Source organism: Ahaetulla prasina, chromosome 5, assembly GCF_028640845.1.
Source record: "Ahaetulla prasina isolate Xishuangbanna chromosome 5, ASM2864084v1, whole genome shotgun sequence".
Classification (NCBI taxonomy): domain Eukaryota; kingdom Metazoa; phylum Chordata; class Lepidosauria; order Squamata; family Colubridae; genus Ahaetulla; species Ahaetulla prasina.
Genome location: NC_080543.1, coordinates 26,756,645 through 26,828,733, shown reverse-complemented (window position 1 = coordinate 26,828,733; position 72,089 = coordinate 26,756,645). Strand labels below are relative to the sequence as shown.

General features: G+C 38.2%; 3 protein-coding genes across 3 annotated transcripts; 1 reads left to right on the top strand and 2 right to left on the bottom strand.

The window, feature by feature from the left end:
* Positions 1 to 11,896: 11,896 nt before the first annotated feature.
* Positions 11,897 to 42,406, bottom strand: LOC131199409 (nucleoporin p58/p45-like). The gene is made up of 12 exons (XM_058185166.1): positions 42,043 to 42,406; positions 39,846 to 39,982; positions 38,471 to 38,506; positions 37,268 to 37,417; positions 36,039 to 36,173; positions 35,060 to 35,192; positions 28,983 to 29,101; positions 25,728 to 25,810; positions 23,241 to 23,442; positions 18,092 to 18,190; positions 15,400 to 15,495; positions 11,897 to 14,144 (listed from the first exon to the last, which is right to left on the bottom strand). The coding sequence occupies exons 1-12, from the start codon at positions 42,153 to 42,155 to the stop codon at positions 13,975 to 13,977; spliced, it is 1,473 nt and encodes a 490-aa protein (XP_058041149.1). The 5' UTR covers positions 42,156 to 42,406; the 3' UTR covers positions 11,897 to 13,974.
* On the bottom strand, positions 29,224 to 31,397 carry LOC131199640 (nucleoporin p58/p45-like). The gene is made up of 3 exons (XM_058185623.1): positions 31,199 to 31,397; positions 29,972 to 30,106; positions 29,224 to 29,502 (listed from the first exon to the last, which is right to left on the bottom strand). Exons 1-3 carry the CDS (start codon positions 31,380 to 31,382, stop codon positions 29,366 to 29,368), a joined length of 456 nt encoding a protein of 151 aa, XP_058041606.1. The 5' UTR covers positions 31,383 to 31,397; the 3' UTR covers positions 29,224 to 29,365.
* Positions 42,407 to 47,589: 5,183 nt separating the features above from the next.
* Positions 47,590 to 70,778, top strand: MTMR6 (myotubularin related protein 6). Its single transcript, XM_058185648.1, has 14 exons — positions 47,590 to 47,731; positions 49,727 to 49,843; positions 50,498 to 50,660; positions 50,785 to 50,942; positions 52,003 to 52,131; positions 53,164 to 53,298; positions 58,883 to 59,015; positions 60,018 to 60,127; positions 60,971 to 61,096; positions 62,188 to 62,237; positions 63,784 to 63,984; positions 64,925 to 65,059; positions 65,137 to 65,263; positions 67,340 to 70,778. The coding sequence occupies exons 1-14, from the start codon at positions 47,708 to 47,710 to the stop codon at positions 67,592 to 67,594; spliced, it is 1,863 nt and encodes a 620-aa protein (XP_058041631.1). The 5' UTR covers positions 47,590 to 47,707; the 3' UTR covers positions 67,595 to 70,778.
* The last annotated feature ends 1,311 nt before the right edge of the window (positions 70,779 to 72,089 follow it).

Genomic DNA, 72,089 nt, shown 5'->3' with positions numbered 1-72,089 from the left:
GTAGACCTGATCAATAAGCAACATAGATATGTGCCTCACTGTAGAATCTTGATTCATTGATGAAAAGAACTCCAAGGTGTAGGGAGAACATATAACTTTTAGGCCAAGATCAGAAGTCTTTGAGATAGGAGCAGAATGTGTGCATGTATGTATGAAGTGAACTGATTCACTAATTCAGTTAACTGATTCAAGAGAAGCTACATCTGGTTTTTCATAATCAGCAAATGGATTTTGTTATATAATTCATGACAATACTTGTATTTTTAAATTTTATTTTATATGAAAAATGTAAGTCTAGAAATTAGTGTAATTAGAGTCCTTTGTACTATATTTATATTAAAAAATTTCCAGTCAAACTACAGCAGGCGTGTCAAACTCGAGATCCGGGGGCTGGATCCGGCCTGCAGGGTGCTTAGAACTGGCCTGCGAGGCTGCCCTGGAAACAGTGAACTGGCCCACAGTGCCTCTGCCAGTGAAAATGGAGCTTGGGAGGGCCACACACAACCCCCTCAACCTCCATTTTCATTGGCAAGGGGTTGCAGGAGGCCATCACAGCCGAAAACAGAGCTCAGGAGCCCATTTTCGCTGGCAGAGGGCTCGGGCCTCCAGAGGCGCCCCTGGCATGAGTGATGTCGAGCTGGCTACACTCACCCTGGCCATGCCTCCTCACCTGCCCCCAAGGTCAAACACAACCCTGATGCGGCCCTCAATGAAATAGAGTTTGACACCCCTGAACTACGGATTCTGGAATCATGGGGTTTTTTTTCTGTCATAATGAAACAAAAATGGAATCTATAGAACTTCACAGACCGACTTGGGGGTAAAGTGTTATTTCTCAGCCTAACTTACACTACAGTTACTGTTATTCTGCATAAGCTATTTTGAACTTCTTGAGGTGAAGAGAACAGAAATCCATCACCGCATAAATAAGCAAGCAGACAGTTCTGGGGAAGAAACAGCAAAGTAAAGACAGCAAAGTTGTTGGATCTGATGATGGAAGAGACGGACACAGCTCTTTCAGTAACAACAACTCTTTATTAGTAGACCAGTACAACCCAACTGAGTGCTAGTCTGGCAGTGTTCTCTTTATATAGAGGGCTTCCAGACAGCTTAGCCAATGAGATTCAAGTATTTTCCCGCCTTTTTGGAGGACCTGAGTGAAAACTATAGCACACTCCTCATATGGTATATAAGAAAAGTGGTGATTTTGTTGTTATTGTTCTTTTATATATATAACATAAAGCTTATTGTGAGGCTCTTCCTATTTTAAAATGGCAAGGAAGTGTTTATTAGTTTTCAGAGGTCATGGGTCATGGGACTTCAGAAATGCTGAAGAGATTTGAGGGTCAGTTTTTCAAATCTACTACAATTCAGGAAAGCAACAGTTTTCAGCCCATGGCTATTTTATATAAAAGACCCAATACAGACAGGCAAAATATTTAATACATTTTAAAAAGGGTAGGCTTGGCAGCTTTAGGAATGAAAATGAATAAGTATAAAATATTTATGTTCTAATTATTCTATTCCCCACTCATCATCTAGTCAGCAGTGATTACAAATAGATGCAATTAAACAGCAAAGTCTTTTTCTTTTTAAGTAATTGACATGCATCTCAGTAAATGCATATTTTTCCCCCAGTTTTACTCTCTTGCTGTTCTCTTTAGACGACTAAGAAAACAAGATGAGGATCCTAAAACACTTACCTGCAAAAAAAAAAAAAAACCACTTGAATACAATGAAATAAATTATAAACTAATCTGGTCAGGGTTGCGCTACGAAATTGCTATGATCTACCCTTTTCTCTAATTGTGATAATTATTACACTGTCTTCCTTTTGAATTATGTGCTTCCAATTTCTGCTATATTCAATCAAATTAGTAATCTAATAATAGCTTTCTCAGATTTTGTAGATGGGGGGTGCTATGATGCTGGCAACTGAAAAAGCCTGCTTGATGCCGATTGCTATCTGCCAGATAGGAGAATAGCAAACCCCAAACAATATTACCATGTTATTAGTAGTATAATTAAATATAAGATGATGATTTGGTTATGATACAGTTTCTCCTTGGTTTTTCTCCATATTTTCAGTTTTCATTCATCTAATTCTATTATTCATGCTGGTTTATGATTTATTATCAAAAATACTGTAGTGTTAATACTAAAAAAACATTTTAGTAATAGTCAGTTCATTCAGAGGTAGGGAATCTGGGATCGTCTACATTTTATTAACCATTCCCTTTTACCCCTGGGAAATGGTGGGATTTGTCATTCAGTAACATCTCCAGCTATAAGTGAGTTAATTATCAGGACTGACAAGAGAATTCTGCATGTCCGAAATGCTACAAAATATTTATGTCATTGATTAGAAACTATAACTGCAGATGGGCCACTAAATAACTTTAAAAGATATCCTGTAACTTCAGTGTTTTTAATATCCCCACCATAACAAATTAACAGAATTGGAAAGGACCTTGTCGATCATCTAGTCCAACCCCCTGCCCTAGCAGGAAACCCTATACCATTTCTAACAACGGCAGTCCAATCTCCCCTTGAAAGCCTCCAGTGATGAAACTCCCATAACTTCCAAAGGCAAGCTGTTCCTTTGGTTGATTGTTCTCACTGCCAGAAAATTTCTCCTTATTTCTAGGTTGAATCTCTCCTTGATAAATTTCCACCTATTATTCCTTGTCTGACCTTTGGGTGCCTTGGAAAATAGCCTGACTCCATCTTCTTTGTGGCAGCCTCTCAAATATTGGAACACTGCTATCATGTCTCCCCTGGTCCTTCTTTTCACTAAACTAGCCAAGCCCTGTAAATGTTTTAGCCTCCAATCCCCTGATCAGCCTGGTTGCTATTCTCTGCACTTTTTCCAGAGTCTCAACCAGGGGTGGGTTCTACTTTACTACCGGTTCACATCGTGCCCGCGCGCATGTTGAAATGTTAAAGGCAGGCACATATGGCTACCTCTCTGGGGTTTTTTTTCATGGTCTCCAAAGGATGGAACTAAGAATCTGAAGCAGACCTTCAAAGGCGGCAGACCAATTATGGGAAACAGAACCTACATACCTGATAGAATCACAGCGCTGGAAAGGGCAATTAGATCATTAAATCTAATCCCCTGCTCAGTAGCTGCCCAGTTAACAGGCTTAGTCTCTGGGCTTCCTGGAATAATTAGTTTTGCCTCCAAAGCTATTTCCTAGAACCCATTTTTGGGGATTCTACCACTAGCTGTAGCCCTATTTAGAGCGTGCTGCCCATAGTTTTCTATGGGTGTGGTTGAGCTTTCTATCAGAAATGTTTCTGGAGACATGTCAGGGGAGGCGTGGCCCATCCCCACCCTCCAGCTCCACCGTACATGTGGGATGAGCCTCCCACGATGGCCAGCCTGACCCTGGGCTAATCAGTTGTTAAATTAACCATCATCACACACACACACCCGCTATCAAATGGATCCTGGGCGCTGCGCTGCACTGCAATGGAGAAACGGGCAACAGAGCAGCTGGTGCGAGGGAAGGAGAAGGCCGCTTTTCCTATTGTTCTGTCCTCCCTCGCCTCCGTCTGAGTGATGGCTTAATTAACCGGCACTAACAGCTCTGGCAGCAGAATAGCCAGCGTCTGCCAAGAGCCTCCGTAATCTTCCACGACGCTGGTGAGTCACCCAGGAACAAACATCAGCTCCATCAGTGGATTTGCCTGTTACAAAGAGACACAGGAGCTCTTGCTGCCTTTTATATCCTGTGGGGTGTGGCTCCATGACTCAGCACTTCCTAGGCCTGCCCCACCCTTGCTTCTGTTGTTCCCTCCTCTCCTGCCTACAAAACCTAGGGTTCAACCAAGCCTGATTGCCGTCAGCTGGGTCTGCAGGCGTGGCCTGAGGGGGGGGAAAGAGTCAGGGGACGGAGGCCTTGTTATCTCTTCCATCTGGCCTGTTTCTGGCTCCTGGAGCTGAGCCAGAGAAGCCAGTGCTCCCGAAGTAAGTCCTGATGGCCCTTCCCCCTCACTGTCCAAGTCACTTTCTGGCAGCAGGCCCGGCTCCAAGTCACTTTCTGGCAGAAGGGCCGGCTCGGGGGGGCGCAGACACAATACCTATTTCTTCTTCCTGTTCCTCCTCCTTCCCTCACGCCGGCTGCTCCGTTGCCCTTTTCTCCATTGCAGCACAGCGCCCAGGATCCACTTTGATAGCAGGGTGGTGGTGGTAATTTAACAACTGGTTCTCCCAAACCAGTGTGAACCAGCTGAATCCCACCACTGTGTATATGTATAAGTGTGTGTGTATACATATATATGTATATCAAGGTTGAAATCCAGCAGGTTCTGACAGGTTCTGGAGAAATAGTAGCGGAAATTTTGAGTAGTTTGGGGAACCGGCAAATACCATTTCTGCCTGGCCCCAGAGTGGGGTGGGAATGGAGATTTTGCAATATCCTTCCCCCAGGAGTGAGGAGGGAATGGAGATTTTGCAATATCCTTCCCCTGCCGCGTCCACAAAGCCGTACCATGCCCACAAAGCCACCCCCACAGAACCAGTAGTAAAATTTGAATTTCACCACTGATGTACATCTATGTGTGTGTATACATACTATATGTATGAGTGCATGCATGTGTATGTGTGAACCGCTCCAATCTTGATTGTAGAAAATATGACTTCAGTAACAGAGTTATTAATGCCTGGAATGCACTCTGTGGTCTCATCCCCAAATCCCCAAAACTTTAACCTAAGACTGTCTACTGTTGACCTCACCCCATTCCTAAGAGGTCTGTAAGGGGCGTGCATAAGAGCACCTACCTACCATGCCTACTGTTCCTATCCTAATGTTCCCTTTGGTTGTATTCATTTTGTGCGTTTATTTCATGCTTATACTTATATATATATATTGTTTGATATGTGTTTGACAAAATAAAAAAATAAAAATAAAAATGTGTGTATATATGTGTGTGTGTGTGTGTGTGTGTATACACACACACACACACACACACACTAATTGCCTAATCAACTCTTGAAGATCAAGCTGTTATTAAAAGCACAGAAGAGATAAATGTGGTGCCTTTTCCAGAACCATTTGTAACCATGCTGACTTTATTTAATGTTAAGTACAATAAACTCAACTGAAATATGAAAAGAAACTGAAAATGAATAAATGCAAAAGCTGATTTGGGTGGAAACATGCAGTGTTCCTTTACTGAGTCTAGGAAGAGGAGCTTTTCCTGAAGAGTAATTAGTCAAGAGTGGAATTTGGATGGTATTTCACTGTTTTCTAGGATAGTGCTGAGCCTTACCTGTGTAGATGACTGTTTCTTATCAATGCCTGCCAAACAGAAAATGAAAACCGCTTAGACAAAGTACAGTACATATTACATTTATGAATCTGTTTTGTGCTAGCATTTTTGTCTTTCATGACTGCAATAACACTCCAATATACATTATATATGTATATTATACAGGTAGTCCTCAACTTACGACAGCTCATTTAGTGACTGTTCAAAGTTACAGCATTGAAAAAAGTGACTTATGACCATTTTTCACACTTATGACCATTGCAGCATTCCCCTGGCCATGTGATCAAAATTCAGACGCTTGGTCACTGACTCATATTTACAATGGTTATTATTATTATTATTATTTATTTGATTTTTATACCGCCCTTCTCCCGAAGGACTCAGGGCGGTGTACAGGCAAAATAAAACAAACAATACAAAGTACAATTTAAAATGCGATTTAAAAAACTTATTTAAATTAGCCTGGAAATTTAAAATTTACCATACATTAAAAACCCCATTTAAAATTGATAAAAATTTGACATTAAAATTCAATTCAAGCCAGCCCCGCGTGGATGAAAAGATGTGTCTTCAGTTCGCGGCGGAAAGTCCGAAGGTCAGGTATTTGGCGTAAACCCGGGGGAAGCTCGTTCCAGGTTGCATCACCTGAGGTCATGTGATTTCTTTTTGCAAATTTCTGACAAGCAAAGTCAATGGGAAGCCAGATTTACTGAACAACCGTGTTACTAACGTAACACCTGCAGTAATCCACTTAACAACTGTGGCAAGAAAGGTTGTAAAACAGAACAAAACTCACTTAACAAATGTCTCACTTAATAATATAAACGTTAGGCTCAATTGCGGTTATAAGTTGAGGACCACCTATATTAACATTGAGGGCTAGTTAATCTATTTTGTGCTAGATTTCTTTTGTCTCTAACAACTGCAGGGCAGTTCAATGGGAAGAAACTACAATCTTGGTAGCCATTTGATAGATGGGAAGAAACTATGATAACTTGGTTGCTTGGTTAGCCTCTGAACTTCTCAACCCTAGTAGCCATTATGCCTCTCCCCTATGTTAAACAGGTCTTATCATTAAAAACTTTCTCCTAATGTTTACTTCCAAAACATTAAGTCATGTACATTTCTTATTTATTACTTATTGGCGTATAAGATGTACCTTTCCCCCCCCAAAAAAGAGGGTGAAGATCTGGGTGCGTCTTATACTCCGAATGTAGCCCCACCCAGCTTCTCAAACGGATGTTTCAGAGGCTGAAAGAAGCTTCAGAAAAGAAGCCCCCCAAACACACCTTCAGAAAAGAAGCCCCCAAATAGAGCTTTAGAAAAGAAGCTCCCAAACAGAGCTTCAGAAGGTTTTTTTTTGAAATTCTGTTTTGGAGGCTTTCAGAAGCAGAAAAAAGTTTTTTCTGAAACAGAGTTTCAGAGGCAGAAAAAAAAAGCAAAAAAAAAAGCAAGGCACAAAACCAAGGAACCTGTTGCTAAAATTCACCTCTGGGAACAGCTGATTGGGGGTATTCCAGGAGGCCAATCCACCTGTCAATCAGCTTTTTTCTTATTTTCCTCCCCAAAAACTAAGGTGTGTCTTATACTCTGGTGTGTCTTATACTCTGAAAAATACAGTAACTGAATGTATATTTTGCTTTCCCTACAAAAGTGCTCTTAATAACTAAAAACAAAATAAATGTTAAAAGTATAATAGCCAAAATACATTAGGGCGGCGTTGGTGAACCTTTTCAGCACTGAGTGCCAGTTTCTTCCAGTTTCCAGCACTCCCGCGCGTGCAAAGACCAGCTGGCCGGCACATGTGTGCATGCTGGAACCCACAAGAGCAACAGACAAAGGCTGGCGTGTCCGGAGAAATGGCTCTGTGGACCCCTTCCAGCACACCCTCCAGCACACCCCTTCCAGCACACCTTCACCATCATGGGATTAGGGGATGCTGATCTGAAGTCATAGAGCTAGCTTTTCATATGGGCAGACTACATGTTACACAGTAGTTCTCTAATCCGATCTTTGGATTTGTTTCGTCTGTGATCTTTGAACATGGCCTTTGATGTTGTTGAACTACAATTCCTTGTACTATTCACCATTGATTATGGTAAAAACGATAGGTTAGCCATCTTTTTTTTTATAAAAGTTTTTTTTTAATTTTATAGACAAACATACAAAATATAATCAATCATTCAGTATATCATCTGAGTACATCTTTTGTGTCTTCTTCCTACTCCTCCACTATTTATCATATCTTAATATTATCATTTCATTTATTATGACATTTCTCCCACATTTCTTGCTTTTCTGTTAATGCATTTATCTATCTTCTTTCTCTTCTTTCTTCACTCATTTCATTACAACATTACCCTATATATCTCTTTTCTAACCAATGATAACATTGCCCCCATATCTTAAAGTATTCCGATTCCTCTCTTTCTTTAATTGTCAAAGTCAGTCTATTCATTTCTGTCATATATCCATGCCTTACATTGTGTCCAAAACAGATAGCTGGGAAGAAAGTTAAACATCTGTGTTTCTCCAATTCAAAATATATACATAAAGTCTATTCCCACATAAAGGGCAATTTGGCCCCAAGACAGCAATCCAATGTTTTAGCACATGTTCAAGAAGACTAAGAGTTTCAGTGTAGCTTACAGAAATATATAGGAGCTTCTTATAGTAATGTAGAGTTTTGTATGAAATTGGAAGCAAAAATCTAAGATACTATAATAGCCATTCAAAATTTTGATTTACAACAAGCAAGTACATCTGCTTTTATGCATTTATATTGGTATCAACAGGGAAATAAATAACCTGGTAACCACTGCCATCTAGTGGAAATGTAGGTAAATGGCAATAGGTAAAGGTAAAGGTTCCCCTTGCACAAACCTGCTAGTCATTCCCGAGTCTAGGGGGCGGTGCTAATCTGTTTCAAAGCTGAAGAGCCAGCGCTGTCCAAAGACATCTCCGTGGTCATGTGGCCAGCATGACTCAATGCCAAAGGCGCACGGAACGCTGTTACCTTCCCACCAAAGGTTGTCCCTATTTATTCTACTTGCATTTTTTACGTGCTTTCGAACTGCTAGGTTGGCAGAAGCTGGACAAGTAATGGGAGCTCATCCCGTTACATGGCAGCATTAGGGATTCGAACCACTGAACTGCTGACCTTTCAATCGTCAAGGTCAGCGTCTTAGCCCCTAAGCCACCGCATCCCTGACAATACCCAGCTGTAAAGTTTGTGCTTCAAAGAAAACTAATTTCTTCAGTGTTTTATATTTTAGGTTGATTCATTTTGTTCTCCTTTTTGCTTAGAATTAATATATTCCTATTATTTTACACTGCTATGACAGTTGGAATTTCATTTCCTTGAGGTCATCCAAGATCTCAGGGGCTGCCACAAAGAAGAGGGAGTCGGGCTGTTCTCCAAAGCACCTGAGGGTAGAACAAAAAGCAATGGGTGGAAACTGATCAAAGAAAGAAGCAACTTAGAACTAAGGAGAAATTTCCTGACAGTTAGAACAATTAATAAGTGGAACGACTTGCCTTCAGAAGTTGTGAATGCTCCAACACTGGAAATTTTTAAGAAAATGTTGGATAACCATCTGACTGAGATGGTGTAGGGTTTCCTGCCTGGGCAGGGGGTTGGACTAGAAGGCCTCCAAGGTCCCTTCCAACTCTGTTGTTATGTTATGTTATGTTATGTTATGTTATGTTATGTTATGTTATGTTATGTTATGTTATGTTATGTTATGTTATGTTATGTTATGTTATGTTATGTTATGTTATGTTAAGACTTCAGATATTTCTTCCAAATATACATTTGACAACAAACTTGAACTTTTAATGTTACTGGCTAGATTAGAACTGTTAGATTTAATGGATAAGAATTCCTGCCTATAAAAATAAAGAAATAAGGCTCAGAATGCTTTTCTCATGTCTATAAGTGTTGGGACAAGAATATTGAGGATATACTTACAATCATTAATAAAATTACTGATTATAAAACCCACTGGAAAAATTAAGGTAAATTTCAAGACGGATCTTGAACAAAGCAGTATGTTCAGATCAATTCACTGACCCAGTTTCTTCTTAGTTTTAACTCACAGGAAAGGCAACCTGAGTTTAAGAAATGTCCCATATTTAACAAAAAATCTATTAATCAGATTTTATAGGTCATAGCCAGCACTATGAATTGTAACTGCAAATACAGTGGAACTGATTGCAACAGAAACATTACTCTTCTATAGCACCACTTGCTTCTCAACAACCAGTCTCCACATTCTGCGAACTATGGTTTTTGGGGAGTCACAGGAAGCCCCAACAATAATCTAATCTTGTGTTTATGATGGTGTGATAGCAATAGCAATAACATTTAGACTTATATACCCCTTTATAGTCTTCTCAAAGTAGTTTACAAACTCAGCCTATTGCCCCCAACAATTTGGGTCCTTTTTACCTACCTCGGAAGGTTGCAGGGATGAGTCAACCTTGACCCTGCTGAGATTCAAACTGCCAAATTGCAGGCAGCCAGCAGTCAGCAAAAGTAACCTGCAGTAGTGCACTCTAACCAATGCACCACCAAGGCTCTTCTGTGATTCTGTGTGATCAAGGCTTTTGCAGCTTGCATATAGGCAGAGCTAGGCAAAGTACTCCTGGCAATGACCTTCACCAGTTGATCATTCACAGCTGTCATAGTGGGCTGGTGATTTTTGGACAAACTCCATCTTGTTTGGATTCAGTTTGAGCTTGTTTTGTCCCCCATTCATTCTCTCATTTCTGCCACTGCTACACTGGGTTAAAAGCATCCATAGCATTTTCTGCTCAGTCTGGCCTCGATACATATTACTGGGTATCATCTATATGTTGATGACTGATCTTTCGAAGCAGATTCATGGATGGCTTGAACAACATGGGGAAACTAAGTAAAAGCCTGTAACATCACAGAAGAAAATGGCCAAAGGTTTGAATTTAGTAGTTAGTCCTCGACTTAACAGCAGTTCATTTAGTGATCGTTCGAAGTTACAATGGCACTGAAAAAAGTGACTTATGACTGTTTTTCACACTTATGAGCGTTGCAGCATCCCCTGGTCACATGATCAAAATTCATATACTTGGCCACTTATTTATGATGGTTGGAATGTCCCGGGGTCAATGGACAAAACAGATTCACTTAATAACCATGTTGCTAACTTGATAACTGCAGTGATTCACTTAACCGCTGTGGCAAGAAGTCATAAAATGCAGCAAAATTCACTTAACAAATGTTTCGCTTAGCAACAGAAATTTTGGGCTCAATTATGTTTGAGGATTACCTGTAGTAGACTAAAGGAGACATAGCTTCATGGCCAGATTTGGACATAGAAGCTCATGGAGGACTGTCTCTTAGTCCCAACTTATGTCATAGGATTGTTGTTGAAAGAATAGGTCTAACTCTACACTTACCTTTCATCAAATTTTGATCAACATCAGTTTGCCTATAGAGGAAATAGGTCGACAGGCGATGCCATTGCCACTGCCCTATGTACTGTATTGGGACACCTAGAGAAACCTGGGAACTATGTCAGAATGCTCTTCATAGACTACAGCTCGGCCTTAAACACCATTTTGTCAGACATTCTCATTGAAAAGTTGACTGACTTGAATTTCCCTCCCTTCACCTGTGATTGGATTAAAGGCTCTCTGACAGACCGGTCACAAACAGTGAGAGCTGTATAATTGTATACACTAATACTTTTTTCCTTTATCTACAGGGATTTTTCAAGTTCTGGTTTAGATGATTTCCTGACACTTGATATTTCAAGTTTTTAGCTGGAGTTGCCAACACAATTTGGAGTTCTTAATCAGACACACAAGCATCCACATATATAGTGTCCTCCCTGAAAATATGAATTTCATTGCTATATATAAACTATCTACTAGCAAACAATTTTTCTTTTATCTCACTCAACAATCTTGGGAAAGCTACATGGGATTTCAAAATAATTTACACAATCAAGAAATCTTCGGAATCTTTGAAACACTTCATGCAAAGCATGAAAAATCCAGAGCATCTGTTTCACAGAAAATGACTAACCTGGGGCATTCAGTAATGAGAAATTGTTCTGTGCAAATTCCACTGAAGTAGGAGCTGAAGAAGCAATGCATTTTCTGGATGAACTCCATTGAAACAGAACACCAATACTTCACTTACAATCCAGCTACAAATTAAAAGTTACATCACTTCAACCTACTGAATCTGATTATATAGGAAAGGAGAAAATTCATTATTTTTATTATCATGTCTTAGTTGTCTATAAATGTGTCGTCTACATGAAAGACAAAATGAATTTCAATAAAAACAAGAGTTCTGAAAGATATATTGATTTAAGTGACACATCCCATTCATAGAACAAAATGTCACTTTTTAAATAGATTGGGTTGGCATATTATTAAAACTAATAGTATGTCAATTATTTTAAAATATTCATCAGTTAATCCATACATACACACTCATTACCCCCTCTATGTATGTGTGTGTGTGTGTGTGAACGAGGCCAAAATGTTAGTGTCCAAAGAAACCATGGAATGTGATATTATGCCTTAGAGAAAACAAGTTATTAAGACAAATGTCAATAACATACTTCCTTCAAACAATTTTATTATTTGAGAAACAAAAAGTTGCACACACAGACAAAGACAGCAGCACTGTTAAAAAATAGCTTCACAAATTATATACAGTAAAGAACTCAGTGATTTAACATTGTAATTGTGTAAAAAGCCATAACATATATATATCAGAATATATATATTTAACTGAAGCGTAACACAATACAAATTTAAAACAAAATTCACTTAACCCTCCTTAATTCAACAAAAATTAAAAATCTCCTCCTTCCACAATGAAAAAAGAAAATAGAAACCTTCAAACTTTGGTGCTATTCACAACCAATATGAAAAGCCTTGTGCTAAATAGGCTTTGAATCTATCACATTCAAAACTCACATTTGGCCAGACAACTCGCTCTTGTATGACATAAAACATTCGGAATTTACAAAAATAGTACTGAACTGAAAGCAGCCAACTTCATAACCAGGATATATATATACACCTGTTTGTTTTTGAAAGGTGCCTCAGTCAAATTGCGAACATTTATTTGAGTTATATACAAAATATTCTCTGTGTAAAAAGGTTAGACTTCACCAAAATTCTGTACACACGTGCTGTAGAGATTTACAATCTGACCCTTTAAAAAAAAAGGCCCTAGCACAAACCCTGTGGAACTAAATGGGGTCAGCGCTAGCAACAGTTCAAGGACTGGGGTTCTAACCCATCATTTAAGGCAATAAATATTCCTGTTGCTTCTCTTTAATAAACACTCCCGTAGTTGGGAATACAGCTCAACATGCAACAATACTATAAACTCAACTTCAGAGTAAGAATTGTTCTGCTGAAATTCTCTGAAAACAAATTATTAATTAGCAAACATCTTTCATCCTATGATTTGTAAGCTAGCAAGAAACCTGCTATCTACTTAAGATAGACAAGCATCAACTCCAGATTAGAGATTTTATGCATCTGTTTGGAATGGTGCGATTAAGGTCAGTTGGTCTTCCTCATGATGGTAGAAAAATCCCTCAGCATAAATTGAGTAAATCTGGTTTACAAAGGCCATGGCCTAGGCCAGGGGTCTCCAACCTTGGCAACTTTAAGCTTGGAGGACTTCAACTCCCAGAATACCCCAGCCAGCCTTGCTGTACTGTAGAACATTAGAAAACAAAGTCCATGGGAAATGCTGCAGCAAATTAGATTTGCATGGAATTTTATGCAGCTTTACTCTCCTGATAAATTGTCACAGAGTTATATACGACAATTCCCTGACCATGTTAAACTGTGGGCACCCACCAATCTCTCACATGAACTTTTTATGCAAACTGAGGCCATTCCAAAATTCTCAAAAAGTCTTCGGAAGTCTTTCTCTCTAAAGATAGATCACGATAGTTCAGAAACAAATCCATATAGAATGCTTACAGTGAACACCAAATTCAGTTAATGCTTTGAATGGAAGGAAAAAGGAAAGGAAAGGGGAGGGGGAAAGAGAGAGAGAACCCAAACAGGTCACAATATCCTACATGCAGTAGATATTACAACTGCTCTTGCATATACTAACAGTATTTAAGGACATGATAGAATACCCCAAACTCGCACTTAGAAATAACCCACATGGTTTGAAATGCATTATATATAATTCATATACATGAGTATTCATTTATACTGTATATATTTACATACATATACACAAAACCACCCTGATGTTTTTAAAAGGCCATATCACAAAACAGAAGATATGGATTTAAATTCTGAATCTTAGAATATGCTTTCACTTTAAAAAGAAACCAAATATGCATACCTATGTTTGGTGGAAATCATATTGACAAAACTAGTTTGTTACTAACATTACATTAAATAGATGGTTTTATAAGGTTCCTTAATAATTACATATATAGAAGACAAAGAAGCTTTGATTCACAAAAAATAGATAGCATTTGTAACAATTACAGTTTTTAGCCCAGAATGGGAAGAAGTAGCAAAATGTTATAAATCTCCAAGGACACAGAGCACCTACTATATCAGTTTAAAAAAATATATATTTTCAGGATGAACTAAATGAAAGCATTGTCCTTTTTTTTCACCTGACCCTATCCCACCCATCCTTTTTTTTCGTATTTATCTTTTCCCCCTTTTGTTTCCAGCTGGGGGTTTCTTCAGCTGGAGAAGTTGTCCTCCTGTACCAAAGCTTGCAGAAGCTGGATTGGACACCCCAAATGTCAGGCCAGCAGATGCTGTGATGCCAGGATTGCTGAAGTTAAACCCAGATGTGCTCGAATTGCCAAAGCCTTGTAAAGGAGGGGAAAACATTTCAAAGTGAACAGATGTGATCACATAAAGGACAAAGGATTTTGAGTTCTTTAAGCGTGAAGTGCAATTTGAAAATGCTGGGGATCCCTTGCTGCCTAAACCTAACTCTAACCCTTGCTACATAGCATGAGAAGCTCAAATACTAAAAATAATGCTAAATGAAGTGTAATCTATATAATATGGACAATATTATTAGGAGGCTGAAAGAAGTTAGTATTAGGTCTATTCAATTTTACCATGAACTTTGGAACATAGGTTTATAGGATTTGAATTTTTAATTTAAAGAGATGTTAAATTAACTTTAAGAGTTAAAAATAAGAGATGTTTCAAATTAACCTTGACCTTTAGCTCAAAAGCAATGTAACTCTCAGAAGCATATAACCTTATCAAAAGACAAAATACACAGTCAATCTTTGCTACCTGAAGGCCTCTATATAGGCTGGAATCACAACTCCCTTAATTCCCAGTGAGCCTGACTAATCCAAATTTTTGGGAATTGCAATCCTAACGCACCCAAAATGTACCAGGAAAGTTAGTAAGTTTATGTGGGCAGGATGTCTGGACAGTGATTTGGAAAAAATGCTTCAAACACTGAGCCAGCAGAGCACCTCTCTTCCAATCAATAAAACTACCCACTATTTTTTAACTTTTTGTGCAAATCTGGAAAAGGTGCTATTGCTTTAAGAGTCAGATTAACATTAAAGACAGAAATGAAACCCAGTATTTGGAGAACATTCATTACATGTGGCCCACATGGAAGCCTGAAAAAAATTAAGACTATGTTATTGAAAAGGAAAAAAAAAGGCGAGATCCGGAGCAGTTTTTTTTTAATGATTTTCAAAGTGTGCAGAGAATAAGTATCATTATAGACATATTAAATATATTTAAAGGCCTTTTTATTCAGGGGGAAATTGGTCAAGCACAAAGAGGCACTGCCATTTAGGTGTACAGCAGGAAAGCCCAATAAGATTATTTTTTTCCTTAAAGCAGAAAAGTACAAGGATAATGTTCTAAGACCAAAGCATCCCCTTTTCCATTCTGAGATTGGGATATCTGGATGAGCAGCTGAATGTTTCTGATATATTTTAGGGTCAACGTTCTTCATAGGACCTTATTTGTAAGAATGATTGTAAATTCCTACATAGAAAATATCAGTAACTGAAACTATTTTGTATTGAAATACTTTGTACAGAAAACTTAACTGCCCCATAAAACATTCAGAACAGAACAAACCTGCACTAAGGCTTCCTGAAGGCTTATTTGCTGCTCCAAATCCAAACGATGGTGCACCTGGAGCACTGCTTCCAAAACCAGTGCTACCTGCAAATCCTAGAACAAACAGTAGCAGATAGGAAACACAAGTTAAGGTGTACAGGTTGAATTGCTTTTAACCATAATGTGTTGACTTAAATTTATCACACAATATTTTATCAGTGAGGCTCTAACTAAACTGAAATCAACATCCATTTGGTACTCTGCACGTATCTATATTAAGAACCCACTGATTTATTGCACACGCTTTGCAAATCTGACAGTGGTCAGGCAGGCATCTTAGTTCGTATTACTTACTTATATTGTTATTTTAATTCTAGACTTCACAGCTTTTCATTCTTTTTTATGAATAAGGAAATACCTTAAATGTTTCCACATGAGGCATCCGCTGGCAGCCATCGGTTTGCAATTTTTTAAAAAAATGACATGAACCTATAGATAATTTTGTTCATGACTAATGACCCTAAACACTACAAAACATACTACAGCAATGAATTTTCACTAAATGCAATATCTTTGGTAGGTATGTATAAAGTGTATAATAAAAGTGGCATGTTGGAAATAACACCTTTACACAGAAAATCTTCTTTAATAGTGAATGTGGCAGAGGCAGAAATCTCCTTCTAATAATTTATAATCTCAGAAACTTGACAGTGGATCCAAATTTAGTCCTACTTGCTAATCAGATCCCCTTTGTACACTTTGAAGGCACATGGAAGAAAGGAAATATTTTTCTTACTTCAAGCAAAGCAAAATTTATGGTGGAATTTCTGCTAACACTGATCAAACTTCAAATATTATAGGTTTTTAAAGTGTTTCCTAAGCCTGCTATAAAAAGTTCTGCTGAAACCTGTGTTCTTCAGGTGCTCTGGAAAAGTTTTATCAGTTTTATCAAAGGAAATATTATTAGCATTAGTGACTAGCTTTATTATTGTGAATCTTTTCCTCATAAATTTCAGGTTAAACTTAGATACTATAGACAGACTAATTGTACTTCCTAATTAAATCCCAAACTACTCACGTAATAATTGAAAATTGTAAGAACCAGATTTCTTCCATGTTATAAATGTGTATACAATTGAAAGTTGATTAAAGGTGGGTGGTTATATGACTAAATTAAATAAATAAAATTAGGAAGTAAAAATTTACTTCAGATATAGCAAAAGCTTAATTTCTTTAAAAATTCCTGTAATTTCAGCAGTCATACACTTAAGGACATTGCATCATTAGCCCACTTATGGCCCCTTGAAAATAAATATATAGACTTGTCTTTTCCACCAGCAGCATTGGAAAGATTTGTGATAATAAATGGATAGAGCCTTCTGCTATTCACTGCCAAATAATGCCAAATACTGAATCTGAAAAAAGGTTTTAGGTAGATTTTGTAATGCATTACATCCCTCTACATCAGGACTGTCAAACTCCCAGCCTGTGGGCTCAAAGTGTCACGCACTGGCCATGCCCACACTTGGTTTAGCACAGGGGAAAAGTTCAAATACGTCACGTGATGATGCCATGACTATGCGAATTTGACACCCCTGCTCTACATTGATGTGATAGCTTGCAGAACAATTGAAATACTAAGCAAAATTTGTTTTAACTGCTTAATTTCTTGTAACTAAATAGGAAAGTGAATGGAAATTTTAAGCCATTTGCTTTTTGATTTAAGAAACTAGCCCTCTGAAAGGGAAAATATGACTGCAACGTAATACAAATAACAAGATGATTATTTGTGAAGTCTGAATGGAGTTAATCTTTTAACATTTCCTTGTCCATATTTGCAAGTTAACGCCTATACTTCTATTTATCATTGATTGCATAATAATATAATTACACCATTGCTGAGGCTGCATTTTGCATCATTTTTAATTTATTTGGGTTTGCGAAAAGAAAAAAGATCTCCAGGCTTGTCTACAATCTTACGTAAATTAATACATCTCTTGAAATGGAGTTAATTTAGAATTTCTGGATCTGTGTATTAACAACGGACTAATGGTTACCCTTCCCATTGAAATATCACCAGAGAAAGAAAACTGGTACATTAATATATTAACATATTTTGGGATTTTTTTAAAATCAAAAATTAAAATGCAGTTTTATATGCATCATTTTCCATAAAATTAAGGTACATAACAAACTATAAATGTATTTAATACGATTTATGCAAACATGCAATTCCATAACATTTTAGGAAATAATCTTTGCCTCCCTAAATGGACATTTAGTTAAATGTCCATTTAAGTAAAAAAAGTTTAAAAACCTAAATAAATTCCAGGAAAAAAAAGATGACTCCTCATTACCAAAAACGTTTTCCCAACAGAGATCATAATGAAATAAATCAGGAATAATAATGAACAAAAAATAACAATGCAAATAAAGCATCATATAAAAAATCCAAGGGACTCTAAGGTTACCATTTTCCCACTCTCTCAAGAAAGGCTTTTAGCTGCACTGGGGCTTTTTGATGTGAGCTGCACATTGAGATTAATCAGGGGCTTGTGGATATTTCATATCCATTTATAAGGAGTCCAGCAATGCGGACTGACACATGTAAAGATTACTAACACCAGTGAAGTGTGCTACTAATTCAATTCAGGAAGTGCTGTGGAGTAATTCAGTGAAACATTAGGAAAAAAATATGAAAGAAGGGTACCTCCAAGGCCTGAAGAGCCTAAGCCACTTGACTGCAAGCCAGTGCCAATACCTGAACCGAATGGCGTTCCAAAACTAATTCCCAGAGTCGGCTGTGGCCCTGGTATGAAAAAAATGAAAACAAAGCTTGCCTTACTGTTTCACAACAGAGACCCACGATGCAAACCCTTCATTAAAACTAAACCATAGCTTAACAAATGCTTTTTAGAGCACCCAAGCTTTCTTAGTGTCTTCAATGGCTAAATTTTAGATTTGGAATGCAATACAAAAATGAAACTACTGGTAAAACGTTTATGTTACGTCAAGGCATGAGACCATGGTTTTTATGGACAACTCAGCATGTCATTTTAAAATTAAACTGTCAGCTCCTTGATGGGAGTATATGTGAGCAGCGCTTCTTTTAAAATCAAGGCTTATCTTAACACAAATAAAATCATCATGTTACCAATGTCTGGTATTAAAATACTCAGCTGAGTATTTTATCCAGTTTTTTTTAAAAAACAAACGAAACAAGTGGATAAAACACAACACAATAATTTTATTTTATTGAATTTATTTTTCATTTTTGAGCAAGTCAATTACACAGTAACATGACAATTCAAGCTGGTTCACACAAAAAAATGATAGTTACTGAGTTGTTAGAACTTTGCTACATTTACAACAATTTTTGCCTGTTTATTTAAACATTTACAGAAAAGGCACAATTGTGTACCTTGCCCAATACATTCAAAAAAATTTCAGATTCAGAAGATTGGAGACAGTGGTTTCCCTACATAAGCAAACTGTCAAAATAGGCTTTATATCATTGTTAAAATGTCTAGCATCAGTCCAGGGTAGGAGTGGTAAATCTCCTTATTAGCCCCAGGTATAAATAATGTGAAACAAAAGTTCTAGGTTTTTTTCTACTAATTTATACAAGCTACTTGACAGTATTCACAGTAAACTGTTTAAGTTCAGCAATTAGTGCATTAATTAAACTTGATGAGTGTGTCAAGTTCAAATACTGTGCCTGCCTTTTAATATCTGTTTATTATATCATGCTGAAGGCCAACAGTAAAATCTAGAAAATACTGTTCTAAGACAATGCAGAACAGCACTTGCTGGATTCCCTTCTAATAATGAATGTCCTATTGTTACTTACAAATCCAATGGTGCAATCATCAGAGTGGGAAGTTTAATCAATATGATAGTGTTTGCCAGCAAGTGTTTTACTTAAAACACTCCAAGAATTTTTACATTTCATTTTTTCCTGAATATTTATTATTTTATATTTAAAATACAACCCCACCCCCCAAATTCTACCTCATTATTGCATTATAATACATTCATCTACCATGATTTTAATTTAAAATAACATTAATACTGATGACAATTGCAGACTTTGATGTACAGGTCAGACAGTATGCATGGTCCCTTTCTGATTTTGTAAAGTTATAAATATTTGAACTTCAAGTTCTCACAACCATTACTTAAAGAAATAATCATATATTAAAGCAAAAGGCACTTTTAAAAAATCTTTTGCCAAGGAACGTCTCATTCTAGATGACCCAATGCAAAAAAGAGGTTATAATATTCATGGTAGCATAAACTAAAGGGCAAGTAGTGTTGTGAACTTGCAATTAAAGACTTATTTTGGCAAGCTGAGGTTTCATTTATATTTTAAACATATATTATACATTTTATTTGAAGACTTTGGGTCAGTTGAACTTGGTTTTTATTTTAAATAAGAATGAGAAAAACCACTGATTTCAAGGAATTAGTTAATTCTGAATCTAATGTTTTAAAAGACGTTTTGCATTTAGAAATGAAACTAAATACAAACAAATTAATATGTTAGTAACCAGAAGCTCTTTAAAAAGTTCTCAATCTGAAGTTAGTTAGGTTCTAAAAACAAAAAGTGTCCAGTGTTCCAGGAAATATATCAGTTTTCCATCTCAGGAGGAGGCACCATTGGTGGAAGACCTTGAAAAATAGTACTACCACAGTCCTCCAAGCCCAACTTTCCCCCCCAGATTTTTAAAGTAGTTCAAGACAGACTTTATATTTAAACTTTATAAGATTTCATAATTCAGCTGACAAAACCTTTCAACTAAATAGCAATTTTGAATTGGCACAATTCTGTATCAGAAAATCAAACCACTTCATTCAAGTTAGTTATCCACACATAATTTAAATAATACTACAGATTATCCATGCCAAAATAAACTTTGTCACCTTTGGATAACATGTTATGAATCATTTAAAATATAAATTATTTGCTGCAAGCTATTTAATATTTATTACCGTAAAAAGCAATTTAAGTTTAATAAATAAAGCTCACTACTACTACAGCAATTTATTTGTGCTTTTCAGTAGTAAGTATCACTATTTTCAATGGGACTTCCTTTAATAATTTATATTTGGGATCGCGGATTAAGAGCCCCGACAGAGTAAATATTCTGTACTAAGCTTGCCAAATGTCATTGAACAAACTGTTTGATATCAAAAAATAAAGGTGTAAAGCATAAATTCTACACATCTGGCCAAGAATCTAATAATACATTTCTTGTTAAAGTCAAATTATCTTAATTTAATCTCAATACTGTAGTAAACCTTCAATTTTATCCAACATTTGTGGAAACAGACGGTCCAATTTAGTATTCATGCTGAATAGGTATTCATTCCAAGAAGTATTTTAAACTGCTCTCTCAGCAAGATCGAATTACAAAGTAAAGATTTCAATGCTGAAAGGTGTTAAGACTACAGAACCAGAGGGAAGCAACCTTGAGACTTGCTGAACTACAACTTCAAAGTTTCCAAGTCCTCTGGCTAAGATTGCCAGAAGTTGCAATTCAGTAACATTTGCAAGGTGATAGTTTCCCCAACCCTGAGGTAAAATAGCCAATTCTTTAATTGCCCAAGATGGAGAAACATGATTATGTCTAACTATCTATACTAATCCATCTTTGCCTGAATGGTTAGGGTTAAGGTTAGGAGTAAGATCTTAAAAAGGAATAAATTATTATTAATTTAATTTCTAAATAGCCAAAGCTGGAGCTGGCACAGTTTAATTACAAATAATGCTTTAAAGTAGAGCAAACACAATTTCCTACAAACATGTAACCATTTCCTATGCATTGGCTTGTAATTACAAAAATGCTTTAGGACTTTAAAAATGCAAGCTCTTTTAATATTTCAGATGTGATTAATCAACTATTTTCAATGGCCTTTCAAAGAAACTTATGTATCTATTATAGGAAGTCTCTTCAACACCATAAACACAAACATTTTCACATACATCTAATCTCACTAACACCAACCTACCATATATTATTTAAACAAAAAATGAAAGCCTACTAAATATTATAATTTGTTTGCTGTTCTTTGATGAGCATAACGAAGTTTAAATATGGGCTGAAGGTCACAGCATAGCAGTGCAAAACAATCACTGGTCTATCTGGCCAGTGATTGAGTGGTTTGCTTAGTTCACTGTCACCCTTCCAAATGTTGACACATTTATTCACAGTTATTCACAATTAAACAATATTATTGTACTGCAAGCCAAGAATCTGCAAGTTCTTATTTTCATAATCTAATAAATTTGGAACTGAAACATAAACATTAATTTCCTTCAGCACTCAGTTAAATACAAAGTATTTGATGAAAATTAAGTGCCTTTGCCATGCGCAGGCATTTACGCATAGAACTGGTTCTATATTCTGAACTAGAGAAGTGTGTGAGAAATTTAAATTAAACCCAACATCATTTATATTGCACAACCACAGCTAAAGAATTACATTTTTTTCCATAGCAGAAAAATCTAGTGACAATGCTTACTTCACTCATGAGATGCGCTCAATGAACCTTTCTTTCTAATGAAATTATTTCAGTCAGCCACCTGGGTTCACAGAAATTACTTCTCAATACGTAGAACCCCTCTGAATCTTCTCCAGAAGACTGGAGAATACGCTGGAGTAAACTTTGGGAGCAAAGTATGTGGGACTATGAAATCAATGGATTATTTTTTCCCTAGGTAAAGGTATTTAGGATTGTAACAGCAGTTTCTGCAGCATTACCAGTAACTAAAGGGAGGAAATCTGAACATTACAATTGTGATACTTAGAGTCTAGGTATTTTCCCCCTCTGCATAAAACTGTAAAAGCACTATAACATTATCACATATATGAATACACTTAGAACAGAAGGTTTAAACTATAACAGATTAAATGTGTAGCTACAGTAAAAATAGAAGGATGTATAAACCATGTCACTCTCACTAAGCTTCATTTGATTCCTCCAGCTGTCAACACCTATAATATCAATGCTGGAAATACCCTGTAGATCCCATTATTTAACAGCTGTACCTCAGTTAAAAACTGTCTACATAGTAAAGTATGCATATATATACTACTGTTTGTCAAGTACAGAAGAAAAACCAAAGCCTGTTCTTAGGTATGTCTGGAAGAGACTAATCCAGTATAAACTAGGTCCTTGAGTAATTTGAGTTGTAACCTGTAAATCCAGAACTCTTAAGCAGTCACTATTTTTCAAGCACAGACTACATTGGATGCCCAATAGAGTGTATTTTAAAGAGGAAATCAGCACCTCTCCTTAAATTCTATTCATGCGTATTTCCCAGTGGTTGTAATTTTAAAAATATTTTTTTCTATATATAATTTCAAAATTTAGCATCTTCCTGCTGGATCTATAAAAATGGCCTTTATGTTCTTCTGTGAGGCTTATTCCAACAACAAAGTGCTATGTAAAAACAAATAATAAAAAAGCCCTGTGATCTTCCATGAGAAAAACCATTCTAAATCAGACTTCAAAACAAATTATCAGTAAAGAATAGTCAAGACAAATTATAAAAGTTCATACAATGCATCCTAATTTTTGAAGGGTGTTATCCTGTGCATATTCAGAGGTGACAGACTCACATTTGAAAGGGCTGAGTAATACAGTAAATAAAACTGTTACAAAAAAATTGCAAGATTAAATACTGGATGTGTAATTATTGCTAAGTCTAGCCTGCATTTTCTATTACCAATATTTCAATGTACTGTTATTCACAATTTTTAGATTTCCAAAACAAAAGGAAGACCTTATATAAAACATCACACCAGCTTATTATTGTTGTAACACTAAAAGCTATAACTTGAATGCACTCAGACCTGTAGCAGGCTGTTGCTGCTGTGTAAGTGTTGCAGCCATGGCAATGGCCGCTGCATTTGGTATGTTGCTGAAAGGAGTAGGTCCAGTTGTAACACGTGGGGCAGTCTGCCATTTCTTTGCTTCTACTCGCCTTGCCTCAAACACATCCACAGCATCACCTAAAAAGGTTTTTCTGTATCCAAGATACTGGTCTTTGAGCATCTGAACAGAGACAAGAAAACTATTTTACACCGCATCCACCTTACAGAATTTTCCTATTCTGAAAAAAACACACACCCTATTGCGTGTTATATTTTACTAAAATTATATGTTACCATAATATAATGTTTATGTTACTAATAATTTTGAATTACACTCTTTTTACAGGCAGGACCTATAACTATGTAATCATTTTTGGACACTAGAGACACAACAAGTAAAATGTAAAAACGAACATGCCCTTGGGGTAAAATTTTCAGATTCTTTTCCACTGATTATTCATTTGTGTGTATACTCCCTTTACTCAAGATTTGCCAAATTTTGCAGCCTGTTATGGGGGCTATTATTGCTAATGCAACCCCTAAGTTTGATGCTTTCATTTAAAACAATGTTATTCACGACCTTTAGTTTGTACAATGTTTAAGTTCTTTTAAAAAAAGCTCAGATTTTCTTTTCTCATGTTATATGTATAGCAACTCAATATTACTTATTTATAATCATAATGAGGACTAATTGTACACATTTGCTCTGGTTCAAGGATGACTTTACTCAACTTTTCATAATAAATCAATTAGAATCAGATTGATTTCAAGAACTTGTTACACATTAGCAAGCAGGCAGAGAACTTCTGACCACTATTCTTTATGGAAGCTTTATTAATCTGTCTTTTCCAGACACATACAGAGAACCATGAAAGTTACTACATTTCCTATACCCTTCATTTAAAAGCACCTCAAGAAATTATCAGTTCCCTATTCCTTTTTTTTTTTTTAAAGAGGCTTATGTATTACTACAGGATCAGTTAGCACCCAAGATCATACTTTCATTTTCTTTTTCCAAAGAAATCAAAAACACAAGTCAAAAAGCTAAAATGGGAGCCATTGAAGAATACAAGATATTCATTAGCTGAATGTGATATACAACATATGAATGCAACTGGAAATATATTTTACCTTGACATTTTCATGTATTGATTGAAGCTGTGCAGCTAGAGCTACAAATGTTTGATAAATTTTCTGCATAGCCATGGATAAATCTGTGAGATATGAAAAATAAAGCCTTGTTGCAGTGTAAAATCATAATTCTTATTGCTATCAACAGAACTAACATACTTTTCATCAATCGTCGTGACATTTATAACCATAGATTTACAATGCTAAAATAGAACACAATGTTGTAGTCCACCAGCAGCCTGCGGAGCTGGTAGCGCAGTCAAACAATGATGAGGCTGAGGAAGAACATGGGCCATTCCTGGAGGCTGGGGAAGGCCCGGATGAGGGCTCTACATCGGAGGCACAGATGGGGCCAGGGTCATCTGGGAGTGATGGCAACAGCAGCTAAAGCAAAGAGCAGCTAAAGCAAAGAGGATGACTCGGGAGTAGGGCCAACAGATGATTGGTCCCTCCCATAAGTCTTAAAAGACCAGCAACAGCTCTTGGGCACTTTGTCAGAAAACAATGCTGATAGACTTGCTCCTTGTCTTGCTGCATTTATTTTTTGTCGGCATCTTCTGCTTTTGAACTTTTGCCAAGAAAAGCCTTTGGCAGTTTGCCTAATTAGACTAAGGTTGGTGATAAGACTGAAGAATTGTTACGAAGAATTTGTTTTGATTTAGTTTGGATTACACTGAGAATGAGTTAATTCTCAGTTGTTCTAATAAAGTCTGTTTGTTTTTAAACTGATTGCGTCTAATACTACCTACTTGGGCCTGGGTCATAACACACGAGGATAATTTAGTCCGAGCTTTCTACTATGTGCAGAAAAGGCATTTAAACCATTCATGAGGTGGCCTCTTCTTAAAAATTTCCAGAGAAAGTAAATCCATAACCTCCATGAGTTGGCTACTCTGTTAGATTTCTCTGCCAGAAATTTTTTCTTCTATAAATGAAATGTCGATCAGCAGTTCCCAACCTTTCAGGCTTGATGGCCCAGTGGGAAGGTGGGAGGATGTTCAGTATGAGTGACAGGCACACATAGCTCCATTTGTGTGGAGCTGAGTGCATGCTTGCCTGCTGCTTGTGCAGCCATATAGTGGGCCACAACCCAGGGATTGGGGAATCCTGCTGTAGACTAAAACATATCTTATATATCTGGTTCTACTTTCTGGGGCCATGAAAAATGGTTCATGACTATTTTCCCCTTGTTTCTCTGGATGTACTGTACCTGAAAATGGGTATTATCCTCCTTTACACTGAACTTCTCACCTCCTTTTGTTTTTTGTTAAGTCCCTGTCTCATAAAGGTCCTGCATAGTGTAATTAACCAAGATATTAAAATGTGTATTTTTACCTTGACATTTTCATGTATTGATTGAAGCTGTGCAGCTAGAGCTACAAATGTTTGATAAATTTTCTGCATAGCCATGGATAAATCTGTGAGATATGAAAAATAAAGCCTTGTTGCAGTGTAAAATCATAATTCTTATTGCTATCAACAGAACTAACATACTTTTCATCAATCGTCGTGACATTTATAACCATAGATTTACAATGCTAAAATAGAACACAATGTTGTAGTCCACCAGCAGCCTGCGGAGCTGGTAGCGCAGTCAAACAATGATGAGGCTGAGGAAGAACATGGGCCATTCCTGGAGGCTGGGGAAGGCCCGGATGAGGGCTCTACATCGGAGGCACAGATGGGGCCAGGGTCATCTGGGAGTGATGGCAACAGCAGCTAAAGCAAAGAGCAGCTAAAGCAAAGAGCAGCTAAAGCAAAGAGCAGCTAAAGCAAAGAGCAGCTAAAGCAAAGAGCAGCTAAAGCAAAGAGCAGCTAAAGCAAAGAGCAGCTAAAGCAAAGAGCAGCTAAAGCAAAGAGCAGCTAAAGCAAAGAGCAGCTAAAGCAAAGAGCAGCTAAAGCAAAGAGGATGACTCGGGAGTAGGGCCAACAGATGATTGGTCCCTCCCATAAGTCTTAAAAGACCAGCAACAGCTCTTGGGCACTTTGTCAGAAAACAATGCTGATAGACTTGCTCCTTGTCTTGCTGCATTTATTTTTTGTCGGCATCTTCCTCTTTTGAACTTTTGCCAAGAAAAGCCTTTGGCAGTTTGCCTAATTAGACTAAGGTTGGTGATAAGACTGAAGAATTTGTTTTGATTTAGTTTGGATTACACTGAGAATGAGTTAATTCTCAGTTGTTCTAATAAAGTCTGTTTGTTTTTAAACTGATTTGCGTCTAATACTACCTACTTGGGCCTGGGTCATAACACACGAGGATAATTTAGTCCGAGCTTTCTACTATGTGCAGAAAAGGCATTTAAACCATTCATGAGGTGGCCTCTTCTTAAAAATTTCCAGAGAAAGTAAATCCATAACCTCCATGAGTTGGCTACTCTGTTAGATTTCTCTGCCAGAAATTTTTTCTTCTATAAATGAAATGTCGATCAGCAGTTCCCAACCTTTCAGGCTTGATGGCCCAGTGGGAAGGTGGGAGGATGTTCAGTATGAGTGACAGGCACACATAGCTCCATTTGTGTGGAGCTGAGTGCGTGCTTGCCTGCTGCTTGTGCAGCCATATAGTGGGCCACAACCCAGGGATTGGGGAATCCTGCTGTAGACTAAAACATATCTTATATATCTGGTTCTACTTTCTGGGGCCATGAAAAATGGTTCATGACTATTTTCCCCTTGTTTCTCTGGATGTACTGTACCTGAAAATGGGTATTATCCTCCTTTACACTGAACTTCTCACCTCCTTTTTTTTTTTAAAGAGGCTTATGTATTACTACAGGATCAGTTAGCACCCAAGATCATACTTTCATTTTCTTTTTTCCCTATCTTTCTTTTTATTCTTTTTAGTTTAATTCTTTTTTGATTTTTTAATAAAATCACCATAAAAAATAAAAAGGATACCCAAAAAATCATTAGATTAATGAGACATTCAAACAAGTCTCAGGTCACTGTTAAACTTCTTAGAACAGAAGAAAAGAGAAGAGAAGAGAAGAGAAGAGAAGAGAAGAGAAGAGAAGAGAAGAGAAGAGAAGAGAAGAAACAGAACAGGAGGATAAACATTCTATTAGAACCAAAATCACTTATGCAGGGAATATACATCCCAGAATAGTTTAAATAAATATGTTTGAAATATATCTGGCAATATTTTATGCCACAAAGCCAATAAAAAAAAAAAAAAAAAAAAAAAAAAAAAAAAAAAAAAAAAAAAAAAAAAAAAAAAAAAAAAAAAAAAAAAAAAAAAAAAAAAAAAAAAAAAAAAAAAAAAAAAAAAAAAAAAAAAAAAAAAAAAAAAAAAAAAAAAAAAAAAAAAAAAAAAAAAAAAAAAAAAAAAAAAAAAAAAAAAAAAAAAAAAAAAAAAAAAAAAAAAAAAAAAAAAAAAAAAAAAAAAAAAAAAAAAAAAAAAAAAAAAAAAAAAAAAAAAAAAAAAAAAAAAAAAAAAAAAAAAAAAAAAAAAAAAAAAAAAAAAAAAAAAAAAAAAAAAAAAAAAAAAAAAAAAAAAAAAAAAAAAAAAAAAAAAAAAAAAAAAAAAAAAAAAAAAAAAAAAAAAAAAAAAAAAAAAAAAAAAAAAAAAAAAAAAAAAAAAAAAAAAAAAAAAAAAAAAAAAAAAAAAAAAAAAAAAAAAAAAAAAAAAAAAAAAAAAAAAAAAAAAAAAAAAAAAAAAAAAAAAAAAAAAAAAAAAAAAAAAAAAAAAAAAAAAAAAAAAAAAAAAAAAAAAAAAAAAAAAAAAAAAAAAAAAAAAAAAAAAAAAAAAAAAAAAAAAAAAAAAAAAAAAAAAAAAAAAAAAAAAAAAAAAAAAAAAAAAAAAAAAAAAAAAAAAAAAAAAAAAAAAAAAAAAAAAAAAAAAAAAAAAAAAAAAAAAAAAAAAAAAAAAAAAAAAAAAAAAAAAAAAAAAAAAAAAAAAAAAAAAAAAAAAAAAAAAAAAAAAAAAAAAAAAAAAAAAAAAAAAAAAAAAAAAAAAAAAAAAAAAAAAAAAAAAAAAAAAAAAAACTCGAGTATAAGCCGAGGGGCGTTTTCAGCACAAAAGCGTGCTGAAAACTCGGCTTATACTCGAGTATAAGCCGAGGGGACGTTTTTCAGCACAAAAAACGTGCTGAAAAACTCGGCTTATACTCGAGTATATACGGTAAATCCATAACCTTCATGAGTTGGCTACTCTGTTAGATTTCTCTGCCAGAAATTTTTTCTTCTATAAATGAAATGTCGATCAGCAGTTCCCAACCTTTCAGGCTTGATGGCCCAGTGGGAAGGTGGGAGGATGTTCAGTATGAGTGACAGGCACACATAGCTCCATTTGTGTGGAGCTGAGTGCATGCTTGCCTGCTGCTTGTGCAGCCATATAGTGGGCCACAACCCAGGGATTGGGGAATCCTGCTGTAGACTAAAACATATCTTATATATCTGGTTCTACTTTCTGGGGCCATGAAAAATGGTTCATGACTATTTTCCCCTTGTTTCTCTGGATGTACTGTACCTGAAAATGGGTATTATCCTCCTTTACACTGAACTTCTCACCTCCTTTTGTTTTTTGTTAAGTCCCTGTCTCATAAAGGTCCTGCATAGTGTAATTAACCAAGATATTAAAATGTGTATTTTTACCTTGTGGAGTTATGTGTGAATTGTTCGCTTGGGTAGCAAGATGATTTTCCAGTTCTTCAATCTGCTGTCTGTATTGCTGCAGTTGTACTTCAAATTGTTCAATCAAGATCCTGAAGTAGCTAGATTAAGTATATTTCAAGTGGGATTAAGTATCACTCTAATTATTTTGAAGACCAAGACTAGAATAATTAAATTTGCTTTGTGTTGTTCTCTTTAATGTATACACTAAGATGTAGACTTTTCAATTACTTTGAAATACCTGTTTCACTTCTAAAAAGCTAATACCTATTGGATACCATTTATAAATTACAGGGAATCCTTGGATTTTGACGGCAATTGGCTTTGCAATTCACTAATCCCAAAATATTCCTGATTTGGTATAACTACAAAATTTTACTTAAAAACATACTTTTTTTATCTGAAGAGCTACTGAAATCTATGCCACCAAGACCTTCATTAACTGTGGCAGCAGGTGCTGCAGCTGTCCCAAGGGTCAAACCAAAAGCATTCTGTCCAAGCCCTGAAAATAATGCAAACATTTTTGGGTAAGTTTCAGGATTTTGTGAAGTAAGATGTATTATCCATGAAGACTGAAAGAATTTTCTTCTATTATCATCAGCAGAAACTCTGAAACTATAAGCTGACAGAAACAGAAATCTGAAATTAAAATTTGTCCTATCACTAAGCCTGCTTTTCCACCATCAACAATAACACAGAGGTTTTTTGAAGACACAAGCGTTCAAAGATTGCAAACAGTGAGATACAGAAAAATGGGGTTGATCTTAAAAATTATTTCTAATTTCAAAAAGGAATACAATAAGCTGAAGCTGTTAACTACAAATTCAAATATTGCTTTTAAATCAGATTAATTACTACTAGTTTCAGTTTAAAGAATTAGCAGGATTGATAATCCTTTAAATTATTACATTAAATCCATGCATAAGATCCACATTCTGAACATTTTAAATAATAAATATGAGCAATATCACCTGTTGTAGAGGTGCTTGCATTTGGGAAAAGTGTTCCTCCTAAACCAGTCAAGGCTCCTCCCAGAGAAAGTCCTGTAGATACAGTGGTGGTTGGAGCAATGGTGCCTCCCAAGTTTAATGTAAAACCAGAAGAGCCTGAATTTTAAGCAGAGAATGCAATTCAGATCCTGAACTTTTAACAAAATGATACATCTTGATCTTTTTTATCCCAACAACCATTCAGTTGCACACTGATACTATTTTAATGTAGTTATAAAGATTATAGAGATAACTTCCATTTTCGTTCATTATTTAAACCAAACATTGTTAAGCATTTGTTGAAACTTAAGGAGTCATTGGTGAATGTTCTAAAACCCTTCCATATAGATGAAGTCATCCATTGGTAAACTCTGTATACTTAAAATTCTATCAATTCCTTCACGATGTTCAAAACTTCAAATGCAAGAAAGAGTTCCAATAAATCTACAAAAAGTTTAGAAAGGCACTTGTCTCTGAGCTACTGACTGACTCACTATTGAATCCGAGTCACTACTGAAATCAAGTGCTTTTAAGTGAGTCATTACTTAATCTTTTTAAGTATATACAAAGAACGTGAAGCAATGTTAGACAAATAGTGTATGAGCCCAATATTCTCTCAGCATTGCAAGTGGATTCAAATCCTGTACCCTTGTTTTTTAATTACTTAAAATTATCCAGTTGTACAGTCCAATGTCATTTTTCGTGACATAGGTGGTTATACAAATTTAATTAAAAAGGCAGAGTTTTCTGTGACTAAAAGTCACAGAAGCTTCTTTTAGCTTAGCTACAGTAATTAATACTATAAATAGCCATTAGGAGTATTTAATCAACCTCATGTGATATTGAAAAGTTAATGTATCAGACAAGATTAGTATTTGAATGAGACTCAACCAAGAAATCTCAGGACTTCAGGACAGTTGAAAATATCTCAGAAAGTGGCAATGGCAAAACATTTTTGCTCTGTTGCCAATGACATGGATGTATAATGGAATCTTCAGGAGTTGAGCTCAACTGAAAGATAACTTTATTATATTCCTTCAATTAAATGTTTCAGTTTAATAAGCTTTAAAATTCCTATTATCAAATTGTGACAGAATTCTTTAATACCGTACCTAAAGTATAACTAGTTTTTGTAACAACTGTAAGTAGAAAATTTAGGCAACAGGAAAATGAGAAGAAAACTTGAAGACAGAACTATTGCAAGTTTACCTGCTGCTGGAGCAGAAGTAAGGGCAGAAGATAATGCAAGTCCAGAAGAAGTGGAAGTGATCGGTAAAGCAAAAGGAGTGGCTGATCCAGCAGGTTTACTGAAACCCAAACTAAGGCCAGTAGTAGAAGTAGTAGTAGAAACAGGTGCGCCTTTCAAAAAAAAAAAAAAAACAATTTGTTTCATATTTTTATACAAATACAATTTTATGTGGTTTCTATTCTTAGGAATTATACCCCCAACACACATATTTTAATCTTCATGGCAGCCATGCAAGGCACACTGTGATAAAGCCTCCCAGGTTTCAGTTCAACACTGATTCCACCACTATGGCTGTCAACACCTACTCATGTTCCTTTATATTAAGGAAAAAATAAGTAAATACATATTTATTTTATTTTATTTTATTTTATTTATTTATTTATTTATTTATAATTTAATTTCTATACCACCCTTCTCCCGAAGGACTCAGGGCGGTTTACAGCCATATTAAAACACAAAATACAAATAACAACTTTAAAATAGAGGCTCTGCGCATGCGCAAGATGGCGGCTCGCTAGGCGAACGGAGCCGCCGATGGGATGATCGACGTGGGATGGCATCGTCCAGGCGGTTAGCCGAGCCGCCTATACCCCCCGGCCCACTTTGTCATCTTCTCGGCAGCCGTGGGAGAGGTCTGTGGGCCTTTTCGGTGTCACGGCTGCCGAAAACGAGGCCGGATGAGGGTGAGTGGTGAACGGCGGCCATTTCCTGGGCGCGTGGTGCGAGGCGAGGCCGCAGCCACGGATCACAGGATTGTCGGCCCATCATGGCCTGTTGACCGCGACTGCTGAGCACTGAACTACCCTGGGTATGTTTACCTCCCTCCCAGCCTGGTTTTCTCGGGACGAAGGGGGTCGAGAGTGATCACCGGCTTTTCCACTGCCTTCCCTGCACGGGGGTGCTCTGAGGACGTTTTACCCCACTTCTGCCGTATTTGGGACCTACGGCCTATTACATCTTACCGGCCTTCCTCAGAGGTGCCTGGCCCGGTTTCTGGGAAAGGCCCTGGATCTGAGGAGTGGCCAGGCTTTTTTGGATTAATCTGAATGTGGGGCTTGCCTGGAGGATCTTCACCTTTTGACCATCTTAGTGGAGGGAACTGGCGTGGTGGTTATTGGAGGTGTCCCGGCCTTTGTGGGCCTGCCTCTGCCATTATTATTTATTTATGTGCACTGTCATCGGCACTTATATGGCCTTTTGGGATCTTTGGCCAGGACAGTTCTTTGGAACTATGGTGGAAGAGACTTGGAGACCGATTTAGATCTGCCGGAGGACGTACCCAAGAACAGCTGTAGACATTGCTGAGGGTGGTAGAAGACCTACCCACCTCATTTCCCCATGGATTTTAGGACTGGGCTATTTTTTCCATCTTTCCATCTTTAGCCTATCTGTCACCATGTATCAGCCACCATCGGACGATGGGTATCCATGTGAAGAACTATGGACTAATATCCTGCCATCCCGGACAATTATCATCCCCCGGCGACTGCTATCCCCTAGCGAAGTGTTATTTTTACGATTCGTTTATGCTATTCGGTACAGGAACTCTTGCGCCTGCGAGGTGCCCCAGCCTCGCAGGAATGGCCCGTTTTATTACCAAGGGCCGGCCTCAATGACGGGTCTTGGGACCCACAGAGGTGGCATGCGAAGAGGAAGAGCCTTTGGGGGTTTTTAGATAGGGCATTTTTAAGGGGTGGGAGGGGTAGGGCGGGTGTTGGGGGAAACTCCGCGGGTGGGGTATCAGTTCCTGCGCATGCTCGTGGCGGTGAGTTAATAGGTCCGAGGTTACGGGGAGTTCAGGTTCCACTGGTGGAGGTGGTGCTATTTGCACGGTATGGGAGGGGCAGATTTGGCGGAAGTGGGGCTCGGATCGTGTTAAGGGGTGCGCTCGATGCTTGCAGGCGATCGCGCGCGAGCCCCTGACTTTTCCCGTTCCCGGATGGTCAAGACCCTCAGAGCCTGGGCCTTGGCTGATGTTGTGTAATGCACGGTCCGTGGCCAATAAGGCCCCCTAATTCACGATCTTATTCAGGGGTGCGCGGACTTTATAGGCATTACGGAGACCTGGTTGGGCGCAGAAGGGGCGTGCCCTGGTGCAGATGTGCCCGCCAGGTTTCCGTGCATTCCATCAGCCGAGCCCAGGGTAGGGGTGGGGGTGGCGGTTGTGATTAGAGAGAGTCTGGAGCCGAGGGAGACCACTGTACCTCAGATTGCGGTGTGAATCCTCTAAATTTACCTGAAAATTAGTTCCCGATAGCTGTTTAGGTGATAACATGACATTGAAAAATGTTGAGGCACATTTTCTAGTTTGATTTAAACCACTCTTAGTCTAATACTTGCCCATCTATACTACAGGAATTATGCTAACTTATGTCATATAGTTGTTTAGGAAGATTAAAGTAATGAAATAAAACCACTCCGCCTGGCTGCTATGTTTGAAATATATCTGGCAATATTTTATGCCACAAAGCCAATAGAATAGAATAGAATAGAATAGAATTTTTTATTGGCCAAGTGTGATTGGACACACAAGGAATTTGTCTTGGTGCATATGCTCTCAGTGTACATAAAAGTAAAGATACGTTCATCAAGGTACAACAAAAACACATCAATAGCAAAAATACCAGTCCTATCTTGGATGCCTCAGAAAAAAAGCAATCTTCATAATTTTGATTGAATCCCTCTAAATTTACCTGAAAATTAGTTCCAGATAGCTGTTTAGGCGATAACATGACATTGAAAAATGTTGAGGCACATTTTCTAGTTTGATTTAAACCACTCTTAGTCTAATACTTGCCCATCTATACTACAGGAATTATGCTAACTTATGTCATATAGTTGTTTAGGAAGATTAAAGTAATGAAATAAAACCACTCCGCCTGGCTGCTATGTTTGAAATATATCTGGCAATATTTTATGCCACAAAGCCAATAGAATAGAATAGAATAGAATTTTTTATTGGCCAAGTGTGATTGGACACACAAGGAATTTGTCTTGGTGCATATGCTCTCAGTGTACATAAAAGTAAAGATACGTTCATCAAGGTACAACAAAAACACATCAATAGCAAAAATACCAGTCCTATCTTGGATGCCTCAGAAAAAAAGCAATCTTCATAATTTTGATTGAATCCCTCTAAATTTACCTGAAAATTAGTTCCCGATAGCTGTTTAGGTGATAACATGACATTGAAAAATGTTGAGGCACATTTTCTAGTTTGATTTAAACCACTCTTAGTCTAATACTTGCCCATCTATACTACAGGAATTATGCTAACTTATGTCATATAGTTGTTTAGGAAGATTAAAGTAATGAAATAAAACCACTCCGCCTGGCTGCTATGTTTGAAATCTTTGTAAAACTCTAACCTAAGTTGGTGAATACATTAGCAGAAAAATGCTTCCACCATTAATATTTTCTAAACTGATAATTATGAATACAATTTATGAGAAGCATCACTCAATTCAGCAACTGGGAGATTAATTTAAAACAAAGTACTTAAATTGAGCATAGAAAAAAAGCTGGATATATATTTGCTTTTTGTTCTAAAAGCCATGATTTATATGTCAATAAAACTATTGTTATTTAATTTCAAATGATCCAAGTAAATTTATCTATATTAGTTAATTTGCTTTGTGTTGTTCTCTTTAATGTATACACTAAGATGTAGACTTTTCAATTACTTTGAAATACCTGTTTCACTTCTAAAAAGCTAATACCTATTGGATACCATTTATAAATTACAGGGAATCCTTGGATTTTGACGGCAATTGGCTTTGCAATTCACTAATCCCAAAATATTCCTGATTTGGTATAACTACAAAATTTTACTTAAAAACATACTTTTTTTATCTGAAGAGCTACTGAAATCTATGCCACCAAGACCTTCATTAACTGTGGCAGCAGGTGCTGCAGCTGTCCCAAGGGTCAAACCAAAAGCATTCTGTCCAAGCCCTGAAAATAATGCAAACATTTTTGGGTAAGTTTCAGGATTTTGTGAAGTAAGATGTATTATCCATGAAGACTGAAAGAATTTTCTTCTATTATCATCAGCAGAAACTCTGAAACTATAAGCTGACAGAAACAGAAATCTGAAATTAAAATTTGTCCTATCACTAAGCCTGCTTTTCCACCATCAACAATAACACAGAGGTTTTTTGAAGACACAAGCGTTCAAAGATTGCAAACAGTGAGATACAGAAAAATGGGGTTGATCTTAAAAATTATTTCTAATTTCAAAAAGGAATACAATAAGCTGAAGCTGTTAACTACAAATTCAAATATTGCTTTTAAATCAGATTAATTACCGTATATACTCGAGTATAAGCCGAGTTTTTCAGCACGTTTTTTGTGCTGAAAAACGTCCCCTCGGCTTATACTCGGGTCTATACGGCTTATACTCGAGTTTTTTTTTTAAGCCCTCGGCTTATACTCGAGTATATCTGGCTTATACTCGAGTTTTTCTTTTCTTTTTCACATTTTACGGACGGAAGCCCTGCCGGTGCAGTGAGAGGGCGGGCGGGGGCCGCCAGCCTTCTCAGCTGAGGAGGAGGTTTCAACCGGTAGGTGCCTCATTTCCCACCCTCGGCTTATACTCGAGTCCCCAGTTTACCCCAGTTTTTGGGGTAAAATTGGGGACCTCGGCTTATACTCGGATCGGCTTATATTCGAGTATATACGGTACTACTAGTTTCAGTTTAAAGAATTAGCAGGATTGATAATCCTTTAAATTATTACATTAAATCCATGCATAAGATCCACATTCTGAACATTTTAAATAATAAATATGAGCAATATCACCTGTTGTAGAGGTGCTTGCATTTGGGAAAAGTGTTCCTCCTAAACCAGTCAAGGCTCCTCCCAGAGAAAGTCCTGTAGATACAGTGGTGGTTGGAGCAATGGTGCCTCCCAAGTTTAATGTAAAACCAGAAGAGCCTGAATTTTAAGCAGAGAATGCAATTCAGATCCTGAACTTTTAACAAAATGATACATCTTGATCTTTTTTATCCCAACAACCATTCAGTTGCACACTGATACTATTTTAATGTAGTTATAAAGATTATAGAGATAACTTCCATTTTGGCGTTCATTATTTAAACCAAACATTGTTAAGCATTTGTTGAAACTTAAGGAGTCATTGGTGAATGTTCTAAAACCCTTCCATATAGATGAAGTCATCCATTGGTAAACTCGTATACTTAAAATTCTATCAATTCCTTCACGATGTTCAAAACTTCAAATGCAAGAAAGAGTTCCAATAAATCTACAAAAAGTTTAGAAAGGCACTTGTCTCTGAGCTACTGACTGACTCACTATTGAATCCGAGTCACTACTGAAATCAAGTGCTTTTAAGTGAGTCATTACTTAATCTTTTTAAGTATATACAAAGAACGTGAAGCAATGTTAGACAAATAGTGTATTGAGCCCAATATTCTCTCAGCATTGCAAGTGGATTCAAATCCTGTACCCTTGTTTTTTAATTACTTAAAATTATCCAGTTGTACAGTCCAATGTCATTTTTCGTGACATAGGTGGTTATACAAATTTAATTAAAAAGGCAGAGTTTTCTGTGACTAAAAGTCACAGAAGCTTCTTTTAGCTTAGCTACAGTAATTAATACTATAAATAGCCATTAGGAGTATTTAATCAACCTCATGTGATATTGAAAAGTTAATGTATCAGACAAGATTAGTATTTGAATGAGACTCAACCAAGAAATCTCAGGACTTCAGGACAGTTGAAAATATCTCAGAAAGTGGCAATGGCAAAACATTTTTGCTCTGTTGCCAATGACATGGATGTATAATGGAATCTTCAGGAGTTGAGCTCAACTGAAAGATAACTTTATTATATTCCTTCAATTAAATGTTTCAGTTTAATAAGCTTTAAAATTCCTATTATCAAATTGTGACAGAATTCTTTAATACCGTACCTAAAGTATAACTAGTTTTTGTAACAACTGTAAGTAGAAAATTTAGGCAACAGGAAAATGAGAAGAAAACTTGAAGACAGAACTATTGCAAGTTTACCTGCTGCTGGAGCAGAAGTAAGGGCAGAAGATAATGCAAGTCCAGAAGAAGTGGAAGTGATCGGTAAAGCAAAAGGAGTGGCTGATCCAGCAGGTTTACTGAAACCCAAACTAAGGCCAGTAGTAGAAGTAGTAGTAGAAACAGGTGCGCCTTTCAAAAAAAACAAAAAACAATTTGTTTCATTTTTTTATACAAATACAATTTTATGTGGTTTCTATTCTTAGGAATTATACCCCCAACACACATATTTTAATCTTCATGGCAGCCATGCAAGGCACACTGTGATAAAGCCTCCCAGGTTTCAGTTCAACACTGATTCCACCACTATGGCTGTCAACACCTACTCATGTTCCTTTATATTAAGGAAAAAATAAGTAAATACATATTTATTTTATTTTATTTTATTTTATTTTATTTATTTATTTATTTATAATTTAATTTCTATACCACCCTTCTCCCGAAGGACTCAGGGCGGTTTACAGCCATATTAAAACACAAAATACAAATAACAACTTTAAAAAATAATTAAAAACAAATATTTAGTATTTATTTGGAATATGTGTGTGTGTGTGTGTGTGTGTAGGTCTTGGCGTATTCGGGTCTTTTCCCGTGTAAGGTGAGAGTATCTTGGCGACGTTTCGATGAGGTTTCACTCGTCATCTTCAGGCTGGTGCTTACAGCTTCGTGCTTGTGCGTGCAAAGCATGAAGCTGTAAGTACCAGCCTGAAGATGATGAGTAAGATCTCATCGAAACGTCACCAAGATACTCTCAACCTTACACGGGACAAGACCCGTGTGTGTGTGTGTGTGTGTGTGTGTGTGTGTGTAAAAAGCAATTCCCATTTAAGAATTCTAATTACTATCCATTAAGAGAAGCTAATCTGAAATTCAAATGGTTCAAAATATTCTTTGCTTCCCATACAATAACCAAAACCATAAATAAGGCCATCACAGTTAAACACAATAAAAACCATTACAAAGTTATCTTGATATGAAAGTATACTTTTTCATTTAGCATTTGTCTACTTTGCCATGTTTACTAATACTTTACAAGAGGAAATAGCTGAATTATACTCATAATAAAACGTTAACAATCATTCTTAAGCCTCACATCATTGAAGTTCAATGTTTTTCATTTGGGCATTTCCAACTATTACTTCTCAAGTAAGGAAAAAGAAATGGTAAAGGTTATATAATACTTACCTAATGTTAATCCTGCAGCAATAGTTGTAGCTGTTCCTGTGTAGGAATACAAAATAAACAAATTTATGCCATTTTTGAAGAATATGGAAAGGTACAAAATTCAAAATCTTCAGCTTAGAAATAAGCAACTTCATATATCCAGGTATTCTGGACCAAAGTGAAAAACATTATTGTTTAATTGTATTATACAATATGCTTAGCCTTTAAATATGTCTAATTAATAGACAGTCACACGTATAACCATATTATTTTAGTCCAACCCTTTCCATGCCTTGTAGCTATAATCTCAGCCTACAGGTCCCTGTGACTATATAGGACAGACAGGGAGAAGCTAACCACCAGATTGAAAGAACACAAGCGAGCGGTCAGATGAGGAGATCCAAACTCAGTGGTAGCCTCATACTGCAATGAAAGGACACACATTCAATTTTGCTGCTACTAAGATTGTTGGACAAGCAGGCACAAAAACAGCCAAGGAAGTGATTGAAGCCTAGGAAATAGGCCCCTCATCATTCAAGAGGAGTGCTGATTTACTACCAGAATATCACGTACTTAGAAGGCGAGGGCTGGAAAGCACAAGCAAATGATTGCCAAACTACTTAAAAGCCAGCCATCAACACACCCCACTTAGCATCTAAAAAGCCACATACAACTGGCACCATATAAATACCATACACAGAACAGCACACACTCTGTTAGACCAACCCAAGTGACCAACTCAGATTGGATCTGCTGCATTATGCTGGGAAACATATATTCGCCTTCATCTGGAGAAGTTATCATAACTTAAATCATGTTTTTATTTGTCTATTCTGCCATTAAGTCAATTTGGTCTAATCCTGCCTTTGTCATGAAAGACAGCTGGGTGACCTTGGACCATTACTCTCTCTCAGCCCAACATGCTTCACAAGATGGTTGTTGTGGGAAAAATAAAAGGAAGGTATGTTGGATAAGTTCATCGCCTTTGTAAAAATAATAAAGGTGGAATACAAATAAAATGAAATAAAGCCACTTTTTCATTTTTATAAAATGTATATAGCCGCCCGTCTTATACTGAGGGTGGCTGTAATCAACAATTAAAGTATCAGTAAAAACAGCACAATACATGTCTATTGAAACCATAAACTTTAAAAAACTAGCACCGATGTGTCAAAACTTCAACTTGCAGTCGCTTGTTAAATCCTCTCAGTCACCTCACCCTACCCCAGGGCTGGGGGGTGGGGGGGGGAAGGTCCAGGTCTTAAGTGCTTTTTGGAAGGTTAAGAGGGTAGAGGTCTGCCAAATTTCAAGAGGAAGGGTGTAACTAATTCAATTCAATAACTAATTCAAGCTAATCAATGCACATTTTGATAGGAATAACTGAAAAATGTTTTACCTGTATTAGTCCCTCCTAAGGTAAAACCTGTGGTAGGCTTTGAACTAAAAAGTCCAGTGCCAAAACCCACAGAAGGAGTAGTTGTAGTAGCAGTAGCTGTTGAACCCAACGTCCCAAAGTTAAGGCCTCCAGTCGAGCTAAATTATAAAGTAAAAAATTCTTAGGAACATGTTCATTGTTCATTTTATTTCTTCACTGCTAGTTTTACAAAATAGCATGCCTTAATTTAAATGCAATTAACTGAAATTTCATCTTCAACCAAGTGAGTTTGTAACAGCTAAGATTGTTTAACTTATTTAACATTAACAATATTAATGCTGTTATATTTGTATGTTATATTCTTGGTTGTTTAAACCATAATGTACTTTGTACAAGGCAAATTAATGATTTGTTTGGCTAATTTATTCTACTGGTATCCAGAAAAAAGAACGGAGCACATAACCAAATAAGATTTCTGTGTTCAATATAAGCCATAGTTAAAACAAAGTATAGTCTCATACTGTTGAGAAAGAAATTAACTACCAGCTGTCCAGGAATGGGCTCACATATAATGCTGATCTGTAAATCAAACATGATTTGGCACTGGGTGTGAACCCTGCCTTAACAGAAGTTTTTATTAACTTGTTGCTCCTTCTAATATGTTCAAAGAGTTATGGTAGACTTATAAGTACATCCCTATTTTTGAGGGGATAAAATTTAATACTGCTTCTGAAACAAAATCTTTAACTTGCAGAAAGACCTAAGGAATCACTTGTTTTTCTGTTCACTGCCTGTAAATCTTGATATTCCAGAGATCGGGTTAACTTTGTCTACAAGCTAACATTAATATTTACAGAATTAAGTTAAAACTGAAGTTTTAACCTAAACTTCCAAAAAGAACTGTTATTAAAATAGCAATAAGACTGCTAGATATCAATAATTTTCTTACATATCTATTCCACAAAAATATTCCAGCACAAGTTCTTCTTAGATGTTACTGCTTCATTATAGCACATCCTTGTATTTGCTGCTATTGTCCTGGTATATTGTTAATAAACACACACACCAAAGTACAATGAATTATCTCATGTATATCAGCTGTAAAAAATGAAATTAAGCCTACACTTTGATACATAATGATCAAAATCAATTTTTCATCAATTAACTGATACACAGAAGAGGTAGGCATCAACAGATTTGATGAAAACAACTGCCAATATACAAAATTCTAAAAGGGCATAAAAACCAGTCAAGTGCTCCAAATATTACAGAGCATACTCATCATAACTGACATAACATGACTGTGTTCATGTTGTACTGAAGTATGGAAACATGGAAAGTATGCAGCCTTGCCTAATTTGATGCTTTCCAGCAATCAAGTGAATTAGGGAAGGTTGCAATCAAGTACTTAGTGTTGTGTATGAAAATAAATTTTAAATGGATCACATCTCCCATAATTGTGTAGTGTATAACATGTTATAAAATAGATATGTTTTACAGCTGTCCTATAATTTATATTCAAGAAAGAGGGAGAAGGATGATTTCAACCAACTGGAGGAACGGATGGTTAAAACTGTTGTAAATATGTTTTAATTTTTTTAAAAAAGTTATGATGAGAAAAAAAACCTTGTGCATATGTCCCCATAAAGAGACTCTGCAATGCTTGTGGGTTTGTTTGTTTGTTTTCTCCTTAAAGTGACATGAAAGCCAAAGCCAATTGCCTAAAATCTCTTGGAAAAGCCATACCTGTTCTTCATCTTAGGTTATTTAATTTTAGGTTTTTAATCATTGATGGGCTTTTACTTTTTCATTTTAAATGTTTAGCCGTCTCTAGACAGTCACTTACATGAATTGGGAGTCATATAAATACTTATTTTAATAAATGTCCCCTAAAACAAATCTCAACTAAAAAGGAACTGATGGTCAGAACCTATATAAAATATTTCGCCTTGTTTGACACTCTCTCCAGCTTGGACAGGCTTGCGATTCCTGTTGCTAATCCTTTTATTTCCAATTTCTAGTTAGGATTCTTATTATTTTTTAGAGAAGCCGGGGAGCTACAGCAGCTTTCCCCATCTTTGGGGCGACCTCCCACGGCCTTCAACCGTCGTAAAATAAGGAAAAACCAGGGACACGTGCAGCGCCAGAGCCCTGTTCTGGCCGCTGAGGCTTCCTAAGGCTCCTGTGGAAACCCTCCGGAATGGCCCCCTTAACTTACCTCGGGGTGCCTCCGAAAGAGAAGCCCCCGCCGCCGCCTCCCCCGCCGGTGCCCGCAGCAGCCGCGGTGGCGGAAGCCAAAGTCCCGGCTCCGAAGGAGAAGCCCGCCGACATGATGGCGGCAGCGGCGGCGGCGGAAAGACCTCAGCCGCAGGGTCTTGCGATTCGCCCAAGGGAGCAACGGGCCCGAGGGGCTCTCCCCACAGCCAGGGCTTCAGCCGCCCCGGCGCGGCAGGGACGCCAACAGCCCTGCTCGCCTGCGCGGGAACTTCGAAGAGGGACGCTCGCGGGGAGGGGGGGAGCTGCGCGAGAAGCGCAGCAGTCAAAGGCGCGCGGATAAACGGCGGCTCAGAAAGCGCCGCCACGCATGCGCACGCGCGTGCGCGCTGACGCTGACGGTCGCCAGGCCCCGCCCCTCCCGCCTAAATGGATTCTAGTAAATCAGCGCCGTAGGAATCGAATTGCATTGGATTAAATACAGGCAGTCGTCGAGTTAAAACGCCTCATGGAGTGACCGCTCAGAGATACCATGCACTGAAATTCAATGACTTGTGACCGTTTTTTCACACTTAGGATCCTTTCAGCATCATGACCATGGTCATTTGATATGCATTCATATCAGTGGTGAAATCCAATTTTTTTTACTACTGGTTCTGTGGGCGTGGCAGGGGAAGGATACTGCAAAATCTCTATTCCCACCCCACTCTTGGGGGAAGGATACTGCAAAATCCCCATTCCCAGCCCACTCTGGAGCCAGCCAGAGGTGGCATTTGCCGGTTCTCCAAACTACTCAAAATTTTCACTACGTCCTCTCCAGAACCTGTCAGAACCTGCTGGATTTCACCCATCATTCATATGCTTGACAAGAGCACCATCGACTCCAATGACAAAAAATGTAGAAAATTAGGCTAACATGTTTAAGATTTTGCCTTGATTTTACTTAATAGTGAATGAAGGAATCATATGTATAGGTAGTGCTCGACTTACAACAGTTCATTTAGTGGCTGTTCAAAGTTACGACAGCAGTGAAAAAAGTGACTTATGACGGTTTTTCACACTTACGAACTTTGCAGGATTCCCATGGTTACATGATTAAAATTCAGACGCTTGGCAAGTGGTTCATATTTAATGATGGTTGCAGTGTCCCCGAGTCATGTGATTTCCCCTTTTGTCACCTTCTGACAAGCAAAGTCAATGGAGATGCCAGATTCACTTAACAACCGTGTTACTAATATAACACCTGCCATGATTCCTTTAACAAATGTGGCAAGAACGGTCGTAAAATGGGGCAAAACTCACTTAACAAATTTCTCACTTGACAACATACATTTTAGGCTCAATTGTGGTCATAAGTTGAGGACTACCTGTGCTTTATTTAGCCAAGTGTGATTAGGCATACAAGGAACTTGTCTCCAGTACAGAAGCTCTCAGTGTACATGCAAAAGAATAATAGTAATAATATCAATAAAAGGGGAATTAAAGAAAATATTAAGAAGAAGAATAAGAATGAACAGATCAGTTAGTACAATACAGGTAGTCCTCGACTTACCACAGTTCATTTAGTGACTGTTCAAAGTTACAATGGCACTGAAAAAAGTGACTTATGACCATTTTTCACACTCGTGACCTTTGTAGAATCCCCATGATTATGTAATCAAAATTCAGATACTTGGCAGCTGGTTCATACGTATGATCGTTGGCAGTGTCATGGGGTCATCTTTTGCAACCTTTTAGCCAGCAAAATCAATGGGGAAACCAGATTCACTTAACAACCATGTTACTAATATAACCCTAACCCAGGAGTCTGCAAACTTGGCTCTTTTAAGACTTGTGGACTTCAACCTTGCTGGCTGAGGAACTCTGGGAGTTGAAGTCCACAAGTCTTAAAAGAGCCAAGTTTGCAGACCTCTGCCCTAACCCATGACTCCTTTAACAAATGTGGCAAGAAAAGTCGTAAAATGAGGCAAAACTCACTTAAATATCTCACTTAACAGCAGAAATTTTGAGCTCCATTTGTGGTTGTAAATTGAGGACTCCATGTACAGTATTTTAATTCAGAAAAACTTGTTGTGGGGAACCTTTTACTTTTTCTCCTCTTACATGGAAGGAAAAGCTTCCGCAAATAGCAGATGTGCAGTGGATTGTATTCTAGCTGCACAAAAGTGGACAGTTCAGCTCTTGGTTTAAGTAGACTTATTTCACGTGGAACCAAAGAATTTGGATTTGTTCGGTATTTTGGAGGAAAAGCAATTCTAGTAATGCAAATAAAGTCTAGGGTAGTCAGTTTCAGTCACTTTAAGATGTGAGGACTTCAAATTCCGGGAGTTGAAGTCCACACATCTTAAAGTGGCTGAGGTTGAGAAACAGTGACCTCCGTGGTCTCACACAAAGGAAGAAGACATGAATGTTGCACCCTTAAGAGACATATTAAACTGATACAAAACTATGTTAAAATCAAAACCTAACAGAATTGTGGGAAAATAGACAGGAGTGTTAAGTATGTTTGCTGCCTTATGCTGACCAAACATACATACACATACATATATAAAGGGAAATAATAGCAATAATATTTTTAGAGATTATTTATTGGCAAACACATAGCAAGCAGGTAAGGCATGGGATAGCCTTCTGATTTTTTTTCCTCTTTTGACATTGCTTAGTTGTGAGACCAGGAGAAATGGCTCTTACCAAATGTCTGGACTTGTCTCTTGCAGGGAAGTTTGAATCCGATCCAGGGCCACAGATAATCCATTCCTGATGCAAAAAAAAAGTTCATCACCTGCTAAAAATTCCTGTTTTGTATAGGTGTTAAAGAGGTTCAAGAATGTCACGGCGAATTATGGTTTTGTTAAAAATGATACTTGTAGGCAATTTTCATTTCCTCATTTACTATTCCTTCATTAACCGGTTAACCGATTAACAGAGTTGGAAGGGACCTAATAGGTCATCTAGTCCAGGGGTCTCCAACCTTGGCAACTTTAAGACTTGTGGAATTCCAACTCCCAGAATTCTTTGCTGGCTGAGGAACTCTGGGAGTTGAAGTCCACAAGTCTTAAATTGTCAAGGTTGGAGACCCCTGATCTAGTCCAACCCCCTGCTCAAGCAGGAGACCCTATACCATTTCTGACAAATGGCAGTCCAATCTTTTCTTGAATGTCTCAAGTGATGAAGCTCCCACAACTTCCAAAGGCAAACTGTTCCATTGGTTGATTGTTCTCACTGTCAGAAAGTTCCTCCTAATTTCTAGGTTGAATCTCTCCTTGATCAGTTTCCATCCATTATTCCTTGCCTGGCCTTCAGATGCTTTGGAAAACAGCTTGACCCCCTCCTTTGTGTGGCAGCCCCTCAAGTATTAGAAGACAGCTATCTTGTCTCCCCTGGTTCTTCTCTTCACTAGACTAGCCATTCCCAGTTCATGTAACCGTTCTTCATATGTTTTATCTCCTGTCCCCTAATCTCCTGGTTTTGCTCTCCTTTGCACTTTTTCTAGAGTCTCAACATCTTTTTTTTCATCTTATACCCAATGAAAGATACATGTATACAGTACATAATGTTCCTTCTCATTTTTAATTTATTTAATAGCTATTTAAAAACAATCCAGAAAAACATACTTTTTCAAGATAATTCTTAACCCATCTCATGGAACATATCACAATCAGTACTTTAGTTCTTGAGATGTCCTAAGATTATTCATAAGTTTCAGCTTACAATCTAATAACCGTGACTTAATATTAATTAGGAGTAGCAATAACAGCACCCCAGAGTGCTATTGATGTATCACCAAAGGACCTTTTTTGGATGCAATAAATCTTTGAATAACCTTAATGACTGTCCTAAATACTCTGCCTTTTTTTTTTACCTGATTGCATTATTGGCCGTGGGACCCCCTCGCCAGAGAAGCCCCAGGTTTGAAAGGTCTTTCTTCCTTGACATTACTGTCGCTAATGTGAATCTTTCCCATCATCTGTAAAAATTGAAAGAAACAATTAACTTAACCCTTTCCCTGAAAATTTACAAGCTAATGTGTTCCACAAATTCCTTGGTGGTTGGAAGGTCTCTGTTTGATTGGCCAGGAGGATGATGTCACAAGCATTCCAGTTAACCAATCAGTGTCTTTGTGACACTTTCAACACTGACTTATTTGTTGCGCCATTAACTTCCTCTGACCCATAACCCACTGCCTTCGGACCAACATATTAAAATGTAAGTGTCAAAATACATAAAGGAACAAAATAGATGTGTTATATTTTCACAGAGATATACATTGCATATGTACCATGTATCAATACCAGTATTTTACAATAATCAGCGAACCTAACTGAACATTTAACATGAGAGAAATATCCTGGTCAGGGCTTATCAGAACTGTTTCCTTCTTTCCATTTTGCTTGCTTTCTAGGACAGGCCAAAGAGAATGATAGAAAACTGAATGCTGAAGAAGCAAAGAAGCACAGAGTTCAGAAACACAGGCAGATTTGCACATACGGGTAGTCCTGAGGCCAAAATTTATGTTGCTAAGCGAAATATTTGTTAAGTGAGTTTGCCCCATTTTATGACTTTTCTTGCCACAGTTGTTAAGTGAATCATTGCATTTGTTAAGTTAGTAACAGGTTGTTAAATGAATCTGGATTCCCATTGATTTTGCTTGTCTGAAGTTTGCAAAAGGGGATCACATGACCCCAGGACACTGCAACCGTCATTAAATATGAACTCCTTGCCAAGCGTCTGAATTTTAATCACATGACCATGGGAATCCTGCAAAGTTCATAAGTGTGAAAAACCGTCATAAGTCACTTTTTTCAGTGCTGTCGTAACTTTGAACGGTCGCTAAATGAACTGTTGTAAGTCAAGGACTGCCTATACATATTATTCCGTCACTCAGTATAAGTAAAATCAGGACAAAATCTTAAAGATGCTAGCCTAATTTTCTGAATTTTTTAAGTCATTGGAATCGATGGTGCTCTCTGAGCTGGGTGTTTGTTTGCAGATATTCCATTACCTGCTAGGTAACATCATCAGTGCTAGTGAGTGTGGGATTTGCTCCCTGTTGATGTACACTAGTTTGCCCTGCTAGTTTCCTGAATGTTATTGAATCGTAACTCCATCAATTGCAATAACGGCAATAATCACATCCATATAGGATGTGATTAATATGATATGTCAATTATCGCCACTTTTCTCTTTCATGAATCCATAACTTTTCTTCGGTATACCAATGCAGGCGCAAGAATACAAGGATGCAGGTCAGTCTACCCCACCACCTGTCTGCGCTTTATCTGTTGATATTTAACCCTTATAATTTTAAATATATTGATAATTAGTTTTCTACTTTGTTGCACTGTAAGCAGCTCAAATTCGCTTTGGATAGCGAGATGGATTTAGGATAGCGAGATGGATTTGGATAGCGTATGACTTTAATCCTTAAACAAATCCTTAAACAAACGAACAAACTGAGTCTTCCGAGCGCTAGAGGTCGCTGTGGGACACGTCGGCCTTCTAGCTGCCATTCCTCCTTCCCTCCCTTCTTCCCTCCCTTCCCAACCCTCTCAGTTCAGTTATCAGGAAGTGTCTCCTGGAGACGCCGGGTCTGCTTCCAGTGAGAAACAGGCGGTGGTTGCCGTTGGTGGTTCCTGTGGCTGCTGGACTGGTTTGGGCGTGGTGGCATCATGGAGCACATCCGCACCACGAAGGTAATAATAACATTCTCCCTCCGCCTCGGCCCGCTTGGCAGCCGGTTAACTGGGAGCAGCAGAGCCTTAACTTGTGGCTCGGCTAATTCCTCCGGTTGCCCAGGTTCTGCTCCGGTTCTACTCCGTGGCAGCGGGCGGGCTTCCCTTGGGATGACTAGGATCCGCTCCCTCCGGCCTCTTCGTTCCCAGCTGCCCTCCAGAGAGATGTGTAGAATCCCCAGTCCCCAGAATTCAAATCACATTTAGAACTCTTCATTCATTAAAGAATTAATTTGGGGGGTGCAATATTGAGTGACATTAACCTGGCTGGTGCCTGGCATTCTGTTGAGGGTTTTTTGGATCTTTTGTTTTGGAGAAGGCGGACTGTTTCCTGCGAAGTACTTAGATGTTTCCAAGGAATCGTCCACCTTTTAAGGCTCTATGCATTCTTCCTATCCGGAGAGGCTTAAAATAATAGCGTGTATTTTTGCATTTCGGTTATGGTTCCAACCTAAGGGTAGATAAAATTGGAATTTCAGCAGCCTGTGAGACACCTTGCAAGGGTTGCTACTCAGTAGCTTCAGCCTCTTCTTGATCCGTGGAATTATCATTTTGACAGATTTGTCTGTATCGGATTCTCTCGTTTCCTGGAAGCATGTGTTAGTGGGAACCTAACTAGCAGGCTTATCAGCCGCTTTTACATTGCCTTCGATTTTTCCAGGCACCACATTTAGTTGTGATCAGCATCTCTGAAATTCATTGTGTGCCACTCAAGGACAGGCATAGGTAAGCTGCCAGTAGCACGTTTAAAAAAAAAATTCAAAGGGCACACAGTAAGCAAAGGTAAATGCTCTTTTTTAAAAAAAACATTACTGTTTCATTATTTATTGGATGTTAGCAATGTGATTTTGGAAACCCTTATCTCTTCCAAATTCAGGCTTGCATTTTATTCTCATTCCATGTACTGTTGAATTCTGGAATACAAATTCTTGAGCATTAGTATGTGAAGTAAATGTAATAATTCAGAAGTTTGAGCATTTTTTCAGCACTGTCATCTTTGCTATTGAAGTAATTTTTTCTGTAATTTCTTGGCTGCTGCTGTTTTTCTGTTTTTGTTTATACATTGCAAATAGCAATTCAACTGCATAATCTTGCAATAAATAATTCTGCTGGTATTTTATCATTTTCTAGGTTTGCCTACTTCTTATACACTGTTTAATGTTTCCTCATTATTCCAGATGCTGTTTTATTTTCAAATTTAGCAAATTAAATGAAGCTTTTTTCATTGCATTGTGTCAACAATGTATTGTAAGTTACTCTAGCACTGTTTGGCTTCTGTTTCCTCTGTATTCATGGTTTGAGCATAGACTTGAATTAATGTAATATTGATTTGCTTTCCTTGCATTCTTTTAAGTAACTGATAATAGCCTTCCTCTGCCAATAGCTCTTGCTTGATCTCTCTTTTTGCATATCTGGCAATAATTATCAGTATTCTTAACCTGGCATTTCCCTGATCATTATAAATACATAGGTCTGTATCTCTGTCCGATAGAGATGAAGCATTGCATGTGAACCAGATCTTGCTGTGTTCTTGGAGCATACTTTTAACTTTTGCACATCCAGTACTGCAGTTTAAGATATGAAGAGTTGGGCATGAACAGGACTCTCATAATTAGAAACACTCATGTCCTAATTTCAGTGGATTGTAGCCTAGAGCAGCTATTTCATCTCATGCTCCCCCAGGCTGAAAGTATTTCACAATGGAATCCAGAAGATGCTCATTGTGATCTGGCTCCAAACAAAGCATAAGAGCATCCTCTTCAATTCTTTCAATACTTTTGATATCTAGAGAACAATCCATACAGACAGTCAGGAAAGAACTATATTGCTATGAACTTTAGTGAAATCTATGAGTAAACTGTATCAGACAGCTTTCTGTGCAATAAATCGATTTCAGTTATGTTGAGCTATTGTTGATTAGTTTCATGCAATGCTTTGCCTTTTTTTAAAATGCAGGTTGAACAGGTGAAATTGCTAGACCGATTCAGCACAAACATCAAGTCACAAACAGGAACTCTTTACCTTACAGCAACTCACTTGTTATTTATAGATTCCAGCCAGAAAGAGACATGGGTAAGGAGAATAAGGTTTTATGCTGCATTCCTTTACTTATTATTTTTCTACATTGTGTAACTTCCAAGAAACATATGGGCTGATGTACATAACTTTTCAAAAGTGCCCTGTGACATTTATGTTAGAACTCTAATAGCAGTCCCAACCATGGAAATTGAGTGTGTAATAACTGTTTTGCGCATATCTTTATAAGATTCTTCTTAAAAAGAATCTTCATAAAATTTTTCTGTGCTTCATTGCCACTATAATACAGTGTGTATTTGAAAAATTTTAAGCTTTAACTGCAGTCTCCTGTATAAAATCAGTGAAGTAGAATACATAGGGTGCATCTGCCTAAACAAAATGAGAAATCTCCACTGAAAATTACTTTTCAAATGGAAAAAGAGCAGCAAGCAACTTTGACGGAATATTACATTATTATACTCTTTATGGTGAACATGTATGTCCCCTTGTGTGAACCTGATGCTCACTATATGTGTTGGTACTGCAGCTTTCAGAATGCCCACAATTCTGAGAGATGTAGCATCAGTACATCTGGAGAGAGCTAAAATGGGGAAACTGGTGCAGATTTTATGCACCCTCATTGGAAACTTAAGATTGTTGAAAGATTGCATGGTTTAACTTACACTTTTTGTGGTTTCTTGTATGCTGTAGATATTACACCATCATATTGCTGCGGTGGAGAAACTTGCTTTAACTACTTCTGGCTGCCCCTTAGTGATTCAGTGTAAGAACTTCAGAATAGTTCACTTCATTGTTCCCAGAGAAAGAGATTGCCATGATATTTATAACTCTTTGCTTCAGCTGTCAAAACCAGGTAGGAGGCAGCTTTCTTCATTTCAATATGTTTGGTACAGAGGGTTGCTCTGCTTATTTGTTTAAAAAACTAGACAACAAAGGTCAAACTCTTTTTTTTTCTTTCCCCCCTCCTCCTGTTTTAGCACGATACGATGAATTATATGCCTTTTCATATAATCCAAAGCAAAATGAGGAAGAGAGGGTGCGAGGCTGGCAAATCATTGACCTCACGGAAGAATACGATCGGATGGGTGTGCCTAACTCTGAATGGCAACTATCGGATGCAAACCACGATTATAAGGTAATAGGTTTCTCATACGTTTATGATGCATCTGTTAATTTTACAGAGATCGAATGGATTTTTGAATACTAGGACAGTTGCTTTCATATCAGGGGAGGAACAGTGATTGATTTATTCTCTTCTCATTTCAGAATTCTGTTCTAAAAGCACACTCTTGAGTCATACAACTTTTTAATAATTTCTTTGAGTCCCTAACTAGGGGGTTGGACAACTGATGATCTGCAAGAACTATTCAGATGTTACATATAGAGGTTGAAAAACAATTCAGAATAGCTGTGTTTAGACTGTGCTTGCTTCTTTCCAGGTTAACAGAGATCAAGACTTGACTGGAGATTGTTAAAACAATATTTTTGTGTGTGTGTGTGTCTTGTCTAGTTTCTCTTTTCCTTTTTTGTTCTTGTATATTTTTATTTATATTTTCATTTTAAAAATGATTCCTGTTTATGTTTCTCATGTCAACTTCCATTGCAACTGGTGAGCTGTACTCTGTTAACTTTTTCTTTGTAACTATGTGACATTTGTATTGAAAATATATACTGAAATAGACATATTGTAGAAGGGAAATATGGAAATCCAGAGGCTATAAGTGCTAGGATTACTGGTAGAAATATTTGTCAGTATATATTTCTATCACATGGTTACCCATATTTTCATTTGCTATTCTTTTTAGAGAAAGTCAGAGTTCAAAATTTTAGTAATACTTTGTTTTTGTTTTTGAAGAATTCGGGAAATTTGAGTGGAGAATTTTAATCTACGCTCCCTCATTTTAGCTCTGGCTTTTATCACAAACTTGGAGAACTGTATTACCTCATTTAAATATGTGGTCAATTGCTATGGTCTCATTCTTGATCATTACATTCAGCCAGAAGAGATAGATAAGACTGGACATTACTGCATTTGAAACTGTGTTCTATTCTCTCATTCCTTTTCACTTCCATCCATTTTTCTGATATTGAGAATCTTTAGATATCCCAGGTGTTTCTGATAAAAAATGGAAATTGGATATAGAACATACCTAACGTGTTTTTTGTTTGCAATTTCTTTTTTTAAACTTTCACAGATTTGTGAGACATATCCTAGAGACCTTTATGTTCCCAAGAGTGCAAGCAAGCCCATAATTGTTGGCAGTTCTAAATTCCGAAGCAAAGGAAGGTTCCCTGTGCTCTCATATTATCATAAAGATAATGAGGTATAGTCTGATTTCTTTTCAACGCAAGTATCTAAAGGCTATTTTCCAGTACAGGAAAAGACAAAGTGGGTAAGTACAGTAATCTAGGTCCCTAGATCTATTCTAGTGCAATGAAAGTGGATGCTCATAATACAAGTAGTCCTTGACTTACGACCACAGTTTGGACTGGAATTTCACTTACTAAACAATGTGGTCATTAAATGAGTCATCACTTGATCACCCCTTGATTTTACAAACCATTTTTAACTGCTATTGTTAAATGAATCATGAATGTTAAGTGAATCTGGCTTCCCCAATTGACTTTGCCTGTAGGAAGCTGCCTGGGAAGATTGCAGAGTGCGATCTCGTGACCACAAGACACTGCCATGGTCATAAATGTGTGCCAGCTGCCCAATTCTCAAATTGACATCACATGACCATGGGAGTGGTGCGACGGTCATAACTGAGGACAAGTCATAATTCACTTTTTCCAAGGTTGTTAATAACTTTGAACTGTTGTTAAATGAGCAAGTGTAAGTCAAGGACAACCTGTAGTAATAATAATATGACCGGGTATTTCTGACCATAATAAGTTGTCAAACATAAAGAAATAGAGTATTAGTTAGTTCCCTTAGTTTTCTGTTTAGCTATTAATGTAGCAATTATCCATAGTTAGAAAAGTCACAGGTTGATAATCCTTTCTCTGAGGAATCCATAGCCTACAGCTAGGCTAACATGCATGATCATCAGAAGCAAGTGAACATATTGGTCAATGACAGTATCAATGACACTGATGCAAATCAGCTATATTTGCAAATATACTTCTGCAGCAAACATAAGTTATTTGTGTTTTAAATCTATCATTATAGAAAAACTGAGCATATTCCCCCCCCCAAAAAAAAAGTTTTACAAGTACAGATTTGAAACACTGGAGCCTTGGTTTCCCCCCTTTTGTTGTTATATTTCAAGATAGCTATACACTGACTGTTCCTACCTTCACCAGGTTTAAAGAGCAACATTTTCTTTATATTTACCCCTCTTTTTTCTCACCAGGCTACCATTTGCAGGTGTAGTCAACCCCTCTCAGGATTCAGTGCCAGATGTCTGGAGGATGAACACATGTTGCAAGCAATAAGTAAAGCTAATCCCAATAACCACTATATGTATGTCATGGACACCAGACCAAAAGTAAGTCTGTAGCTGGGTTTTTCTTTTCTTCAGTTTGGTTTTGGCATTCTTACTGTCTTTTTTCTTTAATTTTGTCTATTGTTGGGTTTTTCCTGCTTTTAAAATTTTAAGAGTAGTTGTAAACTGACCAGAGTCGCTGGATATCAAGCAGCATATACATCTAATAAATTGTTATTGTTATTTGGTTCCTACTTACTAATTTTCAGTATTTTCTAAATAGGGTCATGCAATGACTTATCTTCGGTTTGAAAAAAAGTGTTTTGAAATGTATTTTGCAACTGCAGCTCTGTCAGGACTACTTTAATGCAAACATACCTTTTCCTAGGATTATAGGAAGCTGTCTATCTAGACCCGTTCCAGTCCGGCTTCCGGCCCGGGCACAGCACGGAGACAGCTTTGGTCGCGTTGGTGGATGACCTCTGGAGGGCCAGGGCCAGGGGTTGCTCCTCTGCCTTGGTCCTGTTAGATCTCTCATCGGCTTTTGATACCATCGACCATGGTATCTTGCTGCGCCGGTTGGAGGGGTTGGGAGTGGGAGGCACCGTTTATCGGTGGTTCTCCTCCTACCTCTCTGACCGGTCGCAGACGGTGTTGACAGGAGGGCAGAGATCGACCGCGAGGCACCTCACTTGTGGGGTGCCACAGGGGTCGATTCTCTCGCCTCTCCTGTTCAACATCTATATGAAGCCGTTGGGCGAGGTCATCAGTGGCTTTGGGGTGAGTTATCATCTGTACGCTGATGATACTCAGCTGTACTTCTCCACCCCAGGCCACCCCAGCGAAGCTGTCGAAGTGCTGTCCCGTTGTTTGGAGGCCGTACGGGTCTGGATGGGGAGAAACAGACTCAGACTCAATCCATCCAAGACGGAGTGGCTGTGGATGCCGGCATCTCGGTACAGTCAGCTGCACCCGCAGCTGACTGTTGGGGGTGAGTCATTGGCCCCGACGGAAGGGGTGCGCAACCTGGGCGTTCTCCTGGATGGACGGCTGTCGTTTGAAGACCATGTGGCGGCCGTCTCCAGGAGAGCTTTTCACCAGGTCCGCCTGGTGCGCCAGTTGCGCCCCTTTCTGGACCGGGATGCCTTATGCACGGTCACTCACGCTCTCGTCACTTCTCGCCTGGATTATTGCAATGCTCTCTACATGGGGCTACCTCTGAGGTGCACCCGGAGACTTCAGCTAGTCCAGAATGCAGCTGCGCGGGTGATTGAGGGAGCACCACGTTGCTCCCGGGTAACACCACTCCTGCGCAGTCTGCACTGGCTGCCTGTGGTCTTCGGTGCGCTTCAAGGTTTTAGTTACCACCTTTAAAGCGCTCCATGGCTTAGGGCCCGGTACTTACGGGACCGCCTGCTGTTACCTTATGCCTCCCATCGACCCGCACGCCTCACAGAGAGGTCTTCTCAGGTGCCGTCCGCCAAGCAGTGCCGGCTGGCGGCCCCAGGAAGAGCCTTCTCTGTTGGAGCTCCTACTCTGGAACGACCTTCCCCGGTTTCGCCAAATATCTGACCTTGGACCTTTAGAATTAAAACTTATTTATTCATCCAAGCGGACTGGACTGATTTTTAGATTTTTAAATTTCTAAATTTTAAATTTTAAATTTTTCATATTTCCTGTAACTTTATATGGGGTATTTTAGGTTGGTAAATTGGACGGTTTTAATTCGGCCACTATTGAATAGGTATTTTAAATTGATTTTTAACTTTGTATATTTATTGTTTTTTATCTTGGCTGTACACCGCCCTGAGTCCTTCGGGAGAAGGGCGGTATAAAAGTTTAATAAATAATAATAATAATAATAATATCACAACTGCACAGTTCCAGTAATGTTTAGATTCCTTTGGAATTGGAGATAGGTGCTCTGGCTCCCTGCGGTGTGACAGCAACCCTGTCCGAGCTGCTGGAGATGATAGCTGAGTTGGCAGTTGATACCCCCAGACTTATGGTTATGGGGGACTTCAACCTGCCATCGCTTGGTGAGTCATCTGCTGTAGCTCGGGAGTTCATGGCTTCCATGACGGCCTTGGACCTGACCCAGTTAGTTGATGGTCCCACTCACATTGGGGGAAACACCCTGGACTTAATTTTTATCTCTGGACAGTGGCTGAATGATCTAGAATCAAGGGATTTAGTCACTCTACCCTTGTCATGGTCGGATCATTCTCTCCTTCGGTTGGACGTTCGAACCGCTAACCCGCACCGCAGGGAGACGGAACTGACACGTTGGTTCCGTCCCAGGCGCCTGATGGACCCGGAGAGGTTTCTGACGGAACTTGGGCCACTTCCTGAGGACCTAACCCACGACTCGGCTGAAGAACTCGTCGCCGCCTGGGAAAGGGCGGCGGCGGGGGCCTTGGACCGCGTCGTGCCTTTGCGGCCTCTGACCCGGCGCCGGTCTCGACCGGCTCCTTGGTATTCCGAGGAGTTGAGAGAGATGAAGCGCCGGAAAAGACGCCTAGAGAGTAATTGGAGGGCCAGCCGTTCTGAATCTGAGCGAACACTAGTAAGGTCACATATTCAGACCTATCTAGTGGCGATAGGAGCGGCGAAACGTGAGTATTTCTCCGCTCTTATTGCGTCGGCAGATAACCGCCCAGCAGCCTTGTTTAGGGTGACCCGCTCCCTTCTTACTCAGGGAGTTAGGGAAGACCCCTTGCAAGGCCGTGCTGAGGACTTTGGACAATATCTGCACGATAAAATCGCTCAGATTCGGGATGGGCTGGACACAGATTGGGTAGTCTCAGATGGGATGATGGAGGCGGATCTTGAGGCTGTCATCTGGGAAGAGTTTGACACTGTGGCTCCCGATGACATGGACAGGATACTGAGAAGGCTGAATGCAACCACATGTTTATTGGATCTGTGTCCCTCCTGGCTGGTACTGGCCACACAGGAGGTTACACGAGGCTGGCTTCAGGGAATTGTTAATGCTTCTCTGAGGGAGGGTGTCTTCCCTACGGCCTTGAAAGAGGCTATGGTGAGACCCCTCCTCAAGAAGCCCTCCCTGGATCCAGCTGTTTTATCGAACTACCGTCCGGTCTCCAACCTTCGTTTTGTGGCGAAGGTTGTTGAGAGTGTGGTAGCGCATCAGCTTCCTGAGTACCTGGATGAAACTGTCTATCTGGACCCGTTCCAGTCCGGCTTCCGGCCTAGGTACAGCACTGAAACGGCTTTGGTCGCATTGGTGGATGATCTCTGGAGGGCCCGGGACAGAGGCTGTTCTTCTGTCCTGGTCCTATTAGATCTTTCAGCGGCTTTTGATACCATCGACCATGGTATCTTGCTGCGGCGGCTGGAGGGGCTGGGAGTGGGAGGCACCGTTTTTCGGTGGTTCTCCTCCTTCCTCTCTGACCGGTCGCAGACGGTGTTGGCAGGGGGGCAGAGATCGACCGCGAGGCGCCTCTTATGTGGGGTGCCCCAGGGGTCGGTTCTCTCGCCTCTCCTGTTCAATATCTATATGAAGCCGCTGGGCAAGATCATCCGTGGTTTTGGGGTGCGGTGTCATCTGTACGCTGATGATACGCAGTTGTACATTTCCACCCCTAACCATCCCAGCGAAGCCGTTGAGGTGATGTCCCGTTGTCTGGAGGCCGTGCGGGTCTGGATGGGGAAAAACAGGCTCCGACTCAACTCCACCAAGACTGAGTGGCTGTGGATGCCGGCATCCCGGTATAATCAGCTGAGGCCATCGCTGTCTGTGGGGGACGCGTCATTGGCCCCCACAGAGAAGGTCTGCAATCTGGGCATCCTTCTGGATGCACGACTGTCGTTAGAAGAGCATTTGACGGCCGTCGCCAGGGGAGCTTTTTATCAGGTCCGCCTGATACGCCAGTTGTGTCCCTTCTTACACCGGGATTCCTTGTGCACAGTCACTCACGCCCTCGTCACTTCCCGTCTGGACTACTGCAATGCTCTCTACATGGGGCTTCCCTTGAAGATAACCAGAAGACTTCAATTAGTTCAGAATGCGGCCGCGTGGGTGATAGAGGGAGCGACTCGTTGCTCCCATATAACACCTCTCCTGCGCAGGCTGCACTGGCTTCCGGTGGTCTTTCGGGTGCAATTCAAGGTGTTATTCAAGGCTTTAAAGCGTTCCATGGCAAAGGACCGGGTTACTTATGGGACCGCCTGCTGCTACCGGCGATCTCCCATCGACCAGTGCGCTCCCATAGGGAGGTTCTCCTTGGGGTGTCGTCGGCCAGTCAATGTCGGTTGGCGACACCCAGGAAGAGGGCCTTCTCTGTGGGGGCACCAACCCTGTGGAACACACTACCAACAGGTATCCGTCAACTCCCTGATCTTCGGACCTTTCGACGCGAGCTGAAAACATTTCTGTTTCACCGTGCAGGACTGGCCTAAGGGGTTTTATTGGTTTTAAGTTCTTCAACTAACTCTAAATTTTCCTTGTATTAATTGATTTTACTTTATTTATTTTATTTATTTATTTTATTTGCATTTATATCCCGCCCTTCTCCGAAGACTCAGGGCGGCTTAACACTATGTCAGGCAATAGTCTTCATCCAATTGTATACTATATACAAAGTCAACTTATTGCCCCCCAACAATCTGGGTCCTCATTTTACCTACCTTATAAAGGATGGAAGGCTGAGTCAACCTTGGGCCTGGTGGGATTTGAACCTGCAATATTGCAGGCAGTTGCTGTTAATAACAGGCTGCATTAGCCTGATGAGCCACCAGAGGCCCCCTACAGTTTACTTTGACTGTAAACCGCCCTGAGTCCTTTGGAAGAAGGGCGGTATAGAAATTGAAACAATAATAATAATAATAATAATAATAATTCTGATAAAAAGAATCTCTCTGGAATCAAGTCCAAAGTGTTGCATAGCAGTATTGCCAATTTCTTAGATGGAAAGGATCAAAATTGGATTGTTGTAATCCATACTGTTCTGGATTTCTTTTAGGATCTAGTATGAGCAATATGACCACCACCACCATCATCATCATCATTTGTTTTTTGGGAGTTTACACATTCTTTGAAAGAGGGGCTTCAAAATGCTCATATGCAGCACTCCTTTTCAAATCCTAAAGCAATCCTGATTTTTTTCCTAGGCCCATGGTGCTGTTTTTGGATTTCTCAAACCTTCTGCATAACCATTTTCCTTCAAGAGACATTTTAGTTTGTAAATTGTGGCTTATGTCTTCAAAGCTAGCTAATTGTAACTTATTTAATAATAGTTAAATGTATCATGGGTTATCACTCTTTGTAGGTAATAGAATACGAAGACTTTTTCAATTCTGTATTGTTCAGATATGTTGTGAAAACTCATATTTATTTTATTTTCCTTATTTGTTTTCATTAAATGCCACTCTATTTCCAAAGGATCTGAGTGACTTACAGGAAACTAAGATATCTGAGGATACTGAGTTGGGAGTCAACATGGCTAATCATTTGAGTTAGGTGAAGGAAATAATGCAAAGTCACACTAATCCTAAGGCTTAGAGGCCAAGTTATAAAAATATAATTTTCTTCTGTTTCATATTGTTCAGGATATATATGATACAAATTATTATAATCGTATATTGCTTTGTTTCCTATACATGATTAACCTTCTTTTTCTCCAAGCTGAATGCATTGGCCAATAGAGCAGCAGGTAAAGGCTATGAAAATGAAGATAATTATTCCAACATTAGATTCCAATTTGTTGGTATTGAAAATATCCATGTAATGAGATCAAGCCTACAAAAGCTTCTGGAAGGTATGAATATATGTGCACTTCACTAATATTAAACATTTCTCGAGTACAACATTCACTCTTGCACAAAAGTGATTTTACATAAATCTAGTTCATATTAAAGGATGTATTGAAATACACTATTTTCATGCTGTAGATGTTGCTAATGTGAAATTCTACTTTCTAGTATTATGAGAGCCTATCCTCTTAATGAGATTTCCTCTGTTGAATATACTTCAGTTCAATTAAAACAGCTACATTTTTAATGTAAACAAGGCAAAATTATTGGGAGTCGTGCAGTATATGCATTTAATCAATTATTATGGTTTTATTTATGTACTGATTATTTCAGAAATTATTAAAGCTTGCCATCCTACTGTAGTAATGGGAGATTTTACTAAATATTTATATGAATGTATAAATTATATACATTTAATATAATGCATAATTTACGTACTTATTTTATTATGATTTATTTATGCAATATAATTAATATGTCATTTAAACATTACTTAATTGTGGGAAGCTCCTAATTGGAATCTCATGAAGTTATTCCTTCATGATTCCTTCAAATTTAGTAGCTATTAGCACTGTTTACAATATTTGCCCAACTGAGGAGACTGAGGAGTTATATCAAACAAGTGCATGGCTGCATTAATGATTCCTCATAGTAAGTATTTAAATGATAAAAAACAGGTGTGCATTCTAAATGATGTATTGAGGATTAGTAAGTTGATGGATGGACTCTTTTAAAGTAGAATTATGAAGATAATTATGTTACTTTTATAATACAAAAGAACTTTACACTAGATTGCTTCTGCATAATTATCAATTAATAGAGGAAACCAGAGTTTGAGACAGATTGGGGCATAAACAGGAAACTAGGATAGAGAAAAAATACTTTGTATGTTTAACAAGTTCAGAAATTCAGATTTGTTCATGCAGTTGCTAAAATCCACTTTTGATTCTTGCACAGAGAGATGCTACTACTGCATTTGAATTTATCTGTGTTTCATTTTATTTTAGTTTGTGGAACAAGAGGCCTATCAGTTAATGATTTTCTCTCTGGCTTGGAGAGTTCTGGATGGCTGCGACACATCAAAGCAGTGTTGGATGCTGGTATCTTCTTAGCTAAAGTAATTTGCATTTAGTAATTTGTCCAAAATTGTTGATATTGGTATTATTTATTTGAGAATATAGATGGCCTTCAATAAGCACCATCAGATCAAGGGAATTTGGAAATTTCATTTCTAAAGTCTTCAACTTTTCAAGGATCCATAGTTTAGTAGCAGAGCATATGTGTTTAAATAGAAAATCCCACATTCTGTTTGGAATTTGGCTTTTTAAAAAAGAAGTATGTATCATAGTAATCATAACTGGCCACCGCCTGACTTTTTAAGTAGTTTAAGTCATTTATTATTATTTATTAAATTTATATGCTATTCATGTCACATACATTAACTAAATATTTAGTTGGCAAGCATTCAAACCTGCCATAAGGCAATCTGTTGTGTTCCTAAAGTAAAGGAGCCAAAACTGATAGCTTAAGCTGTGATAATCATATTTTGTCATTAAGGCAAACAGAGTTCTGTGGATTGATTAATTCTTTTCCTCTTTTCATCAAGCAATCAGCTGTAAATAAATGTTGAACAAGTAGGTGAGATCCAGACATAAATATGCTGTCTCGGGGTGATTATGAGAAATTCTGGGAAGTCCATACATCTTTAAAGTTGCCAAATTTAAGAACACTGGCCTATAAATATGTTGAGAGTGCATTCCCAGAATTTCTTTACAGTGTAACATAGATTACAGATCCTTTGGTTCTTCATTTATGTTGGCCAGAATTTTTGGTAATTAAGAGTTCCAGCACATTTGAAGGGTTCTTGAAAGGCTGGAATGAATTAAATATTTTAATTCAGTTGAGCAGTTGAATTCATTTTCTTTGTTATACACATCAGTAAGTTTTGTTCTTTCCACAGGCCATAGCTTTTGAGAGTGCAAGTGTATTAGTACATTGCTCTGATGGCTGGGACCGGACATCTCAGGTCTGTTCCTTGGGTTCTCTATTATTGGATCCCTTTTATAGAACAATTAAAGGATTCATGGTAAGTGTAAGTGTGCAAAGCGAGCTTAAGTCACACTTGGCCAATGCTAACGCTGACCAACTTTGCAGTTCGATAATTTTGTGTTTCAGATTTGCTCATCTGCTTAATAATGGGGCTATTGAACATAATACTGTGCATTAATGTTCATATGTAATTAAATTATACAGTGGATCCCAATTCAAATAATTCTTGAATCAGTAAGAGTCAGATATTAGTTAGGTATGCATTTTAAAATAAGTAATTTCAAAAATGTTTCAAGCAGATAAAGAAAGTCAGAGATTATATTGATATTTTCTCAATAAATTGAGATTACAAGCTATTGATGTGTTTCTGGTGTTAATTTTAAGTCGTAACTTGCCAGTTGAGTCTGCTATATCTGGTAACTTGGACTAGATATCTTAAAGATCTGGTTGATCTGGGATTACCTCAGTGCCTTGTTTTTTAAATTCTGTAATTAATGAACTTTACAGTGTTATTTGAAACCTGCATTTTATGTTTCTTTTGCTTGTGATATTTGTATAAAAGAGCAAAGATATATGTATAATACAGATAATTCTCACTTACTGACCACAATCGGGATTGGCATCTCCATTGCTAAACATACAGTTATTAAGTATAATATCATGTGATCACACCAATTTATGTCAGTTATGGCTACGACCATTAATCACATTAAGTGCAATGTCACGTGGCCACAACTTGCCACTTCCTTCCAGCTTCGCTATTGGCTTTGCCTATTAGAAACTGGCTGTGTAGAACGCAATTGGCAATCATGACTGCAGGGTGCTGCAATTGTTGTAAGCATACACTGGTTGCCAAGCACCCAAATTAAGAACACATGACCATGGGGACACCATGATAGTTACAGTGTCCCAGACCTGTCACTCATATATCTCCTGTTTTAGCAACAGTGTAACTGAATGGTTCGTAAGTACTTGTAGTCCTCATTTTCCATTTGTGGAAAACTTGTTTTGTTTTCGCCATTGAACTAAGAAATCCAGAATAAAAATGGTGACTTGGAAAATATATTTTTTAAAATTAAAACATAAAGCATACTACATGATTAAAAACTGATACATGATTTCTTCTAGGTTTTGGTGGAAAAAGACTGGATTGCTTTTGGACACAAATTTTCAGATAGGTAACGTTTTTTGCTGTAAAAAGCCTACATTTGAATTCTTTATGTAAAGTGCCATGTTATGTTAAATTAATATGCAGTGTCTAAGCCTGTATATTGCAATCTTGTTCAAACATATTTAATTTAAATTGGAAATATATATTTACTTTGTTTTAGAACAATTGATTGCTTTATATACTATTCAAGATTTTATAAAGATTGAAAAAATAAACCTGAGGTTTAATTAACTTACTTAAAACTCTTAACTGATCAGATTTTTTTGGATGCTGTACAGCCCTTTTCTGGTTTTTAGCAGGTTGCAAATTATGTTCAAATGATTGCACACTCTCACACACTTTTTCTCTCGCTGGAAGAGCTATCCTTATTGCAAAGGGTTTTTTGGAAAAACGGTATAGACCACTAACAATAAGTACCTTTGCCATTATTACTTGCTTCATTTTTTCTCCATTCTATTTTCTGTTATGTTCTAATTGAACTTAAAATTATAATTTTTATTTGAATCACTAGGGTCCAAATGCTGTACAGAGTTTCCTCCCACAGATGTAATTATTGTGGTATATTCTATTCCGTGCCAAGCAGACCATTTCTGTATGCCCTGCTAATGGACATATATAGGACAGGAAATAGAGCAAACACTTTACCAGAGTGGATAGTGCTGGAATTTTTAAAAATTTCTTTGGAGTTGGGTGACTTTGATTCTTTTGGAGGATTTGGAGTTTTATATTGAATGTTATGGATACCTAAGTCTCTGGAAGGCTTAAGGGAATCATTTTGTCCCTTAAACCAATGCAATCCACCCAGGGGTGGGCTTCAAAATTTTTAGCAAGGGGTTTTCTGCCTGGTTGCTGGGTGGGCATGGCCATGGTGGGTGTGGCCTAGTTGGCCTCCTGCACTGGGGGGGGGTTGCCCTCTCCAGGCTTCCAAGGCTGTTCTCGAGCCTTTGGGAGGGCAAAAACAGCCTCCCCAGGCTCCAAAGTGGCCCGTTTTTCACCCTCCCCAAGCGTCCACGTGGGCCCTGCACTTACCTGCATCCAAAACAGGCTGTGTGGAGATTCGGGAGGGAAGAGTGGGTGGGGCCAGCCAGGAGTGGAATTTGGGGGTTCTCCAAATTGCACAGAATCTTAGCTAGAGGTTCTCTCGAACCCCCATCAGCCCACCCCTGAAACCACCTGCTCCCCAAAATCAAATGCAAATATTTAGCTTTGCCCAGTCTGGAGGTCCCTGGGAGCCATAAGGTATCAGCCACCCCAAACTATACAATGGACTGGTTGTGAAAGAAGTCAGGGTCTTCAAAAAGCAGTTTTATATGGAGTGCTGTGTTCTCCTGCTACAGCCCAGTGAATGTGCCTAGAAATTCTTTTGTGCCTCAGTAATAATTGCCCTGTTAACTGTGTTAAAGTGTAATACAGAAAAAGGTTTTAAAAAGGACATTTCAACCATTTTTTACGAGTCTTTATCCATAGACGACTTAGTGAACGTTCCTCATATACTCTGGGGATTGCATCATTTTCATCTCTCATTAACTAACATGGAATATTATATTTTGTAGATGTGGACAACTGGATGGTGACCCAAAGGAAATATCCCCCGTGTTTGCCCAATTTTTAGAATGTGCCTGGCACCTGACAGAGCAGTTTCCACAGGCCTTTGAGTACAATGAAGCTTTTCTCCTTCAGATCCATGAGCACATCCATTCATGCCAGTTTGGAAACTTCATTGGAAACTGCCAAAAAGAGCGGGAAGAACTCAAGTAAGGCTCTTAGGAACAATATATTAACACAGCACTGAACTTCTCCGTTTATTCCTCCCTCCTCCCTTGTGTCTTTCCTTCCACCATTTTTTATGCTACGATTAGAAAGCCTCCCATCAGTATAGAAAGGAAGTCCCTGTCTTCAGGGACTTACAGCCTGAAAAATAATCACTGTCTAAAGTATGGGAGGAACAACAGTTTAAAAATAAAATAAGTTTTCAAAAGAAAAAAAAAGGGAAGGAAAGGAGAGGAGAGGGTGGGGAGGTGGAATGTGGTAGCAAAAGAGAAATAAGAGTTCCAGTACTTAGTCTTTCTTTCTGCTAGAGCCTAATGGAATGGCCTGCACTTTACTGCCAAAAGTAGTCAAAGAGTTTCCCCTTAGGGCTATTAAATATTAAACTATCAGATAAAATCAGTGATGGAAATCAAGCTTTGCTAGGCTGAGCAGTGAGGTAGCTCTTTTAAGTGCTGATGGCTCAGAATCCTTTTTCACATGGAGGAAACTCCTAATATATATGTGGGGGGTGGGCGGGGGAATCTGCTTGTTTGGATTTTAATATGTGCAAAATCTTCCTAATATATTCCTTTAATATAGAAGAAAACCACATGAACCTAATTCTCCCTTCAGTATCTTTTCTTTTCCTCCCTTCGATGGCCATTTCACATCCTGAAATTCCCCCCAGTTTGTTGGATAGGAGCTTTGGAACGGAATAGATATCTATATTGTATTCTCTTTTTTGTCCTCTTTAATGAATGTTAATGGGGTAAGAATGGACAGGAAGGCAGTGTTAAACAGTTCTTTGTCATTCATAATTGTAATTAAACTCTGCTCTTTATGCCTTTCTTACCATAAATATCCCACATTTTGTATGCCTTGATACAGTGTAGATATTCCTCAGCCATTGACAAACGTTTAACTCTAAGCTCTCCTTACTTTAAGATTGAAAGAGAAGACTTTTTCCTTGTGGCCTTTTCTTTTGGATGACCACAGGAAATACCTAAATCCAACCTACAATGAACAATTTTCACAGTCACTTTCAGTTCTGGAGCCGGATACAGCCGCCTTTAATTTTAAGTAAGTTTCAATTATGCATTTTATAAACTCATCACCCGGATTGGAGTATTAATGTAGCCTTGTGTTGATACATACAGGTTTTGGAGAAATATGTATCATCAGTTTGATCACACAATGCATCCCCGGCAATCTGTACTGAGCCATGTGATGAGCCTGAGTGAGCAAAATAAACAATTGGAGAAAGATATTAAAGAATTGGAAAATGTGAGTACTGGCAACTAATTTCATTCCTGACTCTGAAATAGGACCACTTTCCCCCTCAAAAATCATTTCTCTATTCCAAAACTAGGAGTGGTTTTAATCTCCATTGATTGTTTCTTAAAGTATTTGTAGTTTGGGAGAGGGTTGCTTTTGTTTTCTGTCAATTGGATATAGAAAATAAGATTCCACTAATCTGATATCCAGTTGAGTCTTTTGATTTCTTGTACTGTGGTCTCCAGTACCAGCACTTTTATTATAGTGGATAGCTGACTCTTAATACCCTGTTTCCCCGAAAATAAGACCCAACCAGAAAATAAATCCTAGCATGATTTTTCAGGATGCTTGTAATATAAGCCCTACCCCCAAAATAAGTCCAAATTAAGTTTTGTCAGCCAGATGGGTGCATTTAGTACTCTGTTTCTCTCAAAATAAGACCTAACCAGAAAATAAGCCCTAACGTGTCTTTTGAAGCAAAAATTAATATAAGACCCGGTCTTATTTTCAGGGAAACTCGGTAGTAAATTGGTAAAATCACTTCAGTCTAGAGTTGCTGCTCATCGGGAACAAGTGGATGGATGGATGAACAATCAATACAATAATTTTGCATTTATTTATTTATTTATCTTATCATGTTTATGTTTATATTAGAGGTGGAGACCCCTTGAGAACTGAATGCAGTGTAATTTCATTTTAATGTATGCCGATTAGCGTAGATTCAAAGTGACAATAAAGTATTCTAAGTCTGCCAAAGGGAAGCAGTGTGTGAAACTGGAGACTAAAGTGAGAGGGAAACCCATATTTAGTCCCTCATATCTTCAAGTAGAAAGTGTTAAATTAGCATAACTGGGAAGTGCCTCCAGGTGAGGTTAGGGAGGCCATTACTTGTGAGAAGAGACAATACGGGACTACCGTGTTTCCCCAAAAATAAGACAGGGTCTTATTTTCTTTTGACCCCCAAAATAAGCGCTTGGCCTTATTTTCAGGGAGGTCTTATTTTTGAGGTGCAGGAGGCGATGAGTGTGGTCACCTCATGGCTGCTGCTGCTGACAAAGCCGCTGTCAGCTGTTAGCACCTGAGGCCGTGCACGTGCTTCCAGCCATGCTTCCCAGGACTCTGCACCATGCCATCGGCCTGGCCACATCGCTGTGACCAGATGTCCTGTAGCCGCTTCCCTGTTCTTCCCTAATGGCGTTTGCTATGGCCATTAGCATGACAGAAGGGGCGTGGTGGCTAGGATTGCGGAAGTGGCCATTAGGCAAGGGCGTGTGGGGTGCATGGGGCATGTTCTCCCCTTTCTTCCCCCCCTCCAGCCTCGCCTCACCTCAGGTTTGCGTGGCAAGCAACCAGAGGAAATGGCAGGGACGGGCTGTGCATGCATTTAAATATTTTCGGGGAGGGCTTATTTTAAGGGGAGGGCTTATTTTAGCACATGCGCTCAAAAGCCTGATTGGGCCTATTATCTGGGGAGGTCTTATTTTCGGGGAAACAGGGTATATACAGTGACTAGACCAGACTAGACTACAAAGCGGTTTCCTATCCAGAAGACTGAAGACTAGAATAAGTATTAATAGGGCTCCTCAGGGTGCCGTCAGCCAAGCAATGTCGGCTGGTGGCCCCCAGGGGGAGGGCCTTCTCTGTGGGGGCTCCTACCCTATGGAACGAGCTTCCCCCTGGACTCCGATAAATACCTGACCTTAGGACCTTCCGCCGTGAACTTAAAACCTACTTATTCCGTCTTGCTGGACTCGCTTAAATTTTAAATTATCAAATTGATTTTATGGGTTTTAAATTTTTTGTAAATTTTAGAGGGTAATATTTTATCTATAAGTAGCCATATCAAATAGGTTTTTTAAGGGTTGTTTTTAGTTTTGTATAGTTGTTTTCTTTCTGTATTTTATTCTTGGCTGTACACCGCCCTGAGTCCTTCGGGAGAAGGGCAGTCTATAAATAAAAATATTCTATTCTATTCTATTCTATTCTATTCTATTCTATTCTATTCTATTCTATTCTATTCTAGTGGGACAGATGAAAGAAAAGAGATAAAATCTACTAATTCTGAATTGTTTTTCTTAACATTAGAAATTGGGCCATCATTTACACAAGGATTTGGATGCTGTCTTTGCGAAGGAGTCTGTCTCTCCCATGTCACCAGGAGTTAAAACCTCACTCTGCTTTAAGAAGGAGCAGCCTCTCTTACACGAGAATGACTGTATTCGGACAATAGAGGGCTCCAACACAGCAGACAATCGATACAGCGAGTACATGGAAGAGTTCTCCAAAACAGAGCCTAGTGTTGTCAGCCTGGAATACGGAGTGGCAAGAATGACCTGTTAAATGTCACACAAAGCAGTTCTGCTTTTCTGAAAAGATTGAAGTTCAAGACAGGGCATTGTGAGTCTGATCTCTTGGAATGTAACCAAAAACTAATGTGTGCAATGGAGAGCTTCATTAACGTAGACTAGAGTGCACATTAGTTTTGAAAATGTCATTCTTGTAAGAGGTAATTGAATTTAACAATGTTGAAAAGGATATGAAGAACTTAGGAAACCTTTTATGGGGAATTGGGGAATGAAAGTCGACCATCACAATAAATTATAGCTACACTAGCTTATTCCAAATGTTCACCAGTTTGGTCCCGATGGAGCCATAGTTAAAGTAAACCCATTGAAATTAGTGAGATTTAAATAAACTAAGATTTCAGTGAATTGACTAACATATGACTACTATTAATTCACCCAGTGTGATTATTGCCAAACAGTAAATGATATTTGAATGTTTGCTTTTACGATACAGACAATTTACTGGGATCAATGAACATCTGTATATAAATGTAAAGTGGGTGTGTGTTCCTGTTTAATCTATTGCCTGTTACAGTATTTTCAATGATATCTACATCATTAATTAGCATCAAGGTGATAAGAACACTATTCAAATATATTCGTTCTGCTCATGTTTTGAGAGCAGCTCATTTAGAATATCTAAAATATGCTTAGTGACTTCTTTAAATTATTCTCTTTCAAAACAATACCGTGAGATTCACATCAGTAATCATGGAATATCAATTTTTTGTATTCAGTTTTAACCCATTACAAAAGTAAGAAATCTTTTTTCTCTCCCTCTTTTTACTTTATGATAAAGCTCTAGTTAGAAAAAAAAGTTAAAAAAAAAAAAGAAAGGTTTCCAACCTGGTTAATAAGTTAAAATTGCAGCCCCAAGGCTGTGTACCTTCTATATACTTCTGTCCAACTATTGGAAGTACAATTCAGTTGATAAAATGGGTAAACTAGGAGTATCACATGTATTTCAGGATTGGAGTACCCATCTCCAAGAATAGGGTATATTTCAGAGTGGTCATATTTTTAGGCTTCTTGCAATTAAAGTAACTTGAGCTTCCAATGAAAAAGAAGGTATAAAAACCGTCCCTGTTTGATTGGATATATTTGCGGTTTCCTGTAGGATTTTAATCTGTTTTGTAAATCTGCTTTAAAAGGTGCAGCTTAATTTGAAATAAAAAGCTTGTTTTTCAATCAGTAGGATTATCACATTAATGTATTAGGTGAATAAATACAAATTACTAATCAAGTAGCCACTTTTGGATAAAGGCTAAGAACAAACTAAAATTTAGGCCTACAAGGCAAGATAACTGTAGAATCTCAGATGTTTTGAAAATGTTTTAATGTTGACGTTTATTATCCAGGGCAGTATCCAAAGTCACAGGAAACAGATCTCCAGTTAAGCAGAATGCTTAGGTAAAAAGATACACTGTGTATTTGTGTAGTAAATCGGTGTGTTCCCAATATCTTTGTTTCTACTTCACCAGAAAAAAGAATGTATTTGCATTAGTGGGACCTTGTCTCTGTTTGCTTTCTCCCAATTTGTTTTGATTGTTCAAATGAAGAAAAGAAAATGAATATTGAAAGCTGATATGGTAAACATGCATGCCTTGGGGATATCAAATATCCCAGGTGGTTTAATAGGTAATTTATACCTGAGGGACCAAATGCTTATTACACACACACAGTGAAAATTAGTTTAGTTTTGCAGTAATCACTGAAGGCTGTGTGACGCAGTTGGCTGTCTCATTCTATCTTGGTTGGGATCCAGTCACACTAATAACAGGTGAGGAGAATCTTACCTGGAACACTTCAAGGGTCACATTATGAAGAAGGAATAAGTGGCAAAAAATATGCTTTTTAATATTAATGATAGACCTATTTAACTACAAAAGTTGATTAAAAGGGGAAAACGGGATCGATCATTTACCTAAGATATTGTGCATTCTCGTGTATTTTGCCTGTTTAGGCATTGTGCAGATTTTGCATAGCAGTTAATTTTGAAAAGTATTAGGGCAGAGAAATTTAGACCTCTGGTTGTTTTTCTCTCTAGTTTCTTCCTATGGATTAATAATTGCTTGCTATCTAATATACTGAAAGTATAAGACCAAACATTGTATTACCAATTATTTCTTGCAACTGTCTTCTGATTAAAAAATACCTATGTGTAGCTGCATTAATATTGCTAAACAGTTATAAAAGTAGCTTCTTGAACAATCTTCAATAGTAGAAATGCAGATCTTTGGATATTTCATGTCTCCTGTAAAATTATCTGCCTATATTTGTTTTATATTCCATCAGGAGCTGAAGATGGCATGCATAGTGTTCTCTATTTTCCCCCACAACAACCATCTTGTGAAATAGTTTGGGTTGAGAGAGAGAGAGTGAACCAAAATCACCTATGACCTTTGATAGATGAGGGTGGGTTAGAATTACTACAATCCAACACCTCAACATTACCTCCTCTCCTCTCTCCTCCCCTCCCCTCCTCTCCTCTCTCCTGTCCTTCTTCCTCTCCCTCCTACCAGTACTGGGATACAGGATGCAACAGAAACCTTGTGAGGAATCAGAATAGCAAATGTAGTTAACAAAACAAGGTATGCTAGTATACTTGAGAGAGACATTGTAACAGGTTGCCGTCCACCTGATTCATTACATTCTTAATGAATGTAAATGTGGAATGACTGATCTAGCAAAATGTATAACTTATACATTAGCTCGAGATAATTGGAACGTAACTACTGTATGTGATGTTTTTTTTAAAAAAGAAAATCAGGAAATTATAGGCTACTCAGCTTCATGTTTGTTCTTGACAAATTATAGAAACGATTACTAAAGAATGAATAACTCAACTCACAGCTTTATTGAGAGAAAATCAGTATAGATGGCAGAGATTACATCAATTACGTGCTTGGATTTTCAGAAGTTTAACAAGGTTCCTTAGCTAAAACTCTAAAGAACAGTTAGTGGCAGGTTGCGAATTAGTAAAAAGGAGAAAGTGGTGAGTAGAAATAAATATTGTTCATGGATGTAAGAAGTGGAGTCCTTTAAGGATCTGTGTTGAAACTAATGCTTTTTAACTTATTCATAAATGATCTTGACTTATACTAAGTAGTAAATATGTCAAATGTGGATAACTCTGTTTATGATGGTGGTGAATAAAAAAAATCTGATAAATTGGTCAACCATATTGAAAGTGTGGTTCAGTTTAAATGAGTGTAAAGTCTCTCCCTTTTGGGGCAAAACATTCTTAACTTCACCATATGAATTGATGTAAGTACCAGAAAAAGATTCTGGAATTCTGAAGGTGAGAATAGAACCATTTCTGTTCTGGGGATCATTAAGAAAAGGGTTGAAAATAAAACTGCCAACATTGTAAAGCCCTTAAACAAATCTGCTGGGTGCATGTGCATTTGCCCACGTGAACATTAATAGCCATCATTAGGACAATTTGTCAGTATGTGGCATATGAGAAGGAGGGGGATTTTTAACACACTCTTGCTGTGCTATTTTGTTGGACAATGCCCCTTTCATCACATAGCTGCTCATGGGTCCTGATCGTTGCTAATGAACTGCTGCCTTCCATCCAATTTCCAGGTTAGGCATAAAAGGCTCTGCTAGTAGAAAATTTTAGCTAGTTGCTGCCTCAACACATCTGGAAAACGTCAAGATTTAAGAAGGCGTAACGTAATTTTTATAAATCACAATCTCAGGTGCTACATGCAGCAACATATTTTATGTGAATTAGTCTTTAAAATGTGCTCAAGTATTTAGATAGTTGGTTAACTTATGTATGTCTTAAGTTGATACAGGTTTGGTAACTTGAATATTACTTTTCAGATTTAGATGTAGTTACTTTTAACTGCTTCATGGTGGATATTCTGACAAGCTGTTTTTACTAAATTACCGTATATACTCGAGTATAAGCCGAGTTTTTCAGCACGTTTTTTGTGCTGAAAAACGTCCCCTCGGCTTATACTCGAGTCTACGTCTTCGGGAACCCCGCACAGGAGGGGGTACCGAACGGACTCCCATGGGAGGGACGGGAGCGGGCCCCGCCGAGGCCTCGGGGGATTTGTCCCCCCCAGGCCGGCCCCCATTCCCGTGTCTGGTGGGCGGACGGCGCAAACTTGGCGGACTGTGCATTGGCGCGGGGAAGCCCTGGTGGTGCAGTGAGAGGGCTGGGCAGGGGAGCCGCCAGCCTTCTCGGCTGAGGAGGGAGGGTTTCCCGACGCGAGCTTCGCCGCGCGAGAGCCACCCAAAGGCCAGAAGAAAGGTCATTCCATCGAGTAATGGGCGGCTCCTTCCTCTCCGCCTTACCCATGCTGTGCGAGCCCGGCTGGGCTGCAACCCCGCCGCCGCCGCTCCTTCCTCAGCCTCCCGGGCTCGCGCTCTAGCAGCCGCCAAGCTCAGGCCGGACTCGGCAGCTCCCCATCAGCACTGCACGGCGCGATTCGGGCAGGAGGAGTCGGGCTCGCTCTGTGGCGGTGGCGCCG

Bases quoted from the DNA above. Each gene is read 5' to 3' on its own strand.
- LOC131199640 (XM_058185623.1), bottom strand. From the start codon at position 31,382: ATGAAACAAATTGTTTTTTTTTTTTTTTTGAAAGGCGCACCTGTTTCT. The intron at 30,107-31,198 runs GTAAACTTGCAA...CTTAAAATTCAG, and splicing joins TACTTCTGCTCCAGCAGCAG to GCTCTTCTGGTTTTACATTA. The intron at 29,503-29,971 runs GTGATATTGCTC...CATTATTTTCAG, and splicing joins TGCAAGCACCTCTACAACAG to GGCTTGGACAGAATGCTTTT.
- LOC131199409 (XM_058185166.1), bottom strand. From the start codon at position 42,155: ATGTCGGCGGGCTTCTCCTTCGGAGCCGGGACTTTGGCTTCCGCCACC. The intron at 29,102-35,059 runs GTAGTTATACCA...TACTTAATCTAG, and splicing joins ATGTTTTTAAGTAAAATTTT to CTACTTCAGGATCTTGATTG. The intron at 25,811-28,982 runs GTAAAAATACAC...CATATCTCACAG, and splicing joins TTCACACATAACTCCACAAG to ATTTATCCATGGCTATGCAG.
- MTMR6 (XM_058185648.1), top strand. From the start codon at position 47,708: ATGGAGCACATCCGCACCACGAAG. The intron at 50,661-50,784 runs GTAGGAGGCAGC...CTCCTGTTTTAG, and splicing joins GCTTCAGCTGTCAAAACCAG to CACGATACGATGAATTATAT. The intron at 63,985-64,924 runs GTAAGGCTCTTA...CCTTACTTTAAG, and splicing joins AAAGAGCGGGAAGAACTCAA to ATTGAAAGAGAAGACTTTTT.